The following is a 72089-nucleotide window of genomic DNA, read 5'->3' on the forward strand; positions in this document are numbered from 1 at the left end:
GGTCGTTGTGTGTCTATAGAGACACATAAGTGCACAGTTTGATGGCAGTGTCAGAACTGTACACACACTTATGAGGAATTGAACATGTAGAAGATTTGCATCAAGTTTGTCTGAAGGGTGCTTAGAGAATATCAGAAAGAAAAACGTTATGATCAAGATGAGCATCATCTTTATAGTCTACAGGGTGGTCAAAAAGTCAGGTAACATGTTAAAGGTAGAAAAAACAATATGATCCATTATAATCTCTATTCGTTTAATATTATTTGTTTAAATATTTGAGTGTAATATATAAACTACCCCTCCTGATTTCTGGCTTTGGGGCTATGTAAAGGATAGCGTTTATGGCAAGAAGCCTGATACAATAGCGTCTTTAAAGTTATTTATTGAAGAGGAGATTGCGCGGATATCAGCTGACATGATTACACGTGTTACACAATCAGTGGTTAATCGCTTCCAGCGATTGATAGAGAGAAATGGACGACAATTAACAAAATAAACATATTTCATGTTTGTTTCATTTTATATTTCAATGTATGGTACTTAAATATACATGGATTGCTAATATCGTTTTTCTTTAAAATGTTACCTGACTTTTTGACCACCCTGTAGACCTGGCATCCTATGACTTTTGGTTATCCTCTAAGCTCAAGGAAAACCTTGAGGCGGTCGTTATGAGACGATTAAAAAGATGAAAAAAGCTGTGACGAGGGTCATTGACATGTGAACAGAAAATTCCATGAGGCCTTCCAGAAGCTGTTGGAATCGTATAACAAGTGCATTGCAGCTGGAGGTGATTACTTCAAAGGAAACTACGAGTTTCATGTGTATACTATCAATAAAACTGCCCATACATGGAAACTTATGGAAGGCACCTCATATCTTGTCAAACTCGAGAATCTTTCTGTCAAACTCGAGAAAGTCTATGCAATTTTGAAAATATTTTATTTAAGCCATGGGGATAGTTTGTTCTCGTTTCATCACTCTGTAGATTGAACCTTCAACTTCCGGAAGACTATCTCTTAGAACAGATTAAAACATAGCACTTTATCCATTATGCCACACTTAAAATTCTGCAACAGGTTTCCGAGATGATAGCAAACAAGAATTACAACACCTGTAAGTAAATCAAATTGAAAAGAGCTGAAGGGCTCTTTTCAATTAAAATTGTTCATTTTCTAGTCACACACACAAAAATGTAGCAACAGAATTATGAGTAACAATAAACAAAACAATTAAATTAAAAAGCAATAAGAACAAATAGTGAATTAATGAGATGATCTTTTGCAAAACATGAAAATTAGATTTCTAATTTACATGCTAAACTATTTTTTTTCTATTTTGAATAAGAGTTGAATGTTTTAATCTCACTGTCAGTGCAGTAATCAGACCAACTATAGATATCCCATTTCCAAACAAGAAAGTTTTATCAATCGTCTGGTCCAGAATGAGTAACCATTTTCTTGTATTTCCAAAATGGCTACCATTTTTAATTTAATGTTAAAAACTACTATTTTTGATTTTTCTCGCATATTGCCACATTCAGGAAAAATCAGACGCTAAAAGATAACACCAAAAAAATCATGACCTTCATTAACCCCCAACACTAATCCTAAATGCAGGAGAGAAATTTGAAATATTAAAAAAAAAAAAATTCTAGAAAAGTAAACTAAATAAAAACACTTTAAAGTAGTGCACATTTCAGGAATAAAAATGTTACCTGTTCTGTCCTATGTGATCAAGTACAGGGTAATCATTTTACATTAAAATTTATATAGTTTAGTTAAGAACTATGCTAAAGTGTAAAATATACAATCATTTTTTTAATTTTCTAGGGCTTTCACAAAAACAAACTCATGACAGTATGGAGGCAAAAAAAAAAAAAAATGAATAAATAAAAACAAATAAGAGGAAAAAAAAAACAAAGGCAATAATTGAGTTTTAAAAACATTTTATTGTGTAAATAAAATTGCATTTTTTTTAGACTTTATTTTAAGAAAAACAAATACACAAAAAAGAGGTTTCGCATGTAGTGGCAATTCAAAACAGATTAAAAATTCAATTTTTTTCCTATATTTACCATATTTAATAAATATTCTAAAAAAAAAAAAAAAAAAGTGTATTGCTTAAACACTTTTCAGTGCAAAAATATCTGACTTATCTCCCTTGGATTGATATTAGAGTTTTCGGCCTCAAATCTATTCTTATAAAGGTTTAAGGAGGCACTACAATACAGAAGTTAAGAAAATTAGTTGTAAGCATGTCTAGAAGTTAGGATGATATCTTGCTTTCTTTCTGGCATATACTTCAAAGCCATTAGACTGTTTGATTAATGTCTATTTTTGCATAAACTGTACAAAACCTGACACTATATTCATCAGTCAAAGATTCGAGATCTGTCTCTTACTTCTATGCTATTGGACTTCACTATTAAGGAATTGGAACTTATGCTTATATATTTTTTTTTACATCTACATTATAGACTTTTTCAAGTGTTCTATTCTTTTAAGTATAGTGATGCATTATTGCAAAGACGCAGCTGCAAATTTTCTACCAGAAAACTCAAATCATGATGGAGAGTAAATAAATATATCTATTTTAAAAAACTTAGGTATAGATGTTTAGATATTTGCATCGTTTTAAGACTTTCTCAGGATGATGGATTTTAAGAAATAATATTTGGAAATATGTGGTGCGTTTATATGACGTGAAAATTTTTTTTTTTTTTACAAATGAAAATCATTAGAATGTAAAAATACAAAATGTGGTGTGACTATAACAATTATATAGGTTATTGATTATAGATCCTTGGTGAAGGCAACAAGCTGATGAATATAGAAGTTGGGATTTATTTCCAGTATAAAAAAAAAACGAGAGAGGAAGGGGCAAGAATAAATAACTAATCATTAAAGATCGTAACTCATTGAAAAGAATCGTCATCATTTTCATTGTCATGATGGTTGCAAAGATAAATCATGGTCACAAATCTTTAATGCAAAATAAATACGAAGTGTAAGAAATGTTGCTCTGACTAACATTAATTGTATGAATGATAATTTTTCGTTTATAAATCAAGCAGTAACTTTTATAAATGGAGTCGCTTCTCTGAAAATATGGTTGTCCAAAAGAAAATGTTGATTTAATAAAAATTCCCCAAGTAATTTTTATTTGAATTTCTAATTCGCCATGTATCTTTGTTAAAAATATATAAATAAAAAATGTAAACCTAGATAAAATAAAAATAAAAATTAATGAAAATCTTAAAGTAAATTGACATAAGTTATCTCCCTTATTTTGTCACCTAGATTAAAGAAAAATTACTTCACAATAGATATCCTACAGTTTTTAGGTGACCTACTCTAATACACACGTGTGTGTGTGTATATATATATATAATTGAAGAAATGCATAAAAAAAAAAAAAAAAAAAAAAAATTACTTATGAGTCTGGGAGACGGGTTTCGTCTTGCTGAAATAGAATATTAAAAAAGTCATTCAGAAACTAGATCCGTTATTTACACACTGAGGTTTGTTTCAAAGTAAAAAGATAATACAATTTCCCACAAAAATAATTAGAAAAGAACAAACTAGATAAAAATGGGGGGAAAAAGACATTTGCCGCTTAATTATAATACATTGATCTTTTAAACCAATGCAATTGAAATTAAAACAGTTACATCTCGTGACGAAATAGGAAAAGAATTCTTTTTAGACTTGCTCTTTCAGCGTTGTGTCATATCAACATTTTCAAAGGCTTATTTTTTTTATAATTTTGAAAAACAATTATCAAAAAAAAAAAAACAAACAAACAAAAACAGTCGAAGTAATTATCAATACCTTGAGTCTTTATCTTCTTTCCACGGCGGGAAGATATGACGCAAGGTCAGAAAAGTGGGATTGAACAGCCTTAACAAAAATGCATTCTCACTAACCCTAAAATATCTAGGCAGCCAAGTTGGAATTCCCTGGCCTCAGGCGATTAGTAAATAAACTAAACTTCTCACAGGATGTGAAAATAAAACCTGGGAGAATGGACCTCTTAGAACTGCACAGGACCATACAACAACTCGACAAACCACCTTAACAATGGCCTACTAGACGTCGCCCCCTCTGATTCAGAGAAATTGTTTCTGATGTAGAGTCATCACCCTTGATTACTCTTCTTTAATACGTAAAGAAAAACATGGCGACACTGACTCATTTAATAAGTTTGTTGTTCAGGAATTACAAACGTTCACTTTGTATTGTAATCATTGTCAGTGTCAACCAAAGAAAGTAAATTTCTAGTGTTGAATATGGCCGAAATAAACAACTGAACAAAATATAAAGAAAGGGCACGGTTTTACAATAGTGAAGAGGGAGACAACTCATTTACTTTTTTCCATTTTATAATTTAGGACGCTCGATCCAACGATATTTTTTATTAAATGAAACCATTTAAAAAAAAAAAAAAAAAACTGCGATGAATATATTTTTTTTTTTTTTAATGTAACAAAGTTGATAATATTAATAATACAAAATGTAGTCTGTATGTATTCAACATAACCACAACCCTACAAGAATATGAAATATGTTCGTAAGGATCCGTGGCAAACAGATGAAGTGACTGGTAAAATCAAGATGTAAGTTACCCTTCTGGAGGTTGTAGGTTCGATCCTCACTTCCAGCAACATTCAAAATACAATTGCGAATTACTTAAGATTCTACTTTGTCATGACCGACATTCTACCCCCAAGGATTAAATAAAAGGTTCTGTTTAAATTTTTGTGCAGATTCAGAGTTTGATAAGATACACATGAAGAAGGTCAGAGGTCATATCGACCGAAACATTGTGACAATAACACTCAAGATGAGAAAAGTTGTTCAAAGAATCACAATACAGTAAAACCCCAGTATACGGTGACCCCAGGATACGTTTTTTTTTTCGGTTACAATGTGGAATATGATGTTCCTGGTTATGGTATTTGCCCACTTTACGGTGTTATTTATAATGTTATTTGATTATATACATGTACTGTATTTTGTTACTAATTTTTAATGCTGTATCCCGGGGTTCTATTTTAATACAAAGAATATCAAACGTTCATATTTTATAACTAGATAAGCACCTGAGAGAAAATGACCCTTTAAAATGCATAGGTTGGCAAAAAGGGGACATGCTCAAGGAGTTGAAAAATAACAGCAATGAAAAAATTAAAATCCAAAGGTTCTTCATGCAAAATTCTCAATTCTGGATTGCAAAAATAAAAGCCCATCTAGTGTTGACTCAGCAGAATATTTTTTTTTGATATCATTTCAATGATCATCCCCGAACGACGACATCATGGTCATGTGAGGGACTGAATAATCCAGCCGTCAACACAGCAAACCACAAAAAAAAAATATGCAGGGTGAAACAAAAATTAGGAGTAAAATTTTTTTTTTTTTTTTAAATTTCAAACGTGGATTAAAATCAGTCGTGTAAGTAACCAGATAATTTAGTTAAGAAACTAGGAATAAAAGATGCAGGCTATTAAAATTATGTGGTAGAGGCTCTCTCTCATATATAATAAAAATCTTGATATTGAAAATTTATGCAAATTTTCAAACTTTATAAATCTGTAAGAAAAGTATAAAAAATGTTAATTATTCGACAAGGAGTACAAATAAAACAAGAAAAACCTTATTCCATGGAGTTTCGAAGAGAGCAATTCTCCTCATCAGAGAGAAGAGGTTGGCAAAATATACAAAAAAAAAATCTGCAGGTTAATACATCACGGGAAACGAGCAATATGACATTTTTCATATTTGCATCAAAAAAGTCATTTAACAGTTTTTAGACAGTTTGTAGTGATTCAAAGAGATTGGGAAAGCAAGAAACGAGAGAAAAAGGATATGATAAAGATCCAATTATATATATATATATATATATATATATATATATATATATATATATATATATATGATGATGATTGCAATGTCTTGTCAGACGAGTGCCACTCCCTCAGACATTTAAAATCCATGAGCCCAAATGCCTGAGGGAGTATCTATACAAAGATGATGTTACAGAGTCTTAGCTTTGTACGACAGCTAAGTCTCTCTCTCGGTTCAAAATCTTTAGATCCAGCAACAAGCAAGAGCAAGATAGCCAGCAACAAATTAAACTGCAGACCAGCTTAATGCGGGTACTGGTCTCCCGCTTTATGGTTTTTTAAATCAGAGATTTGCTTCTCCTAGAAAGGTTGCCTTCACCACGGCTTACAGGAGCCCTCTCCACCTCAATACACACACACACAAATATACACGGTGCTAGTTGGCCGTTGACCCAGAAAAAGAGTTCATTCGCCCTTTGGAAGGTCTTGTTTTTAATCCTTCAGGGAGACTAGCCGCCCTCCTCACCAAACAAGTCTGGTGGGGGAACCAGTTTAGTCACCGGTGACCCGACCATGATATATACATACATACATACATACATACACATATATAAAACCTTTTTGTCAATCATTTGTCAACGAAGACCATGAACATCACTGATGAAGCTGTGCCATGCCTGTGAAATTTTTTGTGGCAAGAATTGCACAATTTCCAACCACACCTCTCCCGAGTCGGCACTGTTTTATTCCAATGACAAGTAGAAATTCAGGACGGCTCGAAACAGATACCAAGATAAGCAGAGAATACATACAGTGCCTGCTTTTCCCAAATAGTTACTCATCTGACACTGGCCAAGCTCATCATTGCTTAACTTCACTGATCTGACAAGACCGGGTGTTAAAATGTGATTATGCCATAAATAAGACTAGAAGGAATTAAATTTGATATTGTGAATTTTTAAAAATATTTATTGGGCCTTTAAAAAAAAGGGACAGTTTGCGTTATAGTCATATATATTTCATAAAGAAAAATCAATATAAAGTATAAATATTGAATAGACAAACTTGATCACGTTTTTTTAAAACATTTAACAAGTTTAATTTGAAAATTTAGAAAACTGAATGTTATATAATTTTATTAAATGATTAACATCTTTGTTGTGACTTTTATTGAAAAAAAAAAAAAAAAAAAAAAAAACCCCAACTTATTCATCAAAGACTTTGAGTCTCTTATTTCTCTACAGGGTGTCCAAAAAGAAGCTGATGGTTAAAAACAATTCATAACTTAATTTTTTATATTTTTCTTTTATTTTTTCAGATCATCTAGAGTAACCCTCTTAAGGTCATCATGAGTCGTTGCACCACTGAGGAGTGGATATTTATCGTAGAGTCGTATTTTCAGTTGCATGAATCAATATCAGAAACTCAAAGAGATATTGACGAAACTTCAACACAAGAAATTCCCCTACTCTCAATGCAATAAAAGCTATGGTGGCTCGATTTCATGAGCAAGGGTCTGTATGTGACCTCCCTAAGTCTGCTGAACCCCTGTACGCCAAGAAGTGATGAGAATCGTCAGAGATTAGCAGAGTGTGGCTGAGGATCCATCCACATCAGTAAGAAGGAGATCAAGTCAAATTGGGGTCTCTCAATCATCTCTTCACAGAATGCTTCATGAAGAGGAAAAATTTTCATATAAAATTCAATTGGTGCAAGAGCTTCAACCAAACGATCCGGAAAAAAGGCTGAAATATGCCATGAAATTCCACGATTTAGCCAATGGGGATCCAAACTTTCTCAAAAACCTCATTATGTCTGATAAGGCCCATTTTCATCTGAATGGGTTCATAAATAAGCAAAATTGAAAGATGTTAATCCCCTCGCAAAAGCACAACGGCAATTGCACCCTCAAAAATGTGCAGTATGATGTGGAGTAATGGCGGATGAAGTAATCTGAATTGGTGGACATTTGAGTAACATCATTTTTCATGACTAAAATTAGATATTGAAAAACACACCTAGATTAAGTTGTGCAAATAAAATTAGAATAAGTAGACTATGATATCTTACTATATCTCAAAACATCACGGAGAGGCTCATCTACCTACATATGAAAATTGGTAAACATAACTTGAATATTGAGGAAGTTAATTAAATTTAAAATCCGTCAGCTTCTTTTGGGACACCTTGTACAAACAGTCAACCTCTTCGGGTTAATTTCACCAACAAAGTGAAGAGAAAGAAAGAAAAAAAAAAAAAAATAAAATAAAATAAAAAACAATGTCTTCTTTAAATAAGTTGTTTTAACCACGAAAATATTAGGAAAAAAAAAAAAATTGTTTTAATTATTTGATAAAACAATTTATATATTCGGCTGTCTAAATTTTCATATATATTTTTTATTTGCACCTTCACCCCAAACAAGGCACAATGCCACTTTGATGTAAGGGGCTACCATCTTGGACATAAATTGCAGGGATACTGTGCAGTGAGCAGAGCAGCAGGATGTCTATTTACATTGCACTTGAACTTCTGCATGTCAGTACAGTTGGGAAAGCAAGAACCCAAAGAGGAATTCCAAAATCTAGCAGTTCTGATGGATTAAACTATTAGAGAAGAAGGCTTTCTGGCATCTGGGGATCTCTACTATGTAGGGGTGGGATTTTGTTGCTTGTAGGGTTTGTCGTTCAGAACATCCATCATTAAAATACTTGTAAAACAGGCAGAGGGATAAAACATTTCGTCGATGGGACAGAGGCTGAAGCTTAGATGACAGCTTGGGGCCTATTAAATTGGTAACCATTTTGAACGCTGTCCAGGAGTGAGAAACTAGTAGCAGATGCATTAGCCCAAATGTAACAACAATTCTCCATACATGGGCGAATGGTGGCCTTGTAGAGGTACAGGATACTTTCAAGCGTAAGTAACTTTCTAGCATGGTAGAGAGAGCCCACCTTCTTTGCAGCAGCCGTGGCAATGCCCTTAATATATCTGTTCTAACTCATGATTTCTGTGAACATTAAGCCGAGGAGTTTGAAAGAAGTACTTTCAGGTAATGTATCATTAGCAATGGCTATTGGTGGTTGAGAAGGTTTCTTGTAAAAAAAAAAAAAAAAAAAAAAAAAAAAAAAAAAGCAGCTTAGTTTTATCAGCATTGAATGTGACTGTCCATTTTTGTCCCCATTCCACTACAGACTGGAGGTCTTCTAGAGTTTCCGCCATTGCCTTGGATACGTGTTCAATTGTTTTCCCTTTGTGTCTGTTACAGAGCGTGGTGTCGTCAGTAAACATACCCGTCTCGGAGACTATTTTATCAGGGAAGTCATTTATGAATATCAGAAATGATAAAGGTCCAAGTATTAATCCCTGAGGTACACCCGCATTTATATCATTGTTCAGATGTACGACCATCGATGACAACCTGGATTCTTCCCTTATTTAAGAAGGATTTAATTATGTTAAGTATTCATCCAGTAACACAATATGATTTGATTTTCCTGAGGAGACCATTGTGTCATAAAAGCCTTAGATATATCTAGGGCTACTGCCCTACCTTCTCCTGCTTTATTCAGTTCATGGTATACACGTTCAGAGGTTACAGTTAGGATATCGAAGTAGAACAGGCTTGTCTAATTCCATATTGTTGGATGGACAGAAGTTTACCAACTGTAAGGTTGTGGACTAGAGCTTGATTAATTATGGACTCAAATATTTTGGTGAAGAGAGGGAGGAGACTCTTGAATAAGCAAGAGTTATGTTCCTTGGTAAAAAAGGGTTAAATGTCCCTAATAAAAGTAATCCCAAATTTCATAACTCTTGTGGGGTTAGTTCATACCAAAATCAGACCAGTCAAATCTAGATTATTTTTGAGGATTGGCTTGAGCTTTGTTTATCCAAGGCATAATCTTGTGCAGTTCTAGGAGGTCCACCTTCCAGGCTTGCCTTCTCCCTCATTAAGAAAAGGTGAGTTTATTGTTAATTGCCTGAGGCGTACCTTCCAGAGAGTGCTGACAGGAATCTGTAAATCCATTGTGGGTATATACATCCACAGACTTGCGGTATTCTTACTGCAAATGTAAATACTAGCAATAGATTTACGAATTTTACCAATTTTCCAAATTCATTGATTGGATCTTATGACTGTAAAAAATTACATCTTGGACATCAATTTTAATAATTTTTTTTGCATTTATGTTTCGAACGTTACTTTCTTGAAAACTTTGAAGCATTCAAGTTTTGTACTAACCAGCAAAATTATAGCTAGTCTATATAAAACCTCTTTTGCTACTTGTTTTCCTTTGAAAAGAAAAGCCAAATTTTTTAAACTCCATGGAATAAGGAAATAATTATCTGTATTATGCATTCCTTGCATACAAACAATAAATGTAATCAGAACTTGCAAAATTTAAACTCCATATGACTGCCGGGAATTGTCACCTCCTACACTGATGATTGCATAATCATAAAACACTAGTGTCTGTAGATATAAAGAATTATTATTTAATTATAATCATAAAACCCTTTAAGAATACTTAATGGGTATTGTCTGCGGAATAAGAACTAAAAATAAGTCAACTAGCGTTTATACAATGTTCACGACTTCCACTGGTTCAAACCCTCTAATGTATTTGTCCAAATTTGGCATTTAATAGTTCTTAATTTCTTTCATTCTTGAGGTAAAGGCTTAGCAAATAGAGCAAAAGGTGGATTTGAAGCTAGGATCGAATCTCATGATTGGCAGGAATTGTCACCCCCTACACTGAGGTATAAAAAATAATTGTTCAATTGTAATATATATATATATATATATATATATATATATCTGCACACATTATTTGTAAAGAAAACGGGTGTTTTTCTTCTAACTTTGGTGAACCTCTTATTCAAGTCAGATACAAATAGACACAGACTACTAGGGAAAAATTGCTATCACTTGTTTATATTTCCTTAACAGACATCATCACAACTGAAGAACATCAAATATTCACATTTTATAACTACATAAGTACCTAGGTGAAAATGACCCTTTGAAATGCCCAGTTTCGTTTAAAATAGTTTATCACTGTCAAAGGGAACATGCTGAAGAAGTTGAAAAACAAAAAAGGAATAAAAAAAATAAAAATCCAAACGTTTTTCATGCAAAATTATCAATTCTGGATTGCAAAAAATAAAAGCCCATCAATTGTTGACTCAGCAGAATATTTTTCTGATATCATTTCAACGATCATCCCCGAACGACGACATCATGGTCACGTGAGGGACTGAATAATCCAGCTGTCAACACAGCAAACCACAACAAATTTCAAAAGTGGATTAAAATCATAGTAAAGTAAGTGACCAGTTAACCCAGCCGTCAACACAGCAAACCAGGAAAACATATGCAGGCTACAAAAACTATGTGGTAAATGGTATATATAATATAGATTAAAAAAAAAATGTTTGTCCATCATTGTCAATGAAGACCAAACATCACCGATGATGCTGTGCCTCCTTGCATGTGAAATGTTTTGTGGCAAGAGTTGCACAATCTCTAAGCACTCCGCTCTTTGGTTGGGACTGCTTTATTCCAGTGGCAAGTAGAAATTCAGGACAATTGGATACAGATATGGAGATAACATATGCAGGGTAAAACAGAAATTAGAGATAAGATTTTTTAATTTCAAAAGTGGGTTTAAATCATGGTCATGTGAGGGACTAGATAATCCTATCATTAACAAAGCAAACCATATGCTGCATATAAAAATTAAGGATAACATTCAAAGAAAATATATTATAAAAGTTAAGAAAACCATGGGTCATTTAATGACTGGTTAATCCGGCTATAAGCACTGCAAACATGAAAAATGGGTGTTGGGGTACACTTTTTTTTTTTTTGTTGTTGTTTTCTTTTGAATTTTTTGGTGTGGGTGAAATTCTTAATTTTTGTTCCCAAGATTTATTCGTAGAGCTAAAGATTTCTGAATTATCAAGACTCCCATCTTGGCTTATTTCCATCTTGAGTATAATTGAAATCTATTGCTATTAATGGAGATTTGGTATCTGAAGCTCAAAAACTATGCTATTACTTTTATTAAAAACTAGCAAGACTACATGGCGTTGCCTGGGGTAAAAGTGTAACACATTTCTATCATTCTCTCTCTCAGTCTCCCTCACCTCTTTTCTCTCCACTCTCTTTAGACAGACATAACGCCTTTGCATAGAAGTTGGTATAAGGTAAGTAACTGATTAAAAAAAAAAAAAAAAAAAAAAAAACAAAAAAAAAAAAAAAAAAAAAAAAACATCCAGGGTTACTTCCCTTTAGTATATAATCTGGCTTCCCTTTGAGAAAATGTGCGCAAGTTTTGAATCAAAGGATAATTTTTTTTTCTAAACTTTAAATCTTATTCATCCAGATCAAAGACATTGGGAATTGTAGTGTCACTATTCTGTCATTCTATTATTCTCGCAAGCATTTTCTCTCTAATATATATATATATATATATATATATATGTGCTCAGAATGTGAGAGATTATATAATTATTTCCACGGGCAAACAACGTTGCAGCTCACATGGCTGTCATAGTTCTTGTGAGCTGTAATGTTTGGCTGCGGAAATTATATTACATAATATATATATATGTGTGTGTGTGTTTTTATAGAGGTGACAAACCTTTTTTTTTTAGAGGTGACAAAACATTTATACAAATATGTGATTTATTCTACAGATTCATTTTTTGCATTTAGAATTTAAATACAATTTTGGTCGTATAGAATATACTCTAGGTTCAATTGTCAAAACTCTACACATTAAATTAGGCTGTGTTTTGGCAATAACACAGCAAATGTTGTCTTTCAAGTGGCCTATTGTGCCTGGTTTATCAGCATAGACAGGATTTTACATACCCCACAAAGAAAATAATCTGATGGGAGTTAAGTCGCATGAGCAAAGTGGCAAATTGACAGATCCATTTCATGAAATTATTCGTTCATCAAATGTTTCTCAGTAAATTGATCTAATCGCGTACTATGTGGGCACTGTTCTGCTGAAGCCATATGATAACTTGGCAAACCAAGTTGTTTGCAAAATAACCCTCTGTAAATTGAATAATCAAACTGTTTGAAGCTCTTGAATATTTTTTCCCACCCCCATTTTATCTCTATTTTTTGCTGACTGGTTGTGACATGCTGTGTTTAATACATGCTTTTATGTTTCCATCTGTGCTCGGCTATGGCTCTTTGGACACTTGGCTAGGAACACAGTAAAGTATCTGTTCTGATAAGACACTTATTCTTTTCTGTCCTCGGTCGGTGAAAAAGAAATCTTTCTAGACTGAGGCAATTTAAATATTTGACCAAACCGAGACTGCACTGTTTTGGGGGAGCTGGATTTTTCTCCACATTGAAACCCGACTTAGTGTAAGATCATAGTGGTCTATTGCTCTGAAATTTCCAGCCTCTCTTCAAGGCAGCCAGTTTATATTTTGTTGCTTGTGACACGCGTTCAACACTTGTAAGTGGTTCTGTCTATGCCCGGTCATGTTTGTCCAAATGTTCACATGGTTCATATGTTTCACAGCATACTCACTCAAAATTAATAGGAATTTCAACATTAGAACAAATTTTTTTAAATAATTGTGGCAACTTAATTATGAAGGGATTCAGCAGGTCTTCTCCATCCCCCTTCGCCTATCGGGAAGCAAGAAGTTTTCACAGGTATGTGTAAACTCAAAGTATTTTCAAGCAACGAAAACCATTGTTTCCAACCCCAAAAAGTAACACATCTATGTGAAAGTCATAAGCCAGTGCTAGCTTTAAAAATTCTATAAGACTTGGTCAACAAAATCAGTTTTCTCCAGATTTCAACCACACCTGTATGAAAGAGCACAAGAACATCGATCCCTCTTCCCAGTCACCTGTACCTTTGGAGGATCACACCACCACGCCACATAATCAAACAGTATGTAAAAAAAAAAAAAAAAAAAAAAAAATTAAATTCATTAACAAATCTCAGATCGGTAAAATAAAAAATGTTTTAGGAAAACATGCAAATGTTTAAGTAGGAGGATGAAAGGGATGAGGATGTTAAAACACTGCACATAAAAAAAAAAAAAAAACATTTGTCACACCGAGAAATGGTAAGAATGAAAATCCCAAATCTGGACTCAGGTTGTATTTCTGTTTTTTAATCACAATGTTTTCATATCCGGACACGGACATCATTGTCACATATGGGCATCAATAATTCATCAGTAACCCATGCGAACATATTAGACTTAAAAAAACAAACATTATTATTATTATTATCATCATATCAGGCAGGTAACACACACAGATATATGTCTTATCGTTTGGATGAGGATTCAGAATCAGAAAAAGAAAATAAATTATCGGAATTTTTTTTTTGTGTATCTGAATTGATATCTGAATCTGCTCCTACAATTTTTTTTTTTTTGTACATTGATATTCATATTAAAAACCCTTTTTTCTATTTATTTAAAAAGAAAATAAAACATGGGTTGTGAAATTGCATTCATTTGCAAAAGATCTAGCTAATTTGCATATTCTTTTAAACATTCGTTTTAATTTCCAATTTGCTTTTTTTTTTTTTTTTTTCTTATGGGATGATCATCTTTAGTTAACTATTACGTGTAATTATATTAATACAGATATTCTGCATGATTTATACTTGCATAATATTTGCATAAAAAGTTTATAGTAAACACAAACCTCTTTTTATATATATTTATATATGCATATATTTTTAAAAAATTTTGCCTACCAAACTCCTCCATCAGTTTTTGTCTAGACATTAAACTTAATATATAGGATATTCAAACCCATGCAGAACTTTGTATTTGGGTTTTAACCAGGGAAAATCATGTTTCACAAAATCAGTGCAAAAGTGTGAAAATTAAAAAATGGAATTTGCAAGGTGAAAGTCGAATGACGGCATTACAAATATGCATGCATAACGTAATAGCTATTGGTTCATGTTTTAACTTTTAGCCTTGCAGCAAATATATCTTCATAGTTCAGGCATGAACATCAAAGGAAGGGGTAAATTGTAAACTAAATGTTTTGATTTCAATTCTTGGTGGTGGCGCACAAGTCATTTTTTTTTTTTTTTTTACTTTTTAAAATTATTACTATATATTGAGTCCAATATGATAATAAATACAAAATCTGCATTAATCAAAATATATTTAAGCGTATTTTATGACTGGGAAACGCCAGGCAGCCTGCTAGTTGGAAACATTTATGCCTATTTTCCAACGCCAAAAACGTTTAATTTGGTTGTTTCTGTTTTGTTTAAAATCTTAATTTTCTACTGCTGGTACTACTAATGAATATTTATTGATTTTCAAACTATTAGTAAAACAAAAAGCTATAGAACAGCTAACTCTTTTCTAAAGTGGGAATGCAAGATCTGGAAGGGTTGACATGTTCAAACTCACCTGGACTATTATCTCAGTTTGTCATATAAAATGTCACAGAGTTGACCTAATTTTTTCGACTGGTATATACTAGTCTGAAGTATTTCAATAAAAAAAAAAAAAAAAAAAAAAAAAAAAAGGCATAATATTCACTGTAGGTGGGTTTAACCAGCTTCTGAACGAGAAAGTGGCATGGGAATCTCACTGCTGATGCAATTCTCTATCTATATAAAAGCCAAGTGCGTCCAAGGATGGAATACTGCTGTCATATCTGGGCAGGAGCTGCTAAAAAACAGCCTGTCCTGCCTTGACAGAGTACAAAAGACTGGTTTAGTGGGGGATGCCATTTTCTCTTCCCTGCAATCTCTCTCCCACAGAAGAGACGTTGCGAGCCTGTCTTTGTTTTATCGTTATTTCCATGGCAAGTGCTCGTCTGAGCTCCAATCTCTGGTCCCCCCCCTCGCCAATCTTTCATGAAAAAAAAACACCAGTCTAGTTGAAACCACTGTTAATAATTTTCCCCACTCTTTATCTGTGCCTAAATCAAAACGTAGATTCCATGAACAAAGCTTCTTTCTTAGAAGTGCACGTGTGGAACTCTCTTCCGTTTGCCTATTTTCCACCTGACTACAACTTGGATGTCTTCAAGACCAACATAAACAAATTCCTGATAAACCACCCCTTAAGTAAGACACTTTATCAAATCTCCATTACTAACCATTACCACAATATCAATCATTCCATTGATTACTGTACACGCAATAACCCTTATCCCTGAGTGGCTTCCGAGCCTTTATAAGTGGTGACTACCATGTTAAAAAAAAAAAAAAAAAAAAAAAAGCATCCTCCAGTTGTATGTATATACAAGTCAGGGGAGACGACAACATTAAGATATGGCAGTTCTTGCAGGAAGGTGTAAAAAGGCATCCTATATACTATGCCTGGTATTCCCAAATAATCACCCATTTGGTACTGACTAGGCTTAACGTTGCTTAACTTCGATGTTGACATGATTATGCCATATATAATCTGAAGTGTTTGAGCAACATCAAAAAGAAGCAAGTCTCGTTTTTAGAACTTGATTCGATTTTGATGTTATTAAAGTATATTTAGACAAGACGCTATTAGTATTTTTTTTTGTAAAAAAAAAAAAAAAAAAAAAAAAAAAAAAAAAAAGTTAAAGGAAATTAGAGTTCACTTTCTTGTTTTTGAACATTGTTGCTCACCAAAAAGAACATCCAAGCTGGATAAAGTAATCTTTTACAAGAAATAGGGTCGATTCCGAACCAGAAAAAATTAGAGTGTTAAGTTTTTAATCTATCGATGACAAAATGACATGGTGCTTTGATACATTAGAAGATATTTTTATACATAAAATCAGGTTTTGAACTAATGATAAATATTTTGCTTATTTACAAGAATTCATATTTGCCTGGGCTCATATTTGGCATTATCATTCACTTGTTTTAGAAAAAACTCAGACCCGTACAGACATTTCAAATGTTTAATCATTGCCACAGGAATAGTTGCATACAATACATTGTATCACACTTCCACGGAAAGGACTTTCATTTGGATGGGGGATAAATTTTAGAAGTGAAATCTATCAGTTATTCAAGAATTTTATTAATCTTTTTTTTCTCAAGCAGAATAAAATACACAATATATAAAATTGATGGTGAAACTAAACTAATAGTGAAATTTGGTAGACAAAAAAATCCTCCCCCGATATATATTATCTGACCTTTTGGTTCGATTTTAACTAAAAGCAATTGGCATGTTAGGAATACTTAAATATTACCGCATTATTAAAAAAAAAAAAAAAAAAAAAAAAAAAAAAAAAGTTTTTGATTTTCATCATTAAAAAAAAAAAAAACCTTGCCATATTTGTTTGAGGACACATGACATAAGGGAACTCAGTTATGGTAAAAAGTCAACTCATATTTATAATTGTTAACACACAATTAAAAAAAAAAAATTAGCAATAGTTACACACTATTTACGTCCCCTTGAAACACTGGAGTTTTTTTTTTTAGCCAAAGATTTTATTTTTGCTAATTTCTGTCTAAAAATGTTTTCTTCATTTTTTTTTTGTTTTCTACCTTATCGGTTTTCGTAATTTTTTTATATATTCATTACTGTAACATAAATAAGTAGAGATTATTGGTTGTCCTTGAAATTCAATATTAAAAATTTTGAATTTCGCCATTATAGTATAGCTGCGCCAAATTGGTGCAGTTCAAAATTCTGTGCTCCCTCTTAAGTTAGACGGAACAACACCGCCTTTCGAGTCAGACGGACCCCCACCCCTACCCACCCACTCAGACTGAGAAGATACGCCTGAAGAGGTTTGGAGGACAGATCAACCGAAATGTGAAGATAACATCCAAAATAACAGTAGTTTGAAGAATTCAAATATTTCTAAATTATTCACTACTAGATGTCATATACCAGAAGTATGGAGAATTATTTTTGAAATTCATGAACAAATGTAAACAGCTAAAATTATATACAAAGCAGCAGTAAATAATAGAAATGAAATGAAACTATACATAAAGACTACAATAAATAATTTAAAGTGTAAATATGATTGCAGAGTGAAATTTTGAAATTTGTATTTGCCTGGGCTCATATTTGGCATTATCATTCACTTGTTTTAGAAAAAACTCAGACCCGTACAGACATTTGAAATGTTTAATCATTGCCACAGGAATACGTGCATATAGAAAACAAAGTTTTTTTTTATGGTAAATTATAAAAATTTAATCCATCTGTAATTCAAACCTCTTATTAACCTTAGTATTAAAATTGCTTAGGAATTTAGACCTTAAAAATTAAAAAAAAAACTACCTTAAAAGATGTCATCCATTTTCATATCTCTCTCATATAATATATATATATATATATATATATATATATATATATATATATACACACATACATACATATATATATATATACATATATATATATATTATATATAATTGAAACACGGTAGTGTTTGAATATATGGTTAAGTGGCAGACTTAGTCATTTAGAACTACTTTAAAGCTTCACCGTTCACTCATTTTTCAACATAATTTCAAACAGTTCATAAATCACCTTCTCAGCTATATTGTGAAAAAAGATTTTCAATTTTCGTTTAGTAAAACAGAAGTTATGATGAATTTTCTGGTTTCCAAATCGTAAAAATATGTAAGGAGATGAGTGACGCTTTTTATGACTGGTTTCCATAGCAACCACGTCGCTTCAGCGACTACTCTTTCTACTAATTCACTAATGAAACAGAATGAAAGCATTAAAGGGAAATAATTGGGATTTTATTGAAAGCAGACAAGTGCCGTACATTGTTATTACATATGTGTTTATGGGGGGAAAAAAAAAAAAAAAAAAAAAAAAAAAAAAAAAAGAATGAATTTAAACAAAGAACAAGTGAATTTACTGGAAACCTGGAAAATTCATGTATTACAATAGAAAAATACAAGCATGAAAAGTAATATGGTTAAGCTTAAACATGGAAAAGTAAAGGACTAGTTACAACTGGAAAAGAAAAGGACAAGATAATCTAGTAAAAAAATATAATAAAATTTATAACTTAAAATATTGCAGCCTTAAGAATTTTTTTTTAAATTTATAACATTTTATAATCAATTCTTAAGGCTGCCATATTTTTAAGTTATAAATTTATATTTTTTTTTTACTAGGATATCTTGTCCTTTTCTTTTCCAGTTTTAACTAGTCCTTTACTTTTCCATGTTTAAACTTAACCGTATTACTTTTCATGCTCACATTTTTCTATTGTAATATATATATATATATATATATATATATATAATAATGGCAGTGAACTCGTTCTCGACTATTGCCATTATTTAATACATCTCTGGCTCAAAAAAGAGGGAGACATGAGCGCCACTAACAGCACATGCCGGACAGTCACCTACAATATATATATATATATATATATATACATACATACATACATACATACACACACAATCTTGCACATCCACTGATGACCGGGTCCAAGCTGTGGTGCCCCGAACACCTGCCAGACCAGACCCTGGATGTTCCAGAATCTTTATTTCCATTGACGCCTATATCCGCATCAGTCCTCATTGAGTGTCCGTTTGCCGTTTCAGGCTACAGCCAGCCTTTTTATTATCAAGATAATCACTGATGGTAAAATGTGTTTTCTATTACATATCAAGTAATGCCTGTGTTTGAAGCTTTTTATAGTGAGGAAAACTTTGCACCAAGACAATCCCACTTTCTAAACAACTGCCACATTGAACCAAAAAGAAGAGCAACTCAAGATCATTGGATGCAGCAGGTTTTATATCAGAGTTTTCCTTCCCATAGAGAGGTTTCCTTATGGAGCCCTGTCCGCCCATCATGCCATTTGATCCATGACTGGGACTTTGGTTGCTGGGCACCAGAACATATTCCACAGCTTACAGGACCTAAGCTCCTCTGGAGGTTTCTGTCAGGATTACCTCACTCTTAGCGCATTATATATAAAATAAAAATTACAATTAAATTTACCAAAATGATCCAAGATGGTAAAATTAAAGTATATTATAAATATTAAAGAATTAATATTTATAAAATTATCTCAGCCAGATGTAAAAGCTCGATAAAACCAAATAGGAAATAGAGCTTATATTTATTTTCCACCAGACTATCCATTCATGTGTAATCCTTTTTCTCCACTATATTCCTCTGCTACACTTTTTTTGTTTTCAAGTAAGATCTTTGACTTGTTGTTTCATCAAATACTTCTGCATGCAAAATCCGATCCCGCATTTTCCTAATTCCTACCCTCTGATGAGAAGGAAAGTATTTCTTCGAAACTCTGCAGATTAAGGACTATCCATTTATTTAGTGTTTCCTTTTCAGATTAAATATGTTTTTAACTCATTTCAAAATGTTTTTTAACATATTTTATTAACTGTTTGCTAATATATATATATATATATATGCATACAAACATACATACACACACACACTAGCAGGAAGACCCAATGTTGCTCAGGATTGAATGGAATCACACTATACGTGTTCAGTATACTCTTTATTTACTATGTTTTTACTAACTAACCGTAACCACCTCCTCCTATTTCACTTCCTAATGCGGTCAGAATGTTGGAAAATTCTGCTTTAGTATCTTACACGATGGTATAAATACCAATGATAGCTGACAGAACAATCTAAGAATTATTTGTTTAATCAAAATAATTGATGTTCTCTTGGTGAAAAAAGGTCACTTGAGGTACTACGGTAATGCAGTGGTATCCACAAAAACCAATCGGTTTGTTTCAGGACTCAGAATAGATCGAAATAATCATTGCATCATTTTCCCCGAATTCTCATATCATCGTCCTTTCAAACAGATTCCACCAGAATTCAAAAGTTTCCTCTTCCTATTTTGCTGTCATCATTTGTTCAATATACTCGATACTCTTTAAGCTGATATTGTTTTTCCACTTGTTATTTTCTTAAGAAATTTATGCTAAAAAATTAAATTCCTTAAGTGTGCCTGAAAGTGTTCCTTATCTCTATAGAAAGAGAACGATATACAGGATTTACTCCTAAACTAATTTATTATGAATTTTAGAACAGCTTCTAGGTGTAAGGGTCAAGATGTGGACTATAAGTGGGTAAATTTAGTTAATTTTTAGTTGCTAAATTGAATATTGAAATACTCATATCTTTGGTTCTATGGGACAAAACTAAAAATTTGCAGGCTTTTTGAAGATTATAATACTATTCTATGGTTAAAATTTATGACAATTGTTAAAGAACCTTTATTTTCAAACCAATACAGTATGCCCAAATTTGCCTACATTTATATATATAGTGTCCTGGTAAGCCAGCTTTAGTTTTGCTGCTTCAGGTTTTTTTTTTTTTTTTTTTTTTTTTTTTTGCTTGGTTGTCCTCCCCTGTCAATATGTCAAAATGATTTTTTATATCATTTTGACATAACTATAAAATAACTATAAAATAAGCCATGGGAGTCATTACACTGGGTAAATTATCCATAAGTGAAATAAACTTTAACGATTCAAAATGATCTTTTTTCCTCGACTGCTTGCAAATGGATTTTTCTAGAAACCTAAATTACACATTTTGGATTTTAATTTGAATATTTTTGTTAACAGTTTAATTCCAGTTTCTTATGGAAACATTGACTCGTCATCATTCCTTCTTGAAAATACTTAACCTCTTCATATTATTTCATTTGGATTTTTAAATACTTTTTTTAATTTATCCTTTCATATTTCAATTCTTTTCACCATTTTTTATGAACTCTTTGCACTAAAAACTTCTTTACATTTATGATTAATTTTCATATAATGCTGTTTCAATTTATGCCAGTACCAGCAAATTTATAGCGGAGATATAATATTCATTTCCTAATATCTTTCTTCTGATGAAAAGAACTCATTTCCGTGAAATTCCGCGGCTTAGGGAAATTTAAATATCTTATTTGATATCTTGTTGAGCAATGAATTAATGTAAAATATAATTTAGAGTCTTAGAGCTTGTTATAGAACGCAAATTTATTTTCTATCGTGGTTGTATTGAGCTTTTTTTTTTTTATTCGGTTTGGATTACTGTATAAATATTAATATTCTCTACAAGTTTACAGAAGCTTTTGGCTTATAAACTTTATTTTATATAAATATACAACACAGTATTATATAAGAAATTATTAGTGTATTCACGGCAACAATGATGGTTGGAAAAAAAAAAAAGAAAAAAGGGGGACGTTTCTGGGGGGGGGGTGAAAATCACTCGCCACGACAGTTAGTAACATTAGAAAATATGACTCATATATTTGAAATCTCTACATGTAGAATCACTCAGACGTCCAGTACAAGATTTAATCATCGTCATGGGGGAGTGGTTTGCAAACAAGGAATATCGTTTAATACAGGGTTTCTTGACAAAAAGGGAATGCACACACATTCACTGGGATATCATTTTCAGGGTCTCATGGAAAGAAACGGGATTTAAAAAGATTGAAGAAAAAAAAAAATAAATAAATAAAATAAAAATTGAGTCAAGCTTTGTGTCAAACTTGGTAAACCAGATGGTCAGAAGAAATAATGAATCAAGTGTAGAGTCGGCACACAGAATGTTTTGGCAGCTGAAAAGAATATGAATCCAATACAAATTACTATTGAAAATTAATAGTTCACTTTGGTATAACTAACATAAAGTGATCTTGTCGGATTTCTCAAAGTCAGATAGTCAAATGGTTTTTAAGCCAACGACTCAAACATTGCTTCCTACCAACTTTCATTGGTAATTATTGCACCGTGTTATTGACAATATAACGTGCTCAGCCAAACCCAAAAAACTAGGAATACGAAACATGCTGAAAAAAAAAATAAATAAAAAAATAAAAAAATAAATAAATAAAAAAATAAAATAAAATAAATAAATTTGCAAGGGGGACAACTCATTCAATTAAAAAAATAATAGGAATTGTTGGCCCCCAAAATCAACAGATTAAACCATTCCTTTAAGGATCTGGTTCCTTTTAATTGCAATGTAAAGTTGATTTTGTCACAGCCCTTGCAGATGATCTTAGTTCTGTGTAGTCCACCTTCCCAGGCTTTTCCTCATCTCTTAGAAGGGGTTAGTTTATTGCTAATCACCCGAGACGCCCTTACCAGGGAAATACAAGCGAGGCTGACAAGGCACTTCTTGGAGGGTGCCAACTGCTCAATTCCACTTTCTGACCCTGGTATCAGAGTTCTTGCAGTGGGAAAGAACTAAAACCCTTCCATAAGTTTTAAAATATTGGGAAAAACAAAACAAACATTAAAAGCTAAAATTAGTTGTAGTCAAACTTTAAATTTATGCTCAATAGATATTTTTTATATTCCATAAACAATAGAATGCAGATTCCAGCGACTATCTTTATACAGGGTGCTTCAAAATGTTTAACCCCATTTCGTAGGCCAATAATTTTGACAATTTCCGTTGGAATGACCTCAAATTTTTACAGCTTGTGTAGAAACGTTTTTGTGAGTAACGTTTGGCATTTCTATCTTTTCAGGTTAAGAAATGCTATTCACTTCAAAAGAAAAGGCATTTTGCGTGTTAGAGTATGCTCGGACTCAGTCACGGAATTTTTACAAAGAAGCCACCAACTACAAAGCAAATTCCAAAAATTAAGAAAAGGGCTGTTTATGCATACCTAAATGCTACAGCGAGTTTGGCACGAGTTCAAATACCGACTTGATGTGTGCAGAGTCACAGGCGGTGCTCATATTGAACATTTATGAAAATCTGTTATAGAACCAACAAATATTCGTACTTTTCTTTGTAAATTTAACCAATAAAAATTATGACCTTCAACATAAAGTGTATTTAGTTTCATTAAGAAACTTCAAGTAGTTTCCGAGATATGGGAATTTAGAATGGGGTCAACCATTTTGGAACACCCTGTATATCTCAGTAAAGAGATTTATCTCTTTGAAAATGACAATTTTCTTTCTGGGTTTTCTTTTGTAGGTGCAGTTCTGCTCTTTCTGACGAATCATCTTTTTGGAAGATTCCAGATACGTTTGTATACTTTGGATGGATGACAGAATAAACGTAAAGAACGAGCCTCTTCACCAAAAAATAAAGGTATAGTTGCTGGAATGTGCATTCTATATAACATACTATGCATGTTTTTTTTTTTTTATTAACCAGGTGGTCAGTCTCATTTAAGCTGACAATAATTTTGCTAGTGAAACTGATATTCATATGTTAAAAACTGCCCTCATAACGGTGTCACAAAAAAAAAAAAAAAAAAAAAAAAAAAAAGATATAGCTTTAGAAACTTTATTGAGCCTTTTCTGGGGTTATATCATGTGACTCAGAAACATTGTTTATCTGTCATGATAATCAGACGTTCACTTTGTTAAAAAAAAACATCATCGTCACGTGACAAGTTTTTATTTATGGTTTGAATAATCTTTGTTATTTATTGACTAAACAAATAGCCATGGCAAACGATTCAACAATTCATTTTGAGGCAATGGAGTTAAAAAAAAAAAAAAAAAATAAGAATGAAAAAAAAAAAAATTCATCACTTATTAAAATGAAGTACGTAATGAGAATTTAAGAATATTTTCAAAATATAAGTGCTCAAAAACTAAAAATGTTTCAAAATATAAAGTATTTAAACCATAAGAGTTTACAAAATCATAGAAAACAATGCTTCGATGAAGTGTGTGTTTAGGTAAGTAAAAATGTGAGTGATTAAATTAAGATGAAAAAGAATTAGGAAATGAAAAAAAAAAAAAAAAAAAAAAAACGAAAAGGCAAAAAACAAAGATTAAAAGAAAAACAAAAAAAATAAAAAGCAAAAAACACATAAGGAAAAGGAAAACGAGAAAAAGATTTTTTACCGAAATAAAATTCTTTCCAACCACCAAACATCTGAAATGAAAAAATGAATGTTTATCATTTAAGTTGTACCCGAGTAGCATTTAAGCTGACAAACCTAACTTTGATCCTGATTAGCAAATTTTTGTTTTGCTGTACCAGGTTATCACTAATAATGTACTTCACTTAATATTAAAAATTATGTAGTCCTACTCGAAAAAAAGACTAGAAAGATAGAATCATTTTTCAATCGTGACCAAAAATTAAAAACCAGCAAACGGAATAACTACTAATTTAACTGGAAAATAGTAATTATAGTGGTCTTTCTTACAACTAAAATTTATTTCTTTTTCTGTACAAACTAAAACGACTTCATTGCATTCTCCGGCACCGCAGGGTAAGTGCAGCTAGTTGGCCTGGCAAGGCCACAGGAGTGACAACCAAGCAAGCAGCAAAAAAATAAAAAAAATAAAAAATTAAGCAAAATTCATCCCAAAGCAGCAAAACTTAAGCTGACCTGCCAAGACACTATATATACAAATGTAGGCAAATTTTGGGCATATTTTATTGATTTGAAAATATAGTTTTTTTTTTTTTTCTTTTTTTTTTTTACTAATCGTCATAAAATTTTAACCATAAAATACTATTATAATCTCCAAAAAGCCTACATTTCATCCCATCGAACCAAAAATATGAGCATTTCAAATATTAAATTTTGCTACGAGTATATTATATATATATGTATGTAGACATATTTTAGCAATTTTATAAATTCAAATCTCCACGACTAGTGATCAGAATTTAACAAATGAAATTCTGTTGCTAATGATCTAAATTGTATAGTGGGGTATATGACATTTGCCCTTAATACCTTAAGAGGATCATCCATCAAGCCTATTTTTGTCACTTTTTTACAGCCATAAAATGTTTCAATTATAGTTATTTGTTTTCCTAGTTTTGCATGCGAATTACAAAATATCTGATATTTCTCCAAAACCTCTGGCCTTGATTGAGGGGAGACTAAAACTTGCTATGGTTTCAAATGATCTGAAATAACAGCAAGGGAAAACTTGATTCCAAATATTTCTCATATGTTATATCTCCCTTCTTTGGTTTTCATACATCAAGTAAATTTCAGTTTATAAGGATTATTTGATACTGGGGATATTCATAATCCTACCCTATTCCCAAAAGAGGGGATATGTAACATGAGAAATATTTGGAATAAAGTCTCCGCTTGCTGGTATTTCAGATCGTGACTGGAACGGCTGATGTCCTGTGTAGTTCTAGGATTATGAGGTTTCTGTTTTTGGTCACTTCAGCTTGCGTGATGCCTTTCTTTATTTTTATATTCTATTTATCTGATTGGTTGGCATTTGCTGATTATTCTGGTCAACTTCTACACTGGAGGTCATTATTCAAATTAATCCTTTCAACCCTGCACGGCTAATATTTCAGCCATAGCAATGTAGCTAAAAAGACGACATGATATTTCAGTCTTCTAATAAGTTATGAAATAATTTTGTTAATTGCCCACTGTTTTTTTTGGTTTTTTTTTTTTGGGGGGGGGAGAGCTTTAGATTGTTTAATAGAGTCAGAGTCCAAAGGGTTAATAATAAAAATGTTCACTATTGGATTATAAAACAAATGCAATTTTCTCCTCCACGTCTTTCATCCCCCCCCCCCACGTTTTCATTTTCTCTTCCTCCCCACATCTTTCATCTTCTCTCCCCCCCCCACACGTCTTTCATCTTCTCTCCCCCCCACGTCCTTTATCTCCTCCTCCTCCTCCTCCCACGTCTTTCATCTCTTCTCTACATTAAGCTCACACGAACTCTTAACATACCTTCTCTCTCATGCGTAACATACTTGCACTCTCCCAAGCCGCTGTCTCTGGAGTGCTATAAGTTTATTGCTGACTGAGGCACCTCTACCGAGTAATGCCTATGTCGACTAAGCTCCCCAGGCAAATTTTTAATAGCTCAGAATGCTCCTCCTCCAGGAGGGCTGGCTTGACTCTCCTCCAACATCCGACCTTGTGTTGTACCTTCCTGCGGTGGGAAGGAAGTAAATAACATTTTTTGAAAATACCCATAAATTTAAAAACCTATATTTCTACTAAAATGTTTCTAATAAAATATTTGACTTAATAGTGAAACCTGCAATATAATAAATAGGATACTTCTATATGAAGAGGTCTCCTAATGTACCCCTGGCCCTACACCGTATCAGAAATTGGGGACGAGCTCTTAGTGTTTAACTCTCCTACCATAGTACTGTGATTACCATATTTGGCGAAGTTCAAATATGGGACTCTTCCCAACGACAGTAGAGAAATTCTTTTAAGATTTTTCGATCGGTGAAGATGTATTGCCATCGGTTTCAAAGAAGAAAAAAAACATCAGAGGAGAGGAAAAAAAAAAGGACGGAAATGGGGACGTTAGGAGTAGGAACCCCTTATAATACCCAACCAAAACCATTTGGGTGGTGGGGACAAGTGCGTTACACACGAGAGCGAAGATATGGTAAGAGTTCGTATAAGCTTAACATAAAGAGGAAGGAGGAGGAAAAAATTTGAGGCAAAGAGGGAGGAAAAGAACATTTAATTTAGTTTTTGAGCCAATAAGAACATTTTCCATTAATATACTAGCTTGGGTACCCGGCGTTGCCCGGGTGTTTGGAGGTGTGTGTTGAGAAAAAAAAAAAAAAAGCGCCCATCACCAAACTGGAAGTGACGTAGATTTAAATTAACGCTAGTCAATCAAAAATATGGGGATGACTTTTGAAAATATCGGTGAAAAAAGCAACCCCTCCTTGTAGAAAAATGCTCAGTTGTTCTCATTAAGCAAGCTTGAGCCTGGTCAGTACCAAATGGGTGACCAATTTGGGAATTCCAGGTGCTAGAACTTTGACACCTCCCTACAAGAGTTGCCAAAACCTAACGTCGTCATCTCTAACGGATATATGCGTGCGACTGGAGACTGCATTGTAAATTTCATACTCCCACGGAACTCCCTCCTTTGGAGAAAACCAGTTAAATCCGCTTAGGGTTAGTGCTGCAGTGCTGCAGTTTAACTTTTTTTTATTATTTCCATTATATTTTTTATTAATTTAAATATTGAAATCGAGTATAGACGTTAACCAGAATAACCAGCAAATGCGAACAATCTACAGATAGAACAAAAAATATAGAAAGACATCACATGAGCTGAAGTGGCCGAAACCGAGAGAAACCCCCTAATCTGAACGCACCCCCTCCCCAACGAATACAAACGCCTCCACTGGTATTGCACAAAATGGCCGTAAAGGGTCAAGCAGGATGAAAACACAAAGACGGGAGGGGATCGACCACATCCCTGCTGGAAGGAGTGCAGAGATCACTAAAAGTAATGGAGAGAGAGGTTTATCATCACTCGAATATCAGCGAAGTCAAGAAGTCAATGGTAAACAGCCGTTGCGATAAGGTAACAATTTTCAAAGGTTATTAAAAGAGGCGGAGTCAGCTGGAAATGTGGGAACACTTGTTATTAAAACTCCATGGAATATCACTTGTTATTGCCAGTGAGCAATCACTGATAATGATAATTCATGATTTATTCATATAACGAATTGGCTAAAATAAATAAAATATATACTAGCAGGCTGCCGGCATTGCTCAATCGTAAGATACGCTTAAATATATTTTAATTCATGTTGATTACGTATTTATTATTATAGAGACAATTCTCTATCGATTATTATATTGAACCTAATGTATAGTAATGAGATCAAAACGTGTGCGTGCGTGCGAAATGTCCAAACTTCTCCCTGAATATTTGGACTACAGACTTGGAAGTTGATATATAGGGTATCTGAACCTCGGAAACACTTTCGATTTTGGTTTTTAGCCTGTAAAAATAGCTGCTAAGTGGTCAGAATAGAAAAAAAAAAGTTGGCCATAACAGGAGTAGGTCGACTATCTTCTGAGCATGCGTACATATACATTGTTAGCTTGAAGTCACTTAATTTTTAACCTTTGTTTTTTTATCCATCTGGCGATGGCTTAGATAATAATGATAAAGGTGAATCACTGAATAATGACTATGGCTGGCACGCTGAATGTTTTGCTGATGGCACAGAAGTAAATTTTTTAACTTTTGAAATCAGTACTATATATATATATATATATAGGGTACAATATAATTATGAATAGAGAATTTGGAATATAGTAATACAAAATCTGCATAAATTAAAATATATTTAAGCTTATTTTATGACCGGGCAATGCCGGACGGCCTGATAATGATAATAAACTTGCATCGGCGGTAGTAAAAAAAAAAAAAAAAAAAGTCTTGCTGTTACTTGATATTCAGTATTGAAGTCACCCGGATGTGTCAAGTCAAAACTTGTGTTTTCAGTATGATAAGGAACACAAAATATCAGTCGAGGTATTTCGAGATAGGAGCGGCGCATAAATAAATAAATATATATATGACGTTCAAGCTTGAAAGTGCGTTTCGCGTTTTATTCTGGTAGGTTAACGTCAGGCTAAAAATGTGCAGAATCCTGTTACTTGGAGTTTTACACACACACGTGGTGTTTACTTTAACTAGCTAACCAATCAGATTCACTGCTATTCCCCCGCCCCACGGGTTAATGTTTCTATTCCATTAGTTGAGATTATATATGTGTGTGTGTGTAAAAGCTGAACTTATCAGTTGGTGTTACGACTAACTCCTATATATTAGTATGTAACGAAAACCGTCGCACAAATTGAAGGGAAGAATTTATTCAATCACTTGGCACAAGTAAAAGCCGGTGCATACAACGCCTCGCCTTCCCAAATGGTCACATATCTGGTATTGGCCAGCTCAACGTTGCTTAACTTTGGTTTTCTGCCGAGAACCGGTGTGTCAACGTGATTGTGCTTGGAATACGGCACAATCAAATTGACACAACGCAATTATTTTTTGAGGGAGTGTTGTTGTTCCTATATGCACTACAATAAGTGTTTTTTTTTTTTTGTTAAATTTTTAAAATTTATTTGTGCAGACGTTACACAACTTCATGTCCCTTTATGATTGTTTTCTTCAAATCCGTTTTTTTTCATATAATAAATTTTCCAATAGTTTTTTTGATACTTGTTGAGATAGCCAACAAACAACGATTTTTTAACGTGTCGTTTTAAGCAAAAACAGTACTTAATTGTCATGTCGAAAACAGTAATATATCGAAGACTTAGGAAAAAATATCGAGTAGAACTGCTGTGTTTTAATAATTAAAAATAAAAGGCTATCCCGCCATCACTATGGTCTTAAAAAAAAAGAAAAAAGTCCGCCATTAAAATGTCGAAAAGAGAGGTATATTCCCTGTATTGGCAATTTCCAGGGAGTTTACATCTAAGAAAAATGCAATTTCCTTCAATTTTCCGCAAAAATTACTTTTTAACTGTAAATAATTTTCTAGTCGATCAATTTTCGTAATTTTTGGATATATTACTATTTTCGACATGACAATGATGTGTTGCTGTTTTTGCTTTAAATGACAACAAAAAATCGATCTGTCGACTATCTTAACAAGCTCCGTTTTTTTTTTTTTTTTTTTTTTTTTCTGTTTCGCTTAGTCTTTTTATTAAGGTTTTAAGGTTTAAAGGATGATTTGCTATAAGAATTCTTATAACATAAGTACCTGAATCTCAAATTCCATCTTTTATCTCCATCTATAGATTTCTCGTGGCGAAATTAAAAAATCCAAAATTTAATGATAGTTTGGAAGAAACTGCGGTAGCCTTTACTTTACTCCTGTAAATTTTAATGTATTTTTAACGTTTTTTTGACGATTAAGTGAAGAATCGAATTTATAAGAGTTTAATTCTTTTTTCATACGCTATATATATATATATATATATATATTTGTTGCCTATATAACCCCCGAAGTTAAGCAACGATGAGGCTGACCAGTACTAAATGGGTGACAATTTTGAGAATGCTAGGCGCCGTATATGTTGGAGACAACTCCTACATCTAGTATCACGCATGGTCATCTTGGCCCTGTCTTGCCATCAGGTAGATGCAAGTCCCCCACACCTTAAACTAAGTCAAGCGCAAGTCACAGCAAAAAGGAAAAGGGAGAAACAACTGTTTGTAAGCCTTATGGCCAACCATAGGTGAGGCAATATTACATAACGACAAATTGCCGAAAGAAATTATCGTATTTTTAGCAAAATCCGCAGTTATGGATTTTTTTTTTCTTTTTTTGTATTGATTTTTCAAAGTATTTCCTATTTAATAGTATATTAGCAATATTGGGTTCGGAAAGGAAAATTATTAATTTATTTTTCCAAGATTTAAAATTAAGGTTTTTTCGTAAAAATAATGAAAGTATTATTTTATTTTTTGTTTTGCTAATCTGAAAGATAAACGGGTTTGTATTACTGTACACAGATTCGAAAAAGTTGTCAAAAAACAAATATATAACAAATAAATGTTATCAAAGGCAAAATAAGTTACTTTTCTACGTAACTGGATATATTTTTCGAATTTTTATTCAATGTAACATGTTTATTCAGCTCGAAAAACATACAGTGTTTACCGATGCATTCGAAAATTCAAGATGGCGCCTCACCTCACTCCCTCTTTCACACGGTAAGTTTGGGAAAAGGTGTTATAAATAAAAAAAACTATACAAAATACTATTAAAAGCCCCCGAATATATGTCAACCTATGTCACGGTAACATATTGAGCGAGTTTTTTTCACAGTATTTTATCCAGTTTTTTTATTTATAACACCTTTTCCCAAACTTACCGTGTTAAAGAAGGAGTCAGACGCAATCTTGAATTTTCCAATACATCGGTAAACACTATGGTTTTCGAGCTGAATAAACATGTTACATTGAATAAAAACACGAAAACTATATCCAGTTTGGTAGAAAAGTAACTTATCTTGCCTTTCATAACATTTGTTATTTATTTGTTTTTTAACAACTTTTCCGAATATATGTGTAGTAATACAACCCCAGATAAACATATTCAATAAATTTTACACTTGAAAAACACAAAACATGAAAAATTAAACACATTAAAAACCCGGATTTTCAACCTTAAAATCTGTTTTTTTTTTTTTTTTTTTTTTTTTTTTTTTTTAATCTATAATCCTCATTCTCCCCATAAAATATATTTTGTTCAGTTTCGGCTGATTATTTTTAGCATATATCGATTATGAAAAAATAAATATATATATAAAGTTTATTCTACACTTAATCAGTGAAATTAAAAAATGCTCACACTCTCTTTCCGTTTTGGCCGAGCCTATTTTTAATGGGTTAAATAATGGTCATTTTTTTTTTTCACCATGAAGTAGGTATGTGAAAATGCCAAGGCTTTTGCGAGGGTTAAGTGGCATTGGTAACTTGAGTAAGCCGTAATTCTGTGCACTGAGGTATGTGTCATAAATTGGCCCCTACCACCTATATCCGGGGGGTTAACTACACCGCAGGGATACTGATGAGGTAGCACACATGTTTCGCTACATGCTGGTATTTGAATTATTTCCATACGTTTAGTAGAAGTGTAAAAAATTTTGAAGTGAAGTTTTGTGTCATTTAAATCATCATTATTAGACCTGAAGGTAAGTTGTAATAGTTTTGAAACTATATATATTCGTTAATATAGATATTAAACCTTATTTGTGCGAAATGTGAAGCCTATATGACTTTACCTTCATTGGTTTTGAGTTTACCTAAAATGTGAAGCCGTTACGAAAATTTTCAAAATTTCACTAACGCCATATCGTTAACCTACGCACTTTCACTTTGTTTACAAATATTTTCCAACAACGGCAATGACGCCAAACTACGGCTGGCTAAAAAAATTCTTTTAAATTATTAAAATTTATTTCAGCATAATGAACTTTTAGGATTTGAATTTTACTTTCTTTAAACCAAAACATTTCTCCCCGGCAAAATGTATTTTTTTCTATTTTATCATTTTATCGAGCTGCTTTTTTTTTCTTCCATTTTGTTACTTTGCTTTTTTATTCTATGATAAACTAATAAACAAATTTACAATTAAAAAAAATACAAGAGTTATTTTTTAAATTAAAAAAATAAAACTTTCATGAATATATTTTTTAGTATGCACATTTTGCAAACTTTAAATTCTAAAAGTTTTAATAATTTAAAAAGAAATTTTGGGTTTGTATTACTGTACACATTCGAAAAAGTTGTCAAAAAACAAATATATAACAAATAAATATTATCAAAGGCAAGATAAGTTACTTTTCTACCAAACTGGATACAGTTTTTGTTTTTATTCAATGTAACATGTTTATTCAGCTCGAAAAACATGCAGTGCTTACCGTTGTATTGGAAAATTCAAAATGGCGGCCACTCTCTCTTAAACACGGTAAGTTTGGGAAAAGGTGTTATAAATAATAAACAAGACAAAATACTATTAAAAAAACACCGAATATATGCAAACTTATGTCACGGTAACATATAATGAGCGAATTTCTAACAGTATTTTGTCTAGTTTATTATTTATAACATCTTTTCTTGAACTTACCGTGTTAAAGAGAGTGTCGGGCGCCATTTTGAATTTTCCAATACATCGATTAACACTGTATTCGAGCTGAATAAAAACACGAAAAATATATCCAGTTAGGTAGAAAAGTAACTTATCTTGCCTTTGATAACATTTATTTGTTATATATTTGTTTTTTTGACAACTTTTTCGAAATTTTAATTTATATGCTAAAAGAAATTTTAATAATTTATATGCTAAAAGTTCATGAAAAATGTAAAAAAAAATTATATTTATTGGTGTTTGTATGATGAGAAATAAAAAAAACGGTGCTTCTGCAGTTTATTTTGACATAAAAAATCAGCATTAGCAGTAGACTTCATATGCGGGGATGTAATATTGCCTTAGTAATTGACTGCATCTTCCGCCCCAGCATCCCCTTTCACCTCTTAATCTTGTAAATAATTCATTAATAAACTTTCAAAATATATTTTTCTTGTTCTCCATTCAATAAGCTCTCCAGTGATATTTGTCTTTTTGAAATCGGACAAGAAATAAGAAAGCTATGACAAAATAACTGTGAAAAATCTTGATATCGGTCACAACTTTGTTAAGGAAATCCATTGATTCTATTGTCCAAAATTAGCCTCAAATTTCAGCTTTAGAATTGTTGTAACTTTCTTATTATTTGTCCTACAGAGGTGATTCAAGTATCATTAGAATGATCTCTGCATACTCTTTCTGCTGAGCTGTTCCATTTTGAGATATTTTAACTTTGAAATTTTCTTTCACGTACCTACATGAAGAAAAAGTATAATAAGGTTACTTAGAAATCCATTCTTAACATGGGGAGGGCGTTTTGTAACTATTCTGCATCTTCAAACAATTTAATGAACAAAGGATACTGTAAAACTTGAATTTATCTTGAAGATCTTGCAAAGAAAAAAAACAGCACTGGGTATTTTTTTTACGACCTGCCCCAGCGTAGTATAAACACTCCATGTTAAGAACGGCTTTCGGAATGCCCCCCAACCTCCTCATGGAAGTTGGAGGGGTGTGTTTATTCCAAAAGCCGTTCTTAACAGGGTGGGGGGGGTATAATACGCTGGGGCAGGTCGTAACAATTTACCCAGCACTTTAACATCGCTGCAGTCTGCACAAGTACCAACATTTTTTTCAACGATATCATTTTCTTAATTGCGCGCCCAGAGACACGTCTTTTCCGTTTATGTAACACTTAATTCTCCTGGCCGTTCACAATTGTAATATAAAAAGCGAGGAAATATCTCACCTATTTCGAAATGATGTTGCGAACGATAAAATTTGATTTGTCGGTTTTAGGGCAATTCCGTAGCCCACGGTCAATTATTTGCAACGTAATGGTTTTGGTTACTAGTAAACACAATTTTAAATGGTGATGCACTATGCAGGCCATTTTTTTTTTTTTTTGGAAAAAAAAAAAAAAAAAAAAAAAAAATGGCAGACCGCGTGTTTAGTGTCCAAAGTTCTCATTTCACATTGGTACCGTGATACTACCACAGCACCCTTAAGTTTTTATCAAGGTAAAAAAAAAAAAAAAACAAAAAAAAAACAGAATTGGGATGGGGTACTTATGCAAAAATACGGACCGTGCTGAAATAACAATTTAGGGTACTCATGCAGAGAGTGATCCGTGCTGAAATAATAACGTTATTTAAAAAGGCATTCTTAGCATGGGAGGGGAGGCTGTTTTGTAACTATTCTGTACTTTCACCTAACAATTTAATAAACAAAAAACTCCGTCGAGGTGCTTATTCAAATTTGCACTTATGGAGGCAATTAAAAGTAAAGAAAATACAGAAAAGTCTATGATGCTACAGAACGAACACCTCGTATTTAAAAAAAAAATCAATAGTTTTTTTGTTTTTTTTTAAAACTAAGAAAATCCAAATTTACGAATTTTAGTGATTTTATTACTAAACTGGGCGGAGCCCTAAACTTTATTGAACATAAAGTTGATTTCTTTTTACTTCGATGCTTCGATTTGAGTTGTCTCCCCTAATTTATTTAATCGGATTTCATCATGCACTAAGACTTGCTTCGTCGTAAAAAATGATTTTCTTGAAATATGTATATATAAACTACTTGATCGAATTATGTAATTTCTGTAATGTGTAAAGAGTACGTACATCATACAGACTCTTTTCTATAGTTGCTTTACTTTTAATTGCCTCCATAAGTGCCAAGTTGAATAAGTACCACCGAAAAAATTAAATTTAGCTTGAAAATCCTATCGGAAAAATAGCACAGTTTTGCTCAGTACCGAAATTTGTATAAATGAATCGTCAATAACGTAATCCTTTCAGCCAAAGGAACAGATAGTGCATGGGAGGAAATTTTGTGATTGGGCTTAGTTTGGTTTAACATGTTAAATAATAGATCTTTAAGTTTATTGGTCGTGGACGGGGTTTTTTTAGCGATGATTTTGGCCAGGGTATTCCAGTAGTCACTTTTAGCGGTTAACTAATATAATTGGATCGCTTACAATTAAAAAAAAAAAAAAAAAATTTAATACTAAAATTTACTTACCTAAGTTAATTTTCTTCTGTTCTTTGCACGTGGCCTCTGTCGCCCAAGTTTGAGAATCTTTCGCCAGATGCCCATTTTTTCTTTTTTCTGGAGAGGACCTCGTATTTTCTTCGGCTTGGTCGAAGAAGCGCCCTTCGCACACTGAAAGAAAGATCTTTGGCGGTTGTTGCTACGAACTTTTTTTTTTTTTTTTTATGCAAGCAGCGCAACAGCTGGGGTGAATTCAGAGCAGTCCCCGCCCTCTCTAACACATGCTCTTCACTCCACCCTTCACTTATCCCCCACCCCCATCCAGAGTAACAATGCCAACGACCAAGAAACTAGTTTATTCCACAAAATTCTCGGTGGAGTGGGTAATGGAAGGCAAGGGAGAGAACTGTTTATTTTTATTTTATCTTATTATTTTCTTTATTATTTATCAAACCTGTCGTCCTGGTCCGGCTCGATAATGGCGAGATAGCTCTGGGTGCGAAGGGGGTTAGAACAGGGTAGATTTAACTATCTGAACACTCCACTCACTACACCCGACACGCATCTGAGGTATGAAACGGATGTCGGTTGGGGGAAAGAGAAACTTAAGGACGGATCGGCCCCACCCCTGTATTTAAGTTTCTTTCCACACCAACCGACACCCGTTTCGTACTCCGAATGGGTGTAGAGAAATACGTTTAACATTTAAAAGTCAATAATCTTATTTGTTACGAGTAGTATTTACCCGGCGTTGCCCGGGGGATCTTTTTTACTTTAATATTTGCTTTGCTTGCCTTTTCCCTCCTTTTGGTATATTATACTGCTTGTTTTTCATTTATTAGGTGCTTCTTCGTTGTTAGTACGAAATTCAAAAGTCGAAAAAAATTTTCATGAAAAATAAGTGAAGCATGCATGGTTCACCCGTGAATGCACAATGAACGAGGCATAAAAAAATGTTCAGCATTTGCCCCCCTTCACCCATTTAGTCCCAAAAGACACCAAATCCTGGTGTAAATGAACAAACAATGCAGTTTTAGGCCTTAACATGTAGATTTGAGTTCTGCACTATGCAAAAAAAAAAAAAAAAAAAAATTACCAATACCATCATTTGACCCCCCCCCCCATTTAACGCCGAAAGTCCACAAGACCTTATGTTTAAATTTGAGTTCAGCACCATGCAAAACTGCTAAATAGACATACACAGAAAAGTTTGGACAAATATGATAAAATAGTCCCAAAAATGGAGTGTTTTATTAGCCCTAAAAGAGCCCCTGGGGCAAACCCAAAATTATATAGAAATCAGTTACAACTTTTCAGAAAGTTTTATAAAAATCCAAGGCATCATTTTTTTTTTAATAAGCACAAAAATGTTAATTAATTTTTAATAAGCACAAAAATGTTAATTTTAGCCATTTTAAACCGAAAGGCACCCCATAGGGAGGAAGGGACAACCGGAGTTTTCCCAGAAAATCGGTTCTGTTACTTTTTTTACTCATATCATATTTAATGTTTGTGCAAATTTAGAAAAAATTCCAAGGCGTAGTTATTGAGAAAAGTGCGGACATACGAACGGACAAATGTAAATTTACAGTTCAACCCTCCTTTTGTCGGGGGACGAAAAAAGTATCTACTTATTTTTTTTTTTTTATATCAATTCCAACTAAAACCAATGATTTTAAATATGTGATTTAGGTATAGAATATAGTTTCTTTGTTTTTTTTTTAATTTTTATAATTAATAACTTTACAATTGGATGGTTACGTACTTAGGCACTTCAAACTGTAAATTCTATACTATCTTGTAAATCACACCTTTAAAACCATTGTACATTTATTTTAGCCAGGTTCTTACCATTTTAAAAAACGTGATATATATATATATATATATATATATATATATATATATATATATATATATATATATATATAATTTTTTTTTGCACACGAGACGCTTCACTAGTTCAAGAAATTTAAATATAATTTTAACTGAAGCATATAAAAGCATCCAGATTTCAAACGAACAAAAATCAAAACTGCCTGAAGACGACTGATGAAACTCAGTCGAAAGTACTTGCAAAAACTTGCAATATATGTGTGTGTGTGAAGATTGCGTAAGCATGAAACATGTTTCTGTATAATTTATATTTCTTGCCTTTATCATTGCAAGTGTCCAGTGAAAAAAAAAATAGTATGCGACGAATAGAAACAATGGTGAAATAAGTAAAGGTAGCTCTCACATACAGTACCTGGTATTCCCAAAATGGTCACCAATTTAGTTACTAACCAGGCTCAACCTTGCTTAACTTCGGCGATCTTTTTAGAACCGGTGTGACAACGGGCTTATGTTGCGTGTATAATAAATAGTACTGAACCCGACGCAAACATTTTTTAGATTAAAACGAAGTAAAAATTTCTTCGTATTTTGACACTATTTCATGCTTAGCTACCACGTTTGTAGGTTAAAAAAAAAAAAGCAGGAGTAAGGGGACTGATTCATTTATAAGAACTGGAGACGATTTAATATCGGGCAAATCTTAATGGTGTAAATAATCCATGACTGTTTCTTCCAACTCTGACCCCATACCCGTTAGATTTAGAACCTTCCGACTTTGATTTCTTTTATTCTACGAATAATTACAACTTGACAAGAACAAACGCCACTCGAGGATAAGGGTTAATAAGATGTATTTTCAAACACAAAGAAAGATGTGACAGGTTAGTGCTTAACATCAGATTACGATGTTGTGTAGGTTGTGAACACATACTTTAATGACCAAGTTTTGCATAATGGTTTGCAGATCGCTGTTCGATCTAGAGCGAGTCATACCAAAGACTCAAAAAATGCTACTTGATATCCATTTTGCTAAACATTCAGTATTTTAAGATGATTAATAGTAAGTGCAGCAATCAATGGAAAAAGTAACGCCTTCCCCTACATCTCAGTGTCATAGCCAATGAAAAGAGCGTATTTGCGTTGCATTCAACTATGATTGATCAATCGATCGATTTTATGAGGCGTTAAAAACTCTTCAGCACTGATAGGATAATTGTAACGGCTTGAAAGGAGGACTAAATTGACAAATGAAACTGGAATATGTGTAGTGGTTGATCAGTATTTTTCATTCACTCCTCGTAGAATAGAGATTTCGTTTCTACGTTTTATAGCAAAATTCATATGATTTTCTACATAATACTAAAATTTGACAAATCTTTACATACTGAATGTATTGATCAGATTTACGTTGAAATCTCATTCGTTTCCGAAATTCTAATAACCTACTTTGTACATTGTCCGTTGACTGAATTCCGAATACCAAAGTACGTTTTTAAAATTCTCCCCTAATAATTTTTAAACAGAATGATTCGACTTTTAACGTTGTACGGTTTCAAGTTCTTCGTCGGTAGCTTACTTACACGTCTGCTGTCTAATTGCGTTAGACCAGGAATCACCTCCTTCTTTTGGAATGGAATTGGTTTATGATCGCTTACCTGTGGCCTGCCTATCAAAAAGTTTAATTAATCCGATCACAGCAAATTTTGCGTCTATCCAGAGTGGTCCCTATTTGAAGGAGATGGACACTCCCATCACACACGACAAATACGTTGAATCGACTTCATATCTAGCCCTGCCCCTGCGGCAGTGGGGAATGGGCAAATAAGAAATACTAATTAAGAATAGAGCACTATTTCCAAACTTCATTATTGACCCCCTGTAACACATACAGGATTGTGTTGGTATTTAGCTTACTCTTACCCTTGAAGATGAGGGTTACCCCCCCCCCGCCTAAAAAACAGAATTTTTTGAGGATTAACCCATCCCCCGCTCTCTGAGCTCTGCACAGAAATATACCACAGCCCGACAGAAAGAGGGTACATAACTAAAAGAAATATAATTGCACCGACTCGGGTTGATTGTCGAGAACGCATCTTCGCCTGGTATGAATGATACCAACTCAGGTTGATCTCCCCTCCCATGAGACTCTGTTAAATGCCTATTGTTTTTCAATCTGTCCCCTCTCCCCAAAACCCCTCCCCTCCCCCAACAGAGGAGGGAATTTGTTCCACCTTATATGAGATTGTTGAAGTATCATTCGATGCTCCCCGTGGCATCTCAAGGTTAAAAGTACTTGACTTATCGGTAACTGTGCTGGGTTGCATATCGCAAGACGATGAGAACAATACTAGTTGTTTTGGCGCCCAAATAATACTAGTGGGAAAGGAGGGGCCGCCCCAGTTTAAAAAAAAAAAAAAATTGTTCGGTAATGACAGGATGTTGGTTAGGGTTAGGATTGTGGGGGCGTGGCTAGAATTCCCTAATATATTTGAACAAAGGACACTCCTCTCATCCCCCACCGAAGAAAGAAAGAAAGAAAAAAAAACTTAAGGAACGACGTTGAAAAAAGAACTTAGAAAGAATTCGTCAAAAATTTTCGTTTATATAAAAACTTTATTATACAAACGAAAATTTTGGTCTTAAGCTTTTCTTAAATTTGTAAAGCTTAAGTTTTTTTCCAGATCTCTCATGCTCACGTTTTGCCAAGGTCTATAACGCTTAAATTTTCCGAGATCTCTTATGCTTCAGTTTTTATGAGGTCTGCCAAGCTTAAGTTTTTTTTTTCTGTGACGTTTAACTTTTTTTACAGCTTTGTCACGCTTAAGTATTTCTGAAGTTTTTTTCCACAATCTGCGACATCGAAACTTTTCGCAGCTTTATCATGCTTAAGTTTTTCTGAGGTCTACCATGCTTAAGTTTTTCTGAGGTCTACCATGCTTAAGTTTTTCTAAGGTTTACCATGCTTAAGTTTTTTCAAACCGTTTAATACTTAAGTTTTCTGAGGTCTACCATGCTTTAGTTTTTCTGAGGTCTACCATGCTTAAGTTTTTCTGAGGTCTACCATGCTTAAGTTTTTCTGAGGTCTACCATGCTTAAGTTTTTCTGAGGTCTACCATGCTTAAGTTTTTCCAAAACGTTTAATATTTAAGTTTTTCAGAGGTCTACCATGCTTAAGTTTTTCTGAGGTCTACCATGCTTAAGTTTTTCTGAGGTCTACCATGATTAAGTTCTTCTGAGGTCTACCATGCTTAAGTTTTTCTGAGGTCTACAATGCTTAAGTGTTTTTTTAGGTCTACCATGCTTAAGTTTTTCTGAGGTCTACCATGCTTAAGTTTTTCTGAGGTTTACCATGCTTAAGTTTTTCTGAGGTTTACCATGGTTAAGTTTTTCTGAGGTTTACCATGGTTAAGTTTTTCTGAGGTTTACCATGCTTAAGTTTTTCTGAAGTTTACCATGCTTACGTTTTTCCAAAACGTTTAATACTTAAGTTTTTCTGAGGTCTACCATGCTTAAGTTTTTCTGAGGTCTACCATGCTTAAGTTTTTCTGAGGTTTACCATGCTTAAGTTTTTCTGAGGTCTACCATACTTAAGTTTTTCTGAGTTCTACCATGCTTAAGTTTTTCTGAGTTCTACCATGCTTAAGTTTTTCTGAGTTCTACCATGCTTAAGTTTTTCTGAGGTTTACCATACTTAAGTTTTTCTGAGGTTTACCATGCTTAAGTTTTTCTGAGTTCTACCATGCTTAAGTTTTTCTGAGTTCTACCATGCTTAAGTTTTTCTGAGTTCTACCATGCTTAGGTTTTTCTGAGATCTACCATACTTAAGTTTTTCTGAGGTCTACCATGCTTAAGTTTTTTTTGAGGTCTACCATACTAAAGTTTTTTTGAGGTCTACCATACTTAAGTTTTTCCTGGGGTTTACCATGCTTAAGTTTTTCTGAGGTCTACCATGCTTATGTTTTTCTGAGGTTTACCATGCTTAAGTTTATCTGAGGTTTTCCATGCTTAAGTTTTTCTGAGGTTTACCATACTTAAGTTTTTCTGAGGTTTACCATGCTTAAGTTTTTCTGAGGTTTACCATACTTAGGTTTTTCTGAGATCTACCATACTTAAGTTCTTCTGAGGTCTACCATGCTAAAGTTTTTTTTGAGGTCTACCATGCTTAAGTTTTTTTGAGGTCTACCATACTTAAGTTTTTTCTGGGGTTTACCATGCTTAAGTTTTTCTGAGGTCTACCATGCTTAAGTTTTTCTGAGGTCTACCATGCTTAAGTTTTTCTGAGGTCTACCATGCTTAAGTTTTTCTGAGGTCTACCATGCTTAAGTTTTTCTGAGGTCTACCATGCTTAAGTTTTTCTGAGGTCTACCATGCTTAAGTTTTTCTGAGGTCTACCATGCTTAAGTTTTTCTGAGGTCTACCATGCTTAAGTTTTTCTGAGGTCTACCATGCTTTAGTTTTTCTGAGGTCTACCATGCTTAAGTTTTTCCAAACCGTTTAATACTTAAGTTTTTCTGAGGTCTACCATACTTAAGTTTTTCTGAAGTCTACAATACTTAAATTTTTTGAGGTCTACCATGCTTAAGTTTTTCTGAGGTCTACCATACTTAAGTTTTTTTTAGGTCTACTATACTTAATTTTTTTTTAGGTCTACCATACTTAAGTTTTTCTGAGATCTACCATACTTAAGTTTTTTGAGGTCTACCATACTTAAGTTGTTTTTAGGTCTACCATACTTAAGATTTTTTGAGGTCTACCATACTTAAGTTTTTTTTATAGGTCTACCATACTTAAGTTTTTTTGAGGTCTACCATATTTAAGTTTTTCTGTGGTCTACCATGCTTAAGTTTTTCTGAGGTCTACCATACTTAAGTTTTTTTGAGGTCTACCATACTTAAGTTTTTTTGAGGTCTACCATGCTTAAGTTTTTTCATGAGGTCACTGACATGAAAGTTTTTTCAAGATCAGTCATGTTTAATTTTTTCTGACACTAAAAATATTTCTTCATTTCTTTTCCTTACTGACTTTCTATCTCCGCCCTGGTCTAACCAAGTCTGTCGACCTATTCCACAAATCCCAAAACTCCATCAAGAAAAGTCTCCAGAAAGAGTCATGTAAATTATTTACAGTTAAAATGTTATAATAAACAAAAACTTGAAGTTTTAAAGGGGTCCATCCTGGGCCCAACTCTCTTCCTGATCTACATCAATGATCTCTCAAAACACATACTAAATTCATTCGTTGACATCTATGCTGAAGACACGACCATCTACAGCAACACATCAAAGGCCGTAAATGACAAAGCTCTCTCTGATTCCCTCTCCTCTGATCTTAAGTGGGTCGTTCAGTGGGGGAAGAGATGGCCGGTTACTTTTAATGCATCTAAAACCAAGCTCCTAACTTTACATCATCAACGCTCTGTTCCTCATCTAGCATCAATTGAAATGGATGGCTCTCGTCTTGGGGAGGCTTCATGTTTTGACAAGCTCCTGGGTTTGACCTTTACTCCTGATCTGAAATGGAACACGTATATAAAGTCTGTTGCCCGGGCCGCTGGGAAAATGGTAGGATCCTTCTATCGCTCCAGAAGATATCTCACTACTGATGCAATTCTCTATCTCTATAAAAGCCAAGTACGTCCAAAGATGGAGTACTGCTGCCACATCTGGGCTGGAGCTTCAAAAAATAGCCTATCTTGCCTTGACAAAGTACAAAATAGACTTCGTGGCTTAGTAGGGGATGCTCTCTTCTCTTCCCTGCAACCTCTCTCCCACAGAAGAGACGTTGCAAGCCTGTCTTTGTTTTATCGTTATTTCCATGGCAAGTGCTCGTCCGAGCTCCAATCTCTGGTCCTCCCTCGCCAATCCTTCATGGTAAACACCCGTCTAGCTAAAACAGCTGTCAGTAATTTCCCCCACTCTTTATCTGTGCCTAAATCAAAGCGTAGATTCCATGAACATAGCTTTTTTCTGAGAAGTGCACGCCTGTGGAATTCTCTTCCATTTGCCTGTTTCCCACCTGACTACAACTTGGACGTCTTCAAGTCCAACATAAACAAATTCCTGATTAATCGCCCCCTTAAGTAAGACGCTTTATCAAATCTCCAATACCAACTATTACTACGATATTATCCCGTTGATTATTGTACACAAAATAACCCTTATCCCCGAGTGGCTTACGGGCCTTGATAAGTGGTGATCCTCATGTAAAAAAAAATATATATATTTATATTATATAATAATATAAAAATATTATTTATATAATAATATAAAAATATATATATTTCAAAGAAGTAAATTACGCCCGCTGCTAAAATATTGAAAATTCGCCGATCATAAAAAAAGAAAACTGCCGTGAAAAATGCTAACTATATTTGGAAATACTCAGTGAAAAGTTTTATTTATTATTAAAAAAACGGACCGAAAAATATTATATAAAAATCGTTTGTTTTGCAGTAAAAAAAAATAAATAAATAAAATGAAATATTCGACTTCCTCCGATAGAAATTAAAGGTTCAAAAACTAATTCACTTACTATATTTTGTTAGATTAAAATTCTCCCAATGTGCAATTATAATAATTATTATCAAAATGGAAACTTGTTCTTTCTCTTTAGAACATACATGGACAATCGGTAACACATATTGGTAGCCATGGACAATCGGTAGCCATAATGTTTTGCCTGGTACCGTCAATACGTGGTTGAATACCGGAAGCTATCCATACCTACAACTTAATCAGGAAGTGACGTTACACTGCCATGTACATCGTCCTTCTTCTTACTCTCGGTAGCCACGTTCATACCCTCCAGAAATTCCAGCAAAACCTAACAACCAACCATGGTTCTCTTCAAAATGTGCTGCTGTTATTGCGCACAGAAATTATAATTTTCATTACTTCCAATGCAATAGATGTACTGAGATTAAAACTGCTTCCAGGACTGCCAGCAACCACTGTAAAAGAGTAATAAAGAACGTGAGAGAATTGTATGCTCAGTTCGTCAAGTCCAAAGTAGCTGAGCAGTGGCTTGGTTCCCACCAATTTTGGTAAATAACAAACAGGGTTCTGAATAGAAGTGTGTGCTCTATCCCAAGCATTATCAATGGACTTGAGGTAATCTCGTCAGCATAGGAAAAATCCAAACATTTTGCCAAGAACTTTGCAGCTGATTCTACCATATGCAATCAGAACCGTCCCCGTATTTCTTCCTCTGTCTGAAAACACGCTATGCGACATACAAATATCTATGCATGATGTTGCCAAGCTAATCAAATACTCGATTCCAGCAAAGCAACTGGCCCTGACGGCATTCCTATTATAGTGCTCAAAAAGCTTCAACCCGAACTAGCCCCCATACTTACAAAGCTGTTTTAAGGAACATTGCTTCCCAACACACTGGAAAATGTCCTGTATTTAAAAATTCAGGTAATTGGTCATCTCCCTCTCAATACAGACCAATCAGTCTCCTGTGCTTCATGAGTAAGTTGCTGGAATCTGTGTTAAATAGAGAAGTAGTCAACCACCTCAGCAAAACTAACTGCCTCAGTGATATGCGATATAGTTTCCGTTCTGCTAGATCTACAGCAGATGTGCTAACAGTTATATCTCATAGGATGTGAATCTCTCAATGGAGGCTTCTTTTCTAGGACAATTGTTCTTGACATATCAAAGGCCTTTGATAGAATATGGCATAAAGGTCTACTCCACAAAATCTCCAGCATCGGTATAGCTAGAAATGTCTTTTCAATTATTAAATCATTTCTCTCTGATAGGTTCATAAGAGTAGTGGTTGATGGGCAGAAATCAGAAGTTCACAGCATTGATGCTGGAGTCCCTCTGGGGTCTATCCTGACCCCAACTCTCTTCCTGATTCACATAAATGATCTCCCAAATCACACCCTAAGATCATTCATAGACATTTATCCTGACGACGCTACTATCTATGGCAACACTTCAAAGGCCATAAACGGCCAAGTTCGCTTTGATTTTATCTCCTCTGATCTTGATCACGTGGTGCAATGAAGAAAGAGGTGGCTGCTTAATTTTAATGCATAAAAAAACAAACTTCTATCTATCCATCATCAATGCTGTGATTCCAGTCTGGCACCAATCGAAATGAATGGCTCTCGTCTTATGGAGACTTCATGTTTTGACAAACTTCTAGGTCTGACCTTTGCTCCTGACCAGAGATGGAACATGTACATCAAATCCGTTACCAAGGTTGCTAGAAAAATGGTAGGATCGTTCTACTGCTCCAGTAGTTATCTCACTGCTGATGTAATTCTCTACCTGTATACGAGCTAAGTATGTCCAAGGATGGAGTAGTTTTGCCACATCCAGAAAGAAGCTGCTAGAAGCAGCTTATCTTGCCTTGACAGAGTTCAAAATAGACTTTGTAGCCCAGTGGGGGATGCTCTTTTCTCTTCTCTGCAACCTCTTTCCCACAGAAGAGACGTTGTGAGCCTGTCTCTGCTTTATCACTCTTTTTATGGCAAGTACTCATCTGAGCTCAAATCTATGGTCCCCTTGTCCTGGCTTTCACAAAAAAAACACTCGTATACCTGAAACCATTATCAATAATTTCCCCCACTCTATATCTGTGCCTAAAATTAAACGTAGATTCCATGAACTACGCTTCTTTCTTAGAACTGGGCGCCTGTGGAACTCTGTTCAGTTTTCCTGCTTTTCAACTGACTACAAAGGCACTACTTGGCCTTCGGGACAAGATCAAAGTGTAGTATCTGTTCCGGCAGATGCTGCACTTAAGATGGTTTGTACCAGTCAATGGAGGGGAAACCCTCTATACTGGGAACCGCCTGGGTAATACCTAGGAGGTCCACCCTCCCAGGCCTTGCCACCGGGCTTTCCGGTGGGGCAAGTTTATTGCTTGCTGCCTGAGGCGCCCCGACCGGGGAATGCCGACGGGGTTACTCAGGCAATTTTTAAAATTGCAGGAGTGCCCCTCCTTTAGGGGAGCCTGCGGGGTTCCCACTTTCCGGCCTTGTGCCACATAATGCTGATGTGGGCAGCATTTAAATAAAAACCCTCTATACTGGGACAATTATTATTTTTGGTAACCAGAGTGACCCCTTTTAGGGGAGCTGGTTTTTACCTCACATTAAAAACGGCCTTGTGCCTAATTTGCTCAGTGGGGGAGCAAATAAATACCATCTGTTCCGGCAGATGCTGCAGGCTATGACTAGCTATGACTAGCTATGACTAGCAAAGACCAGATGTGGGGGCAACCCCACATGCCTGACCATTAACCAGCTCCCATTTCCCACCTCTCGGGAGCTGGTCCCCTTTTTCCCTTCCCCCTCCCTTCACTCCTCACATTAAAAATCGGCCTTGTGCCTAATTTGCTCGGTGGGGGAGCAAATAAATACCATCTGTTCCGGCAGATACTGCACTTAAGATAATTTGTACCAGTCAATGGAGGGGAAACCCTCTATACTGGGACAATTATTATTTTTGGTAACCAGAGTGCCCCCTTTTTGCCTACTTTTGGGGGAGCTGGTTTTTGCCTCACATTAAAAACGGCCTTGTGCCTAATTTGCTCAGTGGGGGAGCAAATAAATACCATCTGTTCCGGCAGATACTGCAAGCAAAGACCAGATGTGGGGGCAACCCCACATACCTGACCTTTAACCAGCTCCCATTTCCCACCTCTTGGGAGCTGGTCCCCTTTTTCCCTTCCCCCTCCCTTCACTCCTCACATTAAAAATTGGCCTTGTGCCTAATTTGCTCGGTGGGGGAGCAAATAAATACCATCTGTTCCGGCAGATACTGCAAGCAAAGACCATATGTGTGGGCAACTCTACATATAAGACCTTGGTCAATGTAGGGGCAACCCTTCATACCAATTGTCACTATCCAGCTCCCCTACTCCCCGGGGAGTTGGTCCCCATTTCCCCTTCACTCCACACTTTAAAAATCGGCCTTGTGCCTAATTTGCTCGGTGGGGGAGCAAATAAATACCATCTGTTCTTCAGATGCGGCACTTCCATTTCTCGTTCTCTTTCAGTGGAGGAGAAATTCTTCACGACTGAGACAATTTTTATTTTTGTAACTTTTCTCCACGTTAAAAAACCACCCTGGTGTCTACCTCTGTCCCGTGGAGAGGCATTGTAAATAGGTACAATATGGCTGTCTTCAAGTCTAATGTGAGCAAGTTCTTGACACGCATTAACCATTATCCTTGAGCGGCCTTCGGGCCTTGATAAGTGGGTGACTAATTTGTAAAAAAAAAAAAAAAAAGAAGAAGGCTTCTGACGTTTAAGTTTCCTGGTATTTGTCACGCTTAAGGTTTTTGAGGTCACTTACGCTTGAGATTGATTCAACAATGTTAACATTTTCTTTAATTTGTCAAGCTTTAGATTGAAGCAGCAATTTTTACACGCGTTGACGCATCCCAAGATTTTCTCCGTTCAACAGTCGGATCATTAGCGCGTAACATTTCAGTAAAAACAGCATTTTCAGACAGAACAGCATAGGTAGATAGATATGAACATATTGACATAGATAGATAGATATGGACAGAATGAGTTAGAGAGAGAGAGAGAGAGGGAAAGAGAGAGAGAGAGAGAGAGAGCGAGCAAGATATGAGTATGAAAAACTATGATTATACCTATTTACTATGCCTCCCCACGGGACAGAGTTAGACACCAGGGTCGTTTTTTAACGTGGAGAAAAGGTACAAAAATAAAAATTGTCTCAGTCGTGAAGGATTTCTCCTCCACCGAAAGAGAACAAGAAAATGAAGTGCAGCATCTGAAGAACAGATGGTATTTATTTGCTCCCCCACCGAGCAAATTAGGCACAAGGCCAATTTTTAATGCGAGGAGTGAAGGGAGGGGGAAGGGAAAAGGGGACCAGCTCCCGAGAGGTGGGAAATGGGAGCTGGTTAAAGGTCAGGCATGTGGGGTTGCCCCCACATCTGGTCTTTGCTAGTCATAGCTGGTCTTTGCTAGTCATAGCCTGCAGTATCTGCCGGAACAGATGGTATTTATTTGCTCCCCCACCGAGCAAATTAGGCACAAGGCCGATTTTTAATGTGAGGAGTGAAGGGGAAATGGGGACCAGCTCCCCGGGGAGTAGGGGAGCTGGATAGTGACAATCGGTATGAAGGGTTGCCCCTACATTGACCAAGGTCTTATATGTGGGGTCGCCCCCGCATATGGTCTTTGCTTGCAGTATCTGCCGGAACAGATGGTATTTATTTGCTCCCCCACCGAGCAAATTAGGCACAAGGCCGATTTTTAATGTGAGGAGTGAAGGGAGGGGGAAGGGAAAAAGGGGACCAGCTCCCGAGAGGTGGGAAATGGGAGCTGGTTAATGGTCAGGCATGTGAGGTTGCCCCCACATCTGGTCTTTGCTAGTCATAGCTAGTCATAGCTTGCAGCATCTGCCGGAACAGATGGTATTTATTTGCTCCCCCACCGAGCAAATTAGGCACAAGGCCAATTTTTAATGTGAGGAGTGAAGGGAGGGGGAAGGGAAAAAGGGGACCAGCTCCCGAGAGGTGGGAAATGGGAGCTGGTTAATGGTCAGGCATGTGAGGTTGCCCCCACATCTGGTCTTTGCTAGTCATAGCTAGTCATAGCTTGCAGCATCTGCCGGAACAGATGGTATTTATTTGCTCCCCCACCGAGCAAATTAGGCACAAGGCCAATTTTTAATGTGAGGAGTGAAGGGAGGGGGAAGGGAAAAAGGGGACCAGCTCCCAAGAGGTGGGAAATGGGAGCTGGTTAAAGGTCAGGCATGTGGGGTTGCCCCCACATCTGGTCTTTGCTAGTCATAGCTAGTCATAGCTTGCAGTATCTGCCGGAACAGATGGTATTTATTTGCTCCCCCACCGAGCAAATTAGGCACAAGGCCGATTTTTAATGTGAGGAGTGAAGGGAGGGGGAAGGGAAAAGGGGACCAGCTCCCGAGAGGTGGGAAATGGGAGCTGGTTAATGGTCAGGCATGTGGGGTTGCCCCCACATCTGGTCTTTGCTAGTCATAGCTAGTCATAGCTTGCAGCATCTGCCGGAACAGATGGTATTTATTTGCTCCCCCACCGAGCAAATTAGGCACAAGGCCAATTTTTAATGTGAGGAGTGAAGGGAGGGGGAAGGGAAAAAGGGGACCAGCTCCCGAGAGGTGGGAAATGGGAGCTGGTTAATGGTCAGGCATGTGGGGTTGCCCCCACATCTGGTCTTTGCTAGTCATAGCTAGTCATAGCTTGCAGTATCTGCCGGAACAGATGGTGTTTATTTGCTCCCCCACTGAGCAAATTAGGCACAAGGCCGATTTTTAATGTGAGGAGTGAAGGGAGGGGGAAGGGAAAAAGGGGACCAGCTCCCGAGAGGTGGGAAATGGGAGCTGGTTAATGGTCAGGCATGTGGGGTTGCCCCCACATCTGGTCTTTGCTAGTCATAGCTAGTCATAGCTTGCAGTATCTGCCGGAACAGATACTACACTTTGATCTTTATATTTAATTTATTTTGTTTAAAGAAAAAATTACAATTCTTGACCAAAAGGCCAAGCGTAAGCGGAGTTCATCAACATTTGCTTTGTTTTTTTTCTATTATTCATTTTAATCACACGGTGTAAAAAAGTTTCTTAATCGCATAGTTTTGCGATTGAGTTATTTGCAATTAACTCACCAAGTGACCGATATCTTATTAAGTCTTGGTCTATCAGCTTCACGCCATTATGTTGTTTTAATCCCCAAATATTTTATACGGTGTCTATTAATCTCGCTTCTGTCACCCTTTCTCTCTTGCTCTTCCGCTCTCTTTGTTTATCAACAATCTAAGGTAATAATGTTTTTTTAGTTCTCTCCCGCTGCAAGAACTTAGACACCAGGGTCGGAAAGTTGGATTGAGAAGTCAGCGCCCCCCGAGGAGGGGCAAGGCCTGGGAAGGTGGGTCTCCTAGAACTGTACAGATCTTAACTCCCATCGCAAAATCAACAGGGACTGGATCATTACAGGAATGGTCTAATCTCTGTGGATTTTGGGCTAGACTAATTCTCCATCATCGACAAAACGAAAATATAACCACGAGTACTAACACTGTTTAACACATAGCTAGAGAGAGAGAGAGAGAGAGAGAGAGAGAGAGAGACACACACACACACACACGCACACACACATACATATAAGATATACAAAAAGAGGTTAATTTTGAATTTTATCAATTTGTTTTAAAATAGAATTCATTTTGCAAACTAATTTTCTTGATTCGAACAGTATAACCAGAGTTTAATCAATGACAGTATAATCAGAGTTTAATCAATGACCCAACAGGTCATATTTTCCTAATATATATATATATATATATATATATATATATATATATATATATATATATATATATATATATATAATCATATTAGGTGATATTATGCACTATGTATAGACTTTGAGTATTTATTTTAATAGTGCTCATTACATTAGTAGTAATAGTAGGAAAATATATCCATGACAATTAAGCTACATAGAGACGTCCATGTTTCATCCGCAAAGTGAATCATCAATACTTAGACCCTGCGGGGATAAATCATGGACGCCTCTTGACAAAAAAAAAAAAATAATAATAATAAAAAATAAATTAAAAAAATTTGTGCGGGCCAGACAAAATGCTGCAAAGGCAAAACATGAAACACTACATGGAACCAAGAACACTGAAGCCGCATAAGTTATCTAACCCAACACTACCCTCATTGCCACATCACCCCCCCCAAAAAAAAGAGCGAGACCAAAGAATCAAATAGAATCAAGGAGGAAGGAAAGACCGAACTGACCAGACGTCAGACGAATAACTGCGAAGGGAACTGGCACCTTGAGAAGTCATCACTCAAATTTCTGCAAAGACCAATAGCTGCTGCCAAGGAGAAATCTATGGCAAACAGCTGTTGCGATAATGCAAATTTATTTGCAAATGTTATTGAAAGAGGGTGAGAGTACTGGAAACCTGTGGAGACTTGTTGTCACTCAGCTTCCATGGAACACCACAGGCTGTTTTCAGGGAAAGATCTCTGAAGACCTGTGTGAAAGCTCCTTGTGAGCCGCCAATAATAATAATAATAATAATAAATAAATAAATAAAAAAAAAAACATCGTCTTAAGAACACAATGCAATATGCATGAAACTGGATTTAGTCGATAGCAAAAAGACTTCAGCCTGAACAGACGTTATAAGTTATTCTTGATCTGCTTTTTTTTATGTTATTTTTTTTCAATGCCATTCTCGGTGGCAAAAGCTGCTTGGTAGCATCAGGAGTGGCAGTACTGCCTTGAGCTACCGAAACTGTTATCACCCTGGTTGGCGGCTGATGAGAGCAGAGGTGTCCGGAAACCTCGTGCCTGGAAAACTCGTCCCCGGAAAATCCGTACCCAGACCCCCCCCCTTTTTGATAGATAGGAAAACTGGTCCCTTATTAAATAAATATCGATTGAAAACACATTTCATGACCGTTCTTGAAAAAGATATTTTTTTTTTGTTTGTCACTGCCCGTGATTATTTTTGTTGTTACAAACTCATTTTTCTATTTGTGGTGGGATCTTCTATAGGAGATTCGGGTTTGTATTACTGTACACATAGATTCGAAAAAGTTGTCAAAAAAACAAATATATAACAAATAAATGTTATCAAAGGCAAGATAAGTTACTTTTCTGCCAAACTGGATATAATTTTCGTGTTTTTATTCAATTTAACATGTTTATTCAGCTCGAAAAGCATACAGTGTTTACCGATGTATTGGAAAATTCAAGATGGCGGCCGATTCTCTCTTTAACACGGTAAGTTTGGGAAAAGGTGTAATAAATAATAAACTAGACAAAATACTGTTAGAAATTCGCTCAATATATGTTACCGTGACATAACTTGACATATATTCGGTGTTTTTTAATAGTATTTTGTCTAGTTTATTATTTATAACACCTTTTCCCGAACTTACCGTGTTAAAGAGGGAATCGGTCGCCATCTTGAATTTTCCAATACATCGGTAAACACTGTATGCTTTTAGAGCTGAATAAACATGTTAAATTGAATAAAAACACGAAAATTATATCCAGTTTGGTAGAAAAGTAACTTATCTTCCCTTTGATAACATTTATTTGTTACATATTTGTTTTTTGACAACTTTTTCGAATCTGTGTACAGTAATACAAACCCGGAGATTCAAATCAATTTCATGCAGCTCTAAATCGCTTAAACGTCTCAACACTATAATTTATTATTTTTTTATCTCTATTTTTTATCATTTTTACCGATATTTTAGCCCCTTTCCCGGGCATTCCGAAAGCGTTTCCCTCAAGAAGGGCACGGCACGGCGTCGCCACGTCTCACCCTAAGGACGGTACTTTCGTTGGACTTGTACAGATTCAGATAGAATTTGGTCGTAGTTCGTTGATTTCGAAGCTGTTTCTACCTCAAACGATTTAACGCGAGAAGCAAAGCACCTCATAATGGGAGGCGGGAGGGCGGGGAGAAGTATTTTTATAGAACCCCCCCCCCCTCGCCCCCTGTTGAGCATTTAGAGAAAATCCTGTCTGGTTGCTTGAAATTTGAGAAAGGTCACAGACGTGAAACCGGAGTTGAAGGTTTTTTTTATTTTTTATTTTATTTTATTTTTTTTTTTTTTGAAGCTGGTACGTAAGTCAAAAGACTGATAGAATTACTTTTGACTCGCCACCCGTCTCCCACCCGTTTCTCTCCCCTCTATCTCTCTTTCCCTCTCCCATTCTCACTTTTCCCTTTACCGTCTCTCTCTCTCTCTCACACACACACACACACACACACACACACACACACACACACACACACACACACACACACACACAGAGTCTCTCTCTCTCTCTCTCTCGCTCTCTCTCTCTCTCTCTCTCTCTCTCTTTCGTCTCTCATAGATGCTTCAAAACAGACACGGTTCTCCCTTCGTCTTCCTCCCTCCCACTCTCGTCATATATACCTACTCATAATCCTACTTCTAACCCTAACCTACACTGTCACTCGAAGATATCTACCCTCAACCCACCACCATTAGCACCATCTGTCTAGCAGTATCAGAATTTTGGGGGAATTTTTGACACCCCTAACAGAAAACTGCGATTAAAATATAGAAAACTCGTAATTTCTCTTTCTAAAGTGGGTTATTTATTTTCTTTATAGAATATGCTTCCAAAATAAACTATTAAAGCTTTTATGATATTAAAATTTGGTCTTTGCTCGTTTTATTGAAATAAAATTTACGGGTTTAAATTACGTTTTACTATTATTAAAATCTGAAAGAAAGATAGGTGTATATTCAAAATGGCGACTTCGCTGCGAATGTCCCCAAAATTCTGATACTGCTACCATCTGTCCCACACGTACTTTTACTGACGACGGTGCTTATTATCCTGGGGCATGGTGCCCTCAATCAAACGAAACGAAACTTATACATACTAGCAGGAAGAGTCGGCGATGCCCGGGATTAAACGAGTAAGCAATACACCCTTTTGCGCCAAGCACATAAAACTGGCAAAACATTTTTTGAAACTAAAATATCGTTCAGGTGAGGACGTAAAAAAAACAAACAAAACAAACAAAAAAAAAAAAAAACAATTTGGCGCTTCTACACTATTGGGACGAGATTTTGTAGTATATAAATGGAATTCTCAGATGAAAAACAATGGTTTCAACTAATTTTTTTGTCAATTCTAATAAGTTACAATGGTAGCTTCCAAATTATGCAGTCGAAATTACCTGAATACGAATGAATTATTAAACAAAACAACTTTAATCGTGTTCATAGGCGAAAAATTGTCGCCATCTTGTTTAAATCAAAACGGAAAATTACCCCCCTTTTGAACTCTCCTGTGTCTTACGATCGTTTTCATCAAATTGTATTTTTATTTTCTTTAATAAATAATTTTCTACCTTATCGATTTTCGTAATTTTTGGATATAATCATATTTAAAATACGAGCAATACGTAGATACCATTGTTTTCATGTGAAAATTCAATTTTACGATTTTCGAAATTTCGTCCCAATAGTGTAGACGCGCCAACAATTTATTTTACTTTACTGACTCATTTGTGACCTATTTGCGTTAAAAAAATTTAATAGAAATCCTAACATTCATAGTTCACGTAAATTCCGAGTATGGAATAAGTCAGAGAGAGTGGCAATCTTGAATTGAGTCTCCCTAACGATGGAGGTCTGAACAGAGCTGAAAGGGAGACACAGACCAAATAAGATCTCATGTATGATATGAAAAGAAACTGGAATCTTCTACCTAACTAATATTCCTGGTGAACTAAGTGCAAAAGAGATCTAGACAAGTGCACTTAAGAGAAGAACCAGGATACTAAAAAGAGCTCTCGGCTGGTTTCAATAAAAAGCAGAGCAATGTTGGCAGCTGCTTTGGCTGCTCCATACCCAGCATTACAATCTTCAAAGAAAGAATTAAAAAAAAAAAGAAAAAAAAAAAAAGAAAAAGGCCGGTTAGAATCTTAATTAGATCTCTCGGTTCAAGCGTCGGGAATAACAGGTTGATGTCAGGCGTCTGGTTTGATTTGTAACGCTATCGTTATTCTTCTTCAACGGTGTCGTTACATTTTAACACTCGGACCCACACGTTGTATCTGAGACAGTCGCAACAGAAAAAAAAAAAGGAAAAGAAACTCCACTCAGCTGAAATAAAACGCATTTATTCATGGTTCTTCCAAAATAACGCGTTGCCTCTCGTTTTAAAAGTTTCTTAGTTTATGTCATGTAGTTAAAAGTCTCTCGCCACAACGGATCAAACATCCATCTCACCCGGTTCGCGTTTTTCTTTTTCCTCCGTCCTGTTGCATTTTTTCTCCCTTTCCTTTTTCTTTTCTTCCTCCGCTGTGACGTCACATTCCGCACTGGTTTGTTCATTTAGCGCCAGCAGCTCTGTCACAGAATCCCCATTTCCTTAAAAACAAAATTACTTAAAAATAATTTAAAAAAAAAAGGAAGTAGTCATCTTGTTTCACGTAGACACTGACTAAAAAAAGAAAAAAAGATGGCTACTGATTGAACATCGATTATCAATCTTTCTCTATCCGTCCCAACCTGCTGATCAGTGGTTTGGAAAGAAGATCAAATTGAATAAACCTTCTTCGTCTTCTATCAGCTTTGTCTGTACTTAATCATTTGTGAGAGTATAAGGATCTTGAACTTCAGAAGAACAAGCTATCCGTCTGGAAGGATCACGCGAAAACATTCGGCTACCAAAGTATGGATACACGTTACGAACTTTTATGTTTTTGTAACGCTTACGACTACTTTAAATTCTGCATATATAGCACAAGGTTGAAACTGAGCAGCAGTATGAAAATTATAAATAACTATCAGGCCGCCCGGTGTTGCCCGGTCGTTAAATATGCACAAATATCATATTTTAATTAATAAAGAAACTGATACATGTGCATGAGAGTATGGTGTTATTTTTTCTTAACCGTTCACTTGTTGTAAGTAAAAAAAATACTCGAGCTGAGATCGAAACCAAAAACATAAAGGCAGTAAGTCAAGTACGATAACCATTAGGCCAACATGACACGTTCTTTAAAAAGTGTTTTCAAACTACTTTTTCTTAACATAAGTAATCTGTCATGTGAACGATTAACGCATGCGCATTCGTGGAACAGTGGACAAACAAATAAAAATCCGACGAGCCCCCACGTAGTAATTTTTCAATGGTGACCCCTTAACAGACACTTTTCCGATGAAAACCGATCAAAATGTTTTCCACATACCTGAATGCTCTATATACCAAATTTAAAGTCTATGTATAAAAAAAAATTCGTTGAGTATATAGGTTGAGAAGTGCCCTCACACATAAATTATCACTTTTATGGATATATAGATAATTGAAGGCGCTAAAAGCACACTGTAGCGACTTTATTACTTCAGCAATTTGTCAGCTATAAAGGTTGGTTGGTTGTTTTTGTTTTACGGCATATCAACCTTTTTCAGGTTATTTAATGCCGAATCTAGTTATTTTGAGGAACGATTTTTAATGGAGTATATTTGTTTGTTTTTTTTTTTTAAGTCGGATTCTATTTAACCCATAGTTGGGACCCTAACAGGTACTACCACTCCGGGTCAGAGTGGACCTGGGAGCAATGACAATTAAAGGGTGGCTCTACACTCCCCAATGCCCGCAAGGTGGGGCCTCATCATCAGATATAGTTTTAGGTCATATCCAGGACCCAGCTATAAAGGAAAGAATAAACTGGATTTCGTGTTAAACAAAGAAAGCGGAACGCGCTATTACGGTGATAATTTATTTAACACAGCAATGTATGACGTCAACTGAGGCGACAATAAACATATAACTTTTCCGTAGAATTTCTATATTTCTGTACGTTTGTTTATATACAATTTTTTTTTAATATCATCTAAGCATCATTTACTACTAATATAAAAAAGCAACAATGTATTAGTGTTAACTATTATTAATAAATTGTGTTGCTGTTTATAAAGATGGCGTCCGTTGTAATTAATATTTGATGCTTATCACAAAGATAACAGCTATACCTGGAAAATATTCCTTGTCGAAATAAGCATGTTTTAAAGGAAACAAGCGAATACATTATATTGTTGTAACGTACGTGCCGGAAGGAAGAAACAGAAAAAGAAACCTAAACAGAATCAAATATCGATTTGTAAGACTAAAGGCTAACGATGGCAAACTTTGATAAATAGACTGACTTTATATATATATATATATATATATATATATATATATATATATATATATATATATATATATATATATATACTAGCAAAAGTACCTGTCGCTGACTGGGTTCAAAAACAGCCTACAGAAAATGGACTCTGATTTATGAAAGTATGATAGGTTATGAAAAGGAAGGGTTGTAAAGAGATAGCTTCGAATTTGGGGGTATCAAAACCAAAGCAAAATATGATGAAAGTAAAAATAAAATAGATAAACCCCATAATTTATTATACCATATCTGTTCACACTGAAACACTTATCACAATATTCTGTGGATCTATATTAAAAAAACCTTGTTAAACTTTGTGACATATTTCCATTCTATGGGAGTCAGGCGCGAACAAACACCCCATAATTTTATTATACCACATTTCTTCAAACTGAAACATAATTATCAAAGTATACTTACGCAGATAGATATGAAAAGTCTTTATCAAAGTTTGTGCTTATTTCCATTCTATGGAGGCCAGGCGCGAACGCAGACCCCACAATTTTATTATACCATCCCTATTTAAGTTAAAACATACTTATCAAAGTATTATTATGTACATCTATATCAAAAACACTTGGAAACGTTTTTTGTTAAACTTTTAATTTTTTTATTTCCATATTTTGTGGACCAGGCGCATACGTAGACCCCACAATTTTAATGCATCATCATTGTGCCAGATCAAACATACCCATTCCTGTGTCTCGATACATCTTCTATCATTATATGCGATCAGTTTTCTATAATAGTCAACCATATAGGAGCCTATTCGTTACCAGACACACACAGACGTTCAGCTTTATATTATCTCTTCTCTTCTATTCTTCTTCTATCTATCTCATTTTTTCCCGTCTGATTTTGACATTAATAGGATTAAAAATCAAGATATTTCATGCAAATATAATATGCACAAACGGCAGAACAATATCTGAGGTGTGTTATAGGCTTATTATTTCTCAAATTCCTCGATAATCTTAGATTTCTATACTTTTTCTGCTGAGAAGTCACGGCCAAAATCGGTTAAGATCAATGGAAGTGGTAAAATATTTTCTCTCTAATAAATTCCTCCTCCCCCTGCCACCACTTAACACCGTTTGGGGATCGTTTACAAGGAACAGTTGAGAAGAGAACACCGGTTTGGCTTCGTAGTTCTTTCATGGGAAGTTATTTAAAATCACTAAACTAAGCTGCAGTGCTCTGTGGCGTAGTGGTTAGCGTGCTGGACAATTCACATTATATTTTCATGTTCGCGCCGACCTACCGTAGTCGTTTTTTTTTTTTTTCCCTAAACAACTGGAATGGACTTTTCTTGGTGGCCGAACTGTTAACGTTGCAGATGTTTTTTTTTGTTTTTTTCACACTTTATTTTCCTACTTTTACTCATGACTCCGGGTTTGATCCTTCCTACTTACCTACCATAACATTTTTTAAAACTCCCCCCCCCGTCCCGGAAACAAACACTCGGGCAACGCCGGCTAGTAGATATATAATGCATACAGATATGCATGCACATACATGCTTACCCGTACACACGCATATTGATTTATTTTTATTACATTTTTATATTTATTTTTAAAATTAATTAATGAATTTAATTCATTTATTTTCTGTGTTTCATCTAACTTTATTGTTAATTTATTTATTATATATTATTATTGATAGTAATCAAGGACGTGTCATAATGATTTGTTTGTTATCGTAAGTTGTGAATGAATGTTACGTTGTATGTGTTTTTGTGTCTATATAATGCGGCTGCAGTTTAGTCCTGTTCTGTTTATTTTGGACTCAAGTTTCTTTAATGATTCTTTAAGTCTCAGATTACCTTAGTTTCTTTCTAGTATTTTTATTTGCATGTCTTATGTAGGGAATGTGACATAGATAGATATTTATGGAATGGGGAAGATTTGATTGTAATGTGCCCTTTTATGGTTATGTGCAATGGTCTAACTGTGCTGCCGATGTAAAACTCAGCGCATATTGTACATTGACACTGAATACGTTCGTTTGCATAATTCTATATTATTGATAGGGAAATTTGGTAGAGTGCGGGAATATTTGTCGGTTGTTGTTTTTTTTTTTAGTTCTGAATAATTGTTGTCTCAGTGTTGGCCTGGGATGTGTGGGTTGAATGTCTAATTTTTCTTTGCGAATGGTTTTGCAGACGACTAATATTATTCTATCATCAAAGTGTGGTAGTTTTAAGAAACAGGTGTTAGAGAGTTTTTATTGTCGTTTTTTAGGTGTCTTCGGTTGGTTAGTGTGTGCAAAGTATCCGTTGTGTCGGAGCGTTTGCTGAAAACGCCTATAAAAAGCACTTAGTGTGTGTAAGTTCGTTCCCAATGGATTCCAAAACGGCTGACCTGATCTTTTTGAATTTTACATATATGTTCTTCATGCGTCTGGAAATGTTCTTAGATAGGTTTAACATCAGAATACCCCCGATTAGTATCCAAAATTGATAATTGAAAAAATCCGGTTAGAGAAAAAGTCCGATTTTGACAAAAACAGCGCAAATGCCTTTGAGAAGCTTTATTACTTCACAAGCAGAAGGGACCGTCGTGTAAAATCAACAGTAGGCTCTTTGATAAAACAGTTTCTGTTTAGCGCACAAATGAATCATGATACTTGACTTTTGCATTTAAAACTTTAATTCGAACCATAATATATAACTAATTTTATAAAATCAACAATAGGTTCTCAACAGTGCAATGAAGACTACAATATATTGTGGATTAAGTAATTGTGGGGAGGCAATCAATTGAATTTAGTGAAAAATGGACGATTTCAGGGATTTCGATGACAATAAATGTATTGGTAGTGTGAAACATTCGGTCATCCTCATTCTCTTACATGATAAGGGCTGTCCCCTTTTCATGTAAGTATAAAAATGGAGAATTTAGTTTAAAATGAAAATGAAATAGCAATAGACAAATTCGAACCTCGTAATCTAGGTTTAGAAATAGATTACGTGTGAGAATTTAAAAATGTAAAACAAACATTTGTTTAGAATATAGATAAATATTTCAAGGAAAGAATGTTAACTATCAAGTTTGTTATGAAATTTTAAATTGAAAGAATGCAGCTTATAAGATAATGTTTTAACATATTGAATATAGGTTAAAATTCCTTTTGTAGAAATAGGAAAAGTTTTGGACACGTATGTCCAGGACACGTGAAAGAAGGCACATGTTTTAACATGTGTATGACGTCACGGAAAATAGAAAGTTCTAGGAATAGAGAAAAAACTTTAGAGTTAGTCAGTCAGTGAAGAAACTCGGAGGGAGTCAGATCGTCTAGGGAGCGAGACGTCACGTTGAAACTAAAATGTGAGACTTTGAATTCTTGGTGATGGAAACACGGCCGTGTGACGAAATAAATCATAATGTGTTTTGTAAAGCTCGTCTTGTCTTATGATTCTTACGAAAAGGTAAAGTGAAATTGTATTATATATTTGTGTTATAAAATGTCTTTACATACACGTCTCAACATCATCATGTCTACACAATGTCCGAACTGTGTGAACACTATGTCATCACTCAAAGAGCTTCTCCTTCTTCTTCCATAAACACAATTAAGGAATGAACATTTAATATATAAGAATCTCTTATAACATGAACAATCTCACTAAGTCTCTTACAACAACTTCTCTCTCCCTCTTAATAAATCTCTCTCACTAAGAAAAAGCATCACTTATAATAAGACTCTTACTTTATCTCTAAGACTCTCTCTCAATGAAACCCCTATATGTAACAATTCAATCCAAGGCAACGTCGGGTGTCCCTGCTAGTATATATATATATACATATATATATATATATATATATATATATATATATATATATATATATATATACACACACACACACTAGCAGTTCAGCCCGACCTTGCTCGGGCCCTATGTACTATTCATAGTTTGATGTGAATATATATATATATATATATATATATATATATATATATATATATATATATATATATATATATATACATATACTAGACTACCCGTGACCGGTTGGGTCAGTATGTTATATTAGCTATGGAATTCATGTATGAGCGTGACACTTGTGACGTAAAGAAAATAGTTTTTTGACATAACAGGAACATTTCTATGAAAGTATATTAAAAATGAAAAAAGACTATAGATAGATTTCTATGAGTCGTTCTGTTTATTATAATTGATTATTTTGGAAATTTTTTTTTACAGTTACTGAATTATAAGTGGTTGGCCATACTTATAGGTAAATGTGCACTGAAGAGATACCGTAATACTTATTATAGTTAAATTCAAATTTTGATATATCTTTTTTTACAATGACACCATAACTTATTTTATGGCTGTCAACGGGTTAAAGTAGATTATTTGTAAAAAAAAAATAAATTGCGTTACGTAATACAGAAATGAACGATGTAAAAAAAAAGCAGACAGTATTAACAATTGTTTATTTGGATAATTTAAACGCGAAAAAAGCAAAAAACAAAAAAACAAAAGGACAATTGGGACGCTGAAAACGTACACAGTAAAACAATACGTTTTATGGTTGCGTTGATTATTCCGGGTTAATTGCATTCGGACGGATCACTCAAACACGAAAAAAAAAAAAACCTCCCTCTTCGTGTAAAAATGAAAAACCCATATTAGAATTCTTCAACCAAGTTATAGAAAGTTAAAATCTAAAAAAATAATTAATAAAACCTGAAGCAAAAAAAAAAAAATAAAACCTAATAAAATAAAATAATATAAAACTAATACTGAAACAGATTAGTAAATGTGTCAACAAATTTACCGTTCTCACACAATTATTTTGTATCTAGAAATGTAAACAAAAAATAAAAAAGAAGGAAGGAAGGAAGGAAAAGGGACGGATAGAGAATAGTAGCAGTAGTAGTAGTAGTAGTAGTCGTCGTCGTCTTGGCTTTACTACAATTGTTCTTATGGTTGTCAACGGGTTAAATTTGTTTAGTTGTAAGAAAATAGCGACAGTATAATTGTAATAAAGAATAGTTGACAAAACACACCCACTCTTCCCATGTTAAATAATAATTTCGAAGTAATAACGTTAATATTTCAGTGCGCCGGTCAAAATCTGCAAAAGAAGCGATTTGTGTTTATTTGGTTACGTTGTTATGGGTTAATGTTTATGCGTGCATTGCAACCAGATATCGTAAACCGTAAAGTAGGTTACATCACTTGTTACAAGGTCATTTGAGTTTTATATATATATATATATATGTATATATATATATATATATATATTAAAAAGTTTGACTCATGTCCAGGTATCCTACATCTAAAAGAATTCAAGTGTTTCGACCTAAAATTGGCAGAGTAGTTTGGTAGAGTCTGCAAAGGTCAACTCTTCCAACTTTGACTTCCTGGCAGAAAAATTTTCGCCAAAACCTGATTACAAACCTTACTGCATGTCTGAATACCCTTTATGTAAAATTTCAAATGTTTAGATAAAAAAAATTAGCTGAATAGAGACCGTAAAGGTAACATCTTTTGAACTTTGACCCCTTGGCAGCCTTGACAAGACAAGGTAATCAATAGACTGGAATCCCAAATCCCTTTCGTACATAAATAACGTTTACCAATCTACCAATCAAAGCTATTAATGTTATTGTTTATACATCGACTTACGAGATGCTTTCAGTAAATTTCCAGACGTTTTTGTTGGGACAATTTTATTGATAGTACATACATGAAACTCTAGTTCCGTTCGAAGTAATCTCCTCCGGCTGCAATGCACTTGCTGTATCCTTCCAACAACTTCTGAAAGGCCTTATGGAAGTCCTCTTGTGTGAGCATGCCAATGACTCTCGTCACAGCCACTTACATTTCCTTAATTGTCTCATAACGACAGCTTCTAAGGTTTTCCTTGAACTTAGGGAATGATCAAAAGTTATAGGGAGCAAGGTTTGGACGATAGGGAAGGCAAGGAACTGTCGTAAAGCCCATCTTGGGGGTCAAATAGTTTGTGACAAAGATAGTGTTGTAAACTGATGTATTGTCCTGGTGGAAATGCCACTGAACCGAAGAGTGTTGGCCTTTTCCGACGAAGTCTCTTTCTGAACTCTCTTAAAACCTCAACATAGTATTCCTTGTTGAGTGTCTGTTCAGTAGGAACTCAGTGTGTGTAGACGATGCCCGTGTTGTCAAAAACAAACAAACAAAAAAAAAAACAAATAAAGAAAGAAAAAAAAAGAAAAAAGAAAACACGGGGGGTGGGGGGATCATCATGATGAGTTTCTGGGAGGATTTGCTTTGTGTCTTTTTTGAGTCTGGGAGAGCCAGCATGCTTCCACTGGGGATTCTGTATCTTGGTCACTGGGTCATAACAGTAGATCCAGCTTTCATCGCAGGTTACCAGAGCATAAAAGAACTGCGGGATCTGAATTGACCAGCTTTTTACTGCCATGACAACGTCTTTCTTTCTGATCTTCTCTGAGCACCCTTTGGACAAACTTCGCGCAAATTTTTCGCATCTTCAATTCCTTGCAAATAATTGTGCATACTGCCATCAAATTCTGCACTTATTGTCTCTTAGACATACGACGGTCCTTCTCCATGAAATTCTTTATTTGACTAATTAACTCTATTGTTCTGAATTTTTTTTATTCCTCTTCCATATCTTATCATTTCTCACCGACTCCCTGCCTTCCTTGAATCTCTTATGTCACTCAAAAAAAAAAAATGCTTAATTCATGCAAGGTAGTACAAAATCAGTCTGAAGCATTCCATACGTTTCTGTGGCATCTTTTCCAAGTTTACAACAGAATTTTACTGCATATCGTTCTTCTAAAATGTTCTCACGTCTAGAATGCCTTTTTGAAATTCACCAGCTGTGAACAATCAGGCTTTAGTAGAGTGTATTCTAATTTCTGCTATAGTTGAGCCTTTGAACCTGAAATCATGAAAATTGGTCAGTCATCTCATAAGATGTATAGCAATAACATACTAAATTTTCAAGAGTCTATGACAATTTTAAATGTCTGCACAAAAAGTATGGAAACTTATTGAAAGCGCATCGAATAATCTACTGTCAATTTGTCAACAAACTCGCCTTCTATTAATATTTCTATTCATATATGTAATCAAATGTAATTTATACTAAGTTAATATGCATTGTTTCTTGTTACAATTAATTATATAATTTTTATTTCTGGTGGAATTTATATTGCCACTAGTATCGTTTAAAAAATCCCCAATTATATATATATATATATATATATATATAATAAAATCCTTGATTTGAATAAAGTTTTTTTAAATTTCATTAAATCACTATGATTGGCCACACACACACACACACACACACACACACACACACATATATATATATATATATATATATATATATATATATATATATGTGTGTGTGTGTGTGTGTGTGGCCAATCATAGTGATTTAATGAAATTAAAAAAAACTTTATTCAAATCAAGGATTTTTTTATTATTCCAAGTAAGACAAAGAATACTTTAGAAATTTTATCTCCTTATTCTATAGGGTTTCGATGCCTACCATCTCTTCAGAAGAGAAAATATCAGCAAATATATATAATGGTATTCACCCTATTTGCTAAAGTCGGTTAGACATGGAAAATCATAATCAAAAATTGATTAAATAGAAGTCACATAGCAGGGGAAATTGAAGAAAAGGATATAAAGGTTTAGTTCCAAATTGCGTGGTAAAATCACCAGCTAATAAAAGTGTTACCGGTTTTCACTAAGAGTTGGAAGTACCTTAGTTCTAAGTTAAGTTAAATAAGTGACATTTGCACTAAATCTTGTATGCTTAAAAATTCCTACCGTGTGAACGTAATCAAGAGCATACCAGATAACCAGTTTTTCTTTTTAATGCAAAATACAAAAGATAAGGCAAACGAATAAGGGAAAATTAATGAGAAGAGAGAGAGAGAGAGAGAGAGAGAGAGAGAGAGAGAGAGAGAGAGAGAGGCGGGAATACGACCTTGAATCTCCCAAGTTCTGACCAGATTCTTCTCCATTAACATTTGTATTTTCGGCTGTTTAACGCTGTGACGCGTCCCATCTCTAGTAACAAACATTTCTATTGTCTGCCTTCTATTCTATCTATATATTAAATAAAACAGTCGATGTATGTATGTGTGTGCGTCTTAAATAACTCCTAAACTACTGGTCACATAAAACTGTAATTAACAGGGAATAGTAAACATACGCGAAGGATGGCTTATAACGAGTAAAATTGAAATATGTCGGCAAGTTGTAATGCAAAATGTTCATTTCAATTTGCCGACTTATTTCTATTACTTTTGTACATGCGCAAATTCATTCATAACTTTACGTGGTTTAATTTTAACTCTTTTTCATCAATCTGGTGATAGCTTAAACGGTAAGGAAAGCAGTTGGGGCGCTAATGCTTTAGTTTTGATTCTAACGGATCGCATCTAAATTATATTAAAACCAGTATTATATATTAGGTACAACATAATATTCAATAGAGAATTGGCTCTGTAATAATAATAATAAATACGAAACCTGCACGAATAAAAATATATTTAAGGATATTTTACGACCGGGCAAAGCCGGGCACAAAAATAAAAACAAAACAAAAAAACAAACAAACAAACAAACCGCTCTCGTTCGTAAGTATGTACGTACGTTAAAGATACTACAGTATTAATATATAGATAGTATCTTGGTGTCTATTATCTACATATTAATAGGATAGCTGCTTAGGGTTATTTATTTTGTGTCACACTTACATCCGAGTGACTGTCGTTTAATTGCTATGGGCTTCCATTTCTTGTAATAAATAATTTTACCAAGAATTCTTCATAAGTTTCGGTTTCGATTATAGGTAATGGCACTCAAATCATTTATTTTTTATAAATAATTTTAGCAAGAATTCTTCAAAAGTTTTGGCTTTGGTTTCGATTATAGCTGAAAGAACTCAGTTTATATATATATATATATATATATATATATATATATATGTATATATATATATATATGTATATATATATATATAGCCTATTATATATCTTATATATAGCTTATATATCTTTATAAAGACTTTTCTGACACGTTCAGGTGTTCAAATAAAATCTTAGATTCCATCCGAGGAGCTACACCAGCACTATCGCATTAACGTATAGAGGAAGCTTTCCCGATTTTTCCACTATTGCTAAAGTCCTCCTACTGATCCCCATAAACACTACAAGGATTTATACACAAGGTATCGATATTTTGGTTGCACCCTTCATAACTGATTCATAAACTAATAGCCAAAATGTTATATTCCCGTCTGTCAATTCGAAAAATAATAAATTCTCCCTTACAACATTCCCGCTATTCTCATTGGCTTAGATCAGACTGATCCCTCATTGCAGATTACAATTCTATAAACTTAAACCAATGCGCAAGCCATTATCTAAAATGGCGTCTACTGGTACAGGAGGTCAATGTTTTACACTAAATAATGCGATTACTTAACCACGCGGAGGTATTTGATTCCCATGCCTTCTTTCTCTCTATCCGCCTCTCTTTCTGTCTCTCTAAATGTGTTTAGAGGGAAAGCGAGAGTGAGAGTGATAGATAGATAGACAGATAGAGATAGTCAGAGACAGACAGAGCGGTAGTTATATCTGCTTTGTTTACATTTGAACACTGCATCGAAACAAGAGAGAGAGAGAGAGAGAGAGAGAGACAGACAGACAGACAGACAGACAGACAGACAGACAGACAGAGATAATATTGTCATAATGGCAAAGAGAGCGAGAGAGGGAGAAAGCGAGAGAGAGAAACAGACAGACAGACAGACAGACAGAGACAGAAAGAGAGAGATAATATTGTCGTAATGGCAAAGAGAGCGAGAGAGAGAGAGAGAGAGAGAGAGAGAGAGAGAGATAAAAACATTGTCATAGATTGACCTCATTTCATTACCGCGTTCCGTTATTTGGTTTGAATAGAGCAAAACCCGTCGTTGTTGTGATGCCGTCGTCGTGGAGCAGTGGATATTGGAGCCAGGTTTCATGTTCGCGCCCATGTAACATATTGTTGTTTTGGTTGTTTGAAGTTTTAACATTTAACAAGGATTACGCCTTGCGATAAATGCATATGACATTTCGTATTTTTTCTCCATTTTCTCAGTTATTATTATTTTCGAATTCAAACAGTTTTATTGGGGGTTTCTCTTTTTATTTTGTTTAGTATCGAAATGAAATAATAAACCTTTACTTGTTTTTGGGGTGTTTTCTTTTATTTGTTTTTTGGGTTTATTTTTATTTTTATTTGTTTTTTTTTTGTTACGATGATAAGTGAAATAATTGAAACCAAGTACTGCAGTAATTAATAAAAAACAAAAACAAAACAACAAATGAGAAATACATGAAAGAAGTTTTGTTTCATTTCCTTAGGATAGGATTCCATGTTTTCGTTCTTGTATAAATTTCTGCTTCTTAAAACTTTGAGACAAACTATTTTTAGTCGCAGAGGCTGGTAAGTAACAAGTCAACATTACCACAGCTACCACGGCTAAATAAGTTTGTTTTTTTTACCTATTTTCACTCGGCCTGCCTACTGCGTCTGGAGGTTGCTCATTACTCTTACTACACCACCTTTCCCCACCTGTTGTTGAAATTCCGATAGCTGTTCTTACCATGAGGAGTTATGGTGTCTATTCTGGAAGCCCTTCGGAACATGAGGGGATTGGACAACAACAACAACAACAACAACAACAACAACAACAACAACAACAACAACAACAACAACAACAACAACAACAACAACAACAACAACAACAACAACAACAACAACAACAACAACAACAACAACAACAACAACAACAACAACAACAACAACAACAACAACAACAACAACAACAACAACAACAACAACAACAACAACAACAACAACAACAACAACAACAACAACAACAACAACAACAACAACAACAACAACAACAACAACAACAACAACAACAACAACAACAACTTTTTCGAGGTGGGGGACATGCTTCCACCGGGCAACGCCGATTAGCGGGTGCTGCTAGTTTTTAATAAAACATGATCATGCATTATTGAAATACGTGTGAATTGTGAGAAAACGATTTTTCTTTCCAAATTTTTATGAAGAATTACTCCCTTTCCTAATCAAAAGAAGTTCCATTTATAATCCATCGTCTGTTTTAATTATTGCGTAGTACATGTCTTCTTCGCAGCAGACAGATGTTTCAGAGGAAGATAACAGTCTTTGAGACTGTCCAATGTCTATCTTTTTCTGGTCAACAGTTAAAAGTACGACTGTGCATGCATTCAATGTAACAACACTGAATATAACATCCATTTTTATTTCGAAATCCTTAGATAATTCTTCAATTGCATTTGTTGTCTTCTCCTGTTATGCACTCTCATCATGTCCCAACTAAAAACCAAATAAGTGATTCTGTCCTAGCAGTGCGCAAGTACCGGGGTTAGTTCATAGCTAATCGCCTGAGGCGCATCTAGTGGCGAATACTGACAGAAATTGCTCAGATATGTTTGATGAGCCAAGGTGCATATGTATCTTGCATTCCAAATTTTCAAAGCTTGCATTCCAAATTTTCAAAACTTGCATTCCAAATTTTCTAAGCTTGCATTCCAAATTTTCAAAACTTGCACTCCAAATTTTCAAAACTTGTGCTCCAAATTTTCTAAACTTGTGCTCCAAATTTTCAAAACTTGCGCTCCAAATTTTCAAGACTTGTGCTCCAAATTTTCAGAATCTTCCAAATTTGTGTCACATCTACACGCAGTTGACTTAGCTGACAGCAAACGGATTTCTTTTAGCGAGGTGAGGTATAATCCGACCCGGTTTTTTGAGATTACATCCTCATAGATATTAGCTCATTCTTTGGGAGGGGCAATATTGTTGAGTACCTAAGGTGCCTCTACCGGCGAAGGACAATAGGATCGTTGTCAGATACTTTGTATCCAACCAGAGTGCCCTTCTCTCGGTGTTTGTGGTGCTGGCTTTTCACATCTTCATATCTTCTCGATTTGTTTTACATTTTGTTTAAATTAGAGTAACTAAAAAAATTTAAAAAAAAACGCATTAACGTGGAGGGGTATCCAGTTATCGTGAAGAGGGGAGAGGCTCTGAAAGATTATAAATATAGCCGAGCACAAGCCCTTCGGCATTTTCCCGGCATCGATGGGGGTTTCAGGCGACTAGCAATAAACGGATCTTATTTTACCAAGCAAAGACGTAATGCCTGAAAGGGTGACCTCCTAGGACCGTACCTGAACTTTATCTTATTCAACCGCAAGGCACACACAATAGATATTAATAAATAAATAAATAAATAAATAAATGGGCAAGATTAAAAAGATTGTTATATGTTTTTTAAAAATGTCCTTTTTGTTTTAATTTATATTTGAAATTGTACAGTCTAAAAGAATCAACTAACGTTTAGCATTTTTACGTCCCAGTGTTTTCAGGCTATTTATAACCCCCCCCCTAAAAAAAATTGAATCTTATTTTTTCTTTCATTTGAATTAGTATTGAAAGGTACAAGGATCCAAATGAAATCAATTTAGTTTTATTTTGTAAGCCATTGTTTGCATTATTTGTATTTTATTACTTACGCCAAAGAGTGTTATGTATTCAGTCACTTTGTTTGTACACAGCCAAACATGCATATCGCTTGACCAATCGTCACTAAACTTGCTCAAAATATCTGTCATCGTTTAACCTATGATTGATTTAATTTGGAGATATCTACAGGGTGGTCAAAAAGTCAGGTAACATGTTAAAGGTAGAAAAAAAAACAATATGATCCATTATAATCTCTATTCGTTTAATATTATTTGTTTAAATATTTGAGTGTAATATATAAACTACCCCTCCTGATTTCTGGCTTTGGAGCTATGTAAATGATAGCATTTATGGCAAGAAGCCTGATACAATAGCGTCTTTAAAGTTATTTATTGAAGAGGAGGTTGCGCGGATATCAGCTGACATGATTACACGTGTTACACAATCAGTGGTTAATCGCTTCCAGCGATTGATAGAGAGAAATGGACGACAATTAACAAAATAAACATATTTCATGTTTGTTTCATTTTATATTTCAATGTATGGTACTTAAATATACGTGTATTGCTAATATCGTTTTTCTTTAAAATGTTATCTGACTTTTTGACCACCCTGTATATAACCAGGTCAGGAGGATTGTGTTGTCGACCTCAGCACAAGGACGCTAACCTTAAGTCCCAGTGGCTACACTTTTATCTTCGTCTGGTGATGCGCCCTTCAAAATATAATCAGACATTCACTGGCCACTGGAATTAGCGCTTTGATGCCCTAAACGCACAAAACCGAGGCTACCGAGATAGAAGGAGGCCAGTGAATCTGAAAGCATGACGTCACTACCAGAACGAGACGTAGGTAAAGTGTCCCTATCAGGAGTCGTTTCGTCTACAGAGTTTTCAGTTTTCTGTCCAACATGGTTTATTCTTGCGTTGTTCCAAAATGCTGGAGAAATTATCCAAAAGGCCCCAAGGTACATATATTTTCTTTTCCTAAAGAGAAGGAGCAAGTCTCAATTTGGATACGTGCCATTAGAAGGGAAAATTTTATTTCAACCAAATATAGTAAAGTAAGTGATGTTATTTGTTAATAATTAAATGTGTATTGAATTAGAACTGTATTCAAGTACTTTCATAACGTTTGATAACATTGTTAATATAAATTAAAGAAACAATACTGTTTATTGCTAAAACAGCAAATATTATGTTGATATATTTTACTGTTTATTTTCTTATAAGCCTAAAAAGTCTATCAGGAAAATTGAAAATTTAATTTAATATTGTTTTAGTTTTAAAATTGTAAACAAATAATTTTTACATAAGACTGATTGTCAAAATGTCTTTTCAATGACAAATAAAACCTTTCATTGAGTATTTCCAAAAATTTTAAAGTATTTTTCGAAAGAGAACGCGGTCGTCGTTAAGGTTAGCTGTGAACGTTATACTTTAAACTTAGTTATTTCTTTTTTAGAATTAGAAACAAATAATTTTTACATGAGAGTGTTTTTCAAAGCGTTCTTTTAATAATAAATAAAACCTTTCATTGAGTATGTCCAAATGTTTTTAAGTTACATATATTTTTCGGAAGAGACATTATGTTTTGAAAATAAAAATATGGAACACATGCCCGTCGGAAAAGATGTTTTAGCCGTGGACGTTGAAATATATTTAAAATATGTTAAAAGTTTGTTTGCTTGTGTGTGACAACATTTAAGCGTTAAATAATTTACGTTACTAAAAATATAATTGTTGAAGAAATACTCCATTCTTTTGAAAAAAGTTGAAAAAATTAACTTTTAATTAAATATTCGATATGTGTAAAAAAATAATAAAGGGTACGTTAAGTTTTAGTTAATAAAACAAGAAAAGGACACAAAACGGGTACTTTTTAACAGTGCCCATCAAAACACAAACGTGGTGGAAAATAACAGATATAAAAAATAAATGTTCCCATTTACTTGCCTCCCCACGAGGCCAGAGTTAGACACAAGATCGGTTTTTAATGTGGGAAAATCTAGTTCCCCCAAAAAGAGCACTTGGATAGGAACAAAAATAAAATAAAAATTGTTTTAGCCATGAAGGATTTCTCTTCCACTGATCGAGGACAGAAAAAATGAAATGTAGCATCAGAACAGATACTTCACTGTGATCCTGTCCCGAAGGTAAATGTTACCAAAGATAAGTTATTATTCTTCCAACTGTGTTTTAACATACGTTTTTCTTTACTTTAAAAACAAAAGCGGTGTCAAGTATATTAGAATGAAAAAAAAAAAAAAAAAAATGTCGATCTCC

At 34.6% G+C, this 72089-nt stretch overlaps 1 long non-coding RNA gene across 2 annotated transcripts; it reads right to left on the minus strand.

Moving 5' to 3' along the window:
- Positions 1-1931: 1931 nt before the first annotated feature.
- Positions 1932-36240, minus strand: LOC145252614 (uncharacterized). Of its 2 annotated transcripts, none has more exons than XR_013863634.1 (3): positions 35720-36221; positions 24676-24706; positions 1932-3465 (listed from the first exon to the last, which is right to left on the minus strand). It is a non-coding gene; the product is annotated as an uncharacterized LOC145252614 (long non-coding RNA). The 2 variants fall into 2 exon arrangements; XR_013863635.1 differs by lacking the exon at positions 1932-3465 and adding an exon at positions 19022-22646 and having other exon boundaries at positions 35720-36240.
- Between the last annotated feature and the right edge of the window lie 35849 nt (positions 36241-72089).

The sequence above is a fragment of the Euprymna scolopes genome, chromosome 29 (assembly GCF_053919585.1).
Source record: "Euprymna scolopes isolate OS-2025 chromosome 29, ASM5391958v1, whole genome shotgun sequence".
In the NCBI taxonomy this organism is placed as follows: domain Eukaryota; kingdom Metazoa; phylum Mollusca; class Cephalopoda; order Sepiida; family Sepiolidae; genus Euprymna; species Euprymna scolopes.